We start from the raw sequence: 72,089 nt of genomic DNA on the forward strand, positions 1-72,089 counted from the left end.
TGAGACTATTTCCTTGTAGTTTGACATTTAAAAATATATGTAGCCCTTGTTCCTCTCTGTATCTAGGTAGCAATCATAGTAATGGATTGTAAAAATTATGATTATAGAAATAACCATAGTAGTAGTTACAGAAATGCCATGGCGACTGTCATGCTTGCTTTAGTTGATATTAGGAAAACATGATAACAATTGTTAAAATAAAGTTGATATTAGATCAGCCTGACTGCATGATTCTGCTTCTGTAAACAGCTTGCTTAACCTGTTTGTGATTTGCTCTGCCGCCCCTGAGTTAACCCTCTGCATCTGTGCTACATGACCACCTGCCGTAGAATGCACAGCTTCTACCTTTAAAAACACAGCCCTGAAGTGGCTCATTGCTGTTCTTTACCATCTGGATGGTGGAGAGTGGATGCTGTGCACAGCTAAATAAAGACTTCTAACCCGATTGACTGACTGCTGGTGGTGATTTGATTGTCATGAGTTCGAGTCCTGGGTGATCAGGATTCAACAACACCATGTCTCTGCTTGCACCTTTGATTTTAGGGAAAAGAAAAATTACCCAGTAAAATGGATATTCTGTATTTCTTTGATGTCTCAGTGACTTCTTTACTATATTTTCTGTCCCATAGATTTACAGTTCTTGTAGTTTTTCCTTAGGTATCCTGGTATAAGGCATACATATTCATGTACTCAAGCATTTTATACACTTGTTAGGAGAGATAAGATGTGGCTGAAAGAGAAATACTCAGTATGCATGGTTTGATTCTCAAGTCTTATTTTTCCCACTGGTACAGGAGTTTGAGCTCAGAATCTTTCACTTGCACATGGTTGGTGGATGCTCTACCACTAAAGTCATGCCTCCTGTCCAGATTTTGCTTGTTATTTTAAGATGAAGTCTCATGGACTTTCTGTCTAGGCTGGCTCTAAACTGTGATCCTCCAGATTTCAGCCTCCTGGGTAGCTAGGATCACAAGTGCAAACCACCAGCGCCCAGCTTTCAAAATCCTCTTTGCTGTGCTGCATGGAAGTTACATTCTTTGAAAAGAAGAAGGCTTTGACTTTTATTCAGGACAAGTACTGAGTGTGTCCAGGAGCCAAGAGGTGAGCGCTGGGCTTCCATGAGGCACTGTCTTGGAAGAGAGGGGTAAGGAAGGCGACTTCTGTTCACTGGCAACCCCAACCTTACACCCCACATGTCAAATTCTAGCATCACATTCAGTAGTTTTCCACCGGGAGCTAGGACCTGAGCAGTTTCTGGGAATGTCCTCCTTGGTAATTGTTACACAGTTAGGTGGGGAATTGTATGACTTAATAGCCACAGGACCCCACACAGCAGTAGGAGAAATTGCTGGAAGGCAGCAAGTGACTTCTTTGAGTCATTTTTCCTGACTACATCTTGAATTTTAGTTCAAGAATGTTGTCAGAATTTTGGGTTAGAATATGGCACCATCAGTGATATTGTCTCTAACTCAGAATAACTGCAGAGATTACAAAACTGTCTTCTAGAAAGTTTTTTGCCTTTTTTTCTGTTTTTAAAAATTTATTTTTGTTTTTCATGGGGTTTGAACTGTGGGCCTGGATGCTGTCCCTGAGCTCTTCAGTGGCACTTCTCGTTTTCTGGTGGTTAACTGGAGATAAGAGTCTCATGGACTTTCCTGCACTGGCTGGCTTTGAACCATGATCCTCAGATCTCAGCCTTCTGAGTAGCTAAAATTACAGGCATGAGCCACCAGCACCCTGAAGTTTGTCACTTTTTTCAATTACTGAGTTCATTTCTATTTATTTATTTATTTATTTATAATGTTTTAGCTCAAAAGACAATGACAAGCTGGGCGCTGGTGGCTCATGCCTGCAACCCTAGCTACTCAGGAGGCTGAGATCTGAGGATCACTGTTCAAAGCAAGGCTGGGAAGACAAATCAGAGAGACTCTTTTTTTATATAATTTTTTTATATTTTTATTTAATTTTTTTCTATTTATTGTCAAAGTGATGTACAGAGAGGTTACAGTTTCATACGTTAGGTCTTGGGTACATTTCTTGTACTATCTGTTACCTTCTTATTTCTCCTTATCCAGCACAAACTGGAAGTAGAGCTGTGGCCCAAGTGGTAGAAAACTAGCCTTGGGCAGAAAGTTAAGGGACACACACACACACACACACACACACACACACACACACACACACGACAATGAATTACTTGTTTCAGCTCTAAGGTTTACAAGTTTAATCTCACTGAATTCACTCTGAAAGTGGGACTGTATTGAACAAACACCTGGTCTGCCATGTTACTCTTGTCTTGCCACTGCTTGCTTTTTTTTTTTTTTAAGCTCCTGACTGCTTGCTTTGCTCTTACTAAAGTATCCCCTGTTCCCTTTGGCCACCAAATATGTCTTTACAGGATGCTGCAGGGACAGCTAAAGAAGGACAGAAAAATAAGGAAATGCAAACAAAAGGGTTAGAAGACAAGAGGGAAAACCCAGAAAAGAACACAAGTTCTGCATTGGTTGGGACTGTGGGGGCAGTTGCTCAAATGTGTTTCTTGCCATTGTTGTGTGTTTTACTTGGACATCCCAGCACTTCCTCTGTGCCCTATGTGACACAAATATTTGTGGGGAAGGTTAAAATCACACTGAAGTTGTTTATGTGGTATGTTCTTTGGCAGGACATGCTTCTTCTGTTTGTCTGAAAAGTCCACACAGTAAAACAATTCCACTTACAGCAAGACTGAGGTGCTGAGAGGAAACCAAGGCATAAAATGGATTTGAAGTAAAAAGAAAGGAAGACTGTAATCCTAGCTACTCAGGAGGCTGAGATCTGAGGATTGAGCTTCAGAGAAACCTTGTGTGTGGGGGGGGATTTTTTATTTCCAATTAATTACCAGAAAATCAGAAGTGGAGCTGTGGTCCAAAGTGGTAGAGTACCAGTACCGGCCTTGAGCAGAAAAGCTCAGGAACAGCCCCTAGGCCCTCAGTTCAAGCCCCAGAGCCAATAAAAAGGAAGGAAGGGAAGGAGGTAGGGAGGAAGGGAGAAAGGGAGGAAAGAAGGCAAGGAGGGAGGGAGAGAGGGAGATAGGGAAGGAGGGAGAAAGGGAGAGAAGGAGATAGGGAAGGAGGGAGAACTTGGTTCTGGTGCCAGTGGCTCACCTCTGTAATCCTCACTCCTCAAGAAATCAAGACCTGAAGATCACAGTTCAAAGCCAGTGGGAGCTGAAAAACCTGTGAGACTCTTAGCTCCAATTAACCAGCAAAAAGAAGCAAGAGTGGAGCTATACACCAAGTGAAAAAAACTAAGGGATAGCACCCAGGCCCTGAGTTCAAGTCCCAGTACTGGCAGAAAGGAAGGAAGGAAGGAAGGAAGGAAGGAAGGAAGGAAGGAAGGAAGGAAGGAAGGTAGGAAGGAAGGAAGGAAGGAAAGAAGGAAGGAAGGAAGAAAGAAGAGGGAGGGAAGGAAGAAAGTAGGAAGGAAGAATGGAGAATAGAGATCTGGAGGAAGGAAGGATATGTCTCAGAAGTCCACTAACTACATGCATTCTGGAAGTGTCTCCCAGCATGAACAAAACTGCCTGTCTCAAGGCCTGAAAACGACCTATCTCTTTAGACAGGCAGGTGGGAATGGCCATGTCAGCCTACAAATTATGCTTTGGAACAAAGCCCCAATCTCTTGTTATGCCAAGAAGGCCACCGAGACTCAGATGTTCCGAATTGCAAAAGCAAGGTAAGGCTTTATTCAAGCGAGCTGCAACTCGAGCCTCGTCCTACCCACCGACACAGCGGAGGTTAGGAGGGAGCCCTGAGCTGCGATTACACAGGGCTTATAAAGGCAAAAAACAAAGTTACAATAATCAGGTGTTCAAGCAAGCAAGATTAGGACACAGGTACAAAATTTGATTGGCTCAGGGCTTGAGGCATTCTAGAGGTGGTCAGAGTTATGCATTCCCAGTGGTTAGAGTTCTTGACCGGCTGGGCCCTAATAAGCTTGCTCTGGGTTTGCTCACAGGGCCTGCTTATCTCAGGTTCACGTGGTAAAATGGGGTTCGCGTGGTAAAGTGGGGCCTGACTTTAAAGTCTGGCACTTCATTGTGATCACTCTGCTCAGAGCAGATCGCCATGGCTCCTTAGCAATAGGTGGATGTTTGTATGTACAAATACAGGCCATGTCTTTAAGAAAAAGAAATGTCATTGTGTGTACATATTTATTATAGTACTTTTCCTCTACTAACATTGAGATTCTATTTTGTTTTGTTGTTTGTTTGTTTTTGCCCTCACGACAAGAACTTGAGGTGTTTATCCCTCCCTGCCTGAAAGCAACAAGACAAAGTCTTGAAGAAAAAAATCCCATAAACCCCAAACCCTGGGGAATACAGTGTCCACTGGGGTTAAAGGTCAACATAGGACTCCATATTCCATTAAAGTAGGTAGACTATGAGAAATTTTAAAGCCAGCTGTTTTCAATTTATATATGATCTCGATCCTGGAAAGATTTATGGCCAATAAAGATCAGATATTATTTACACAGAGCTAAGCATATAAGAGGACCTTTGTGCACTGTCTCTGAATATTCGTGACAGCACACATCCACAAGATGGAAGTGGTGTTGGTGTCTGGATTTTATCTGAGTATTTTATGTGTTAAGTCACAAGGAAAGAAAAAAAAACCCACACCAAAACACATCTGTTTGTTTCCTCCCCTTCCCTCTCAGCTTTCCTTTCTCATTGTCCATCACTGACGTTTATCTCTGCCTCACATCTGGCTTTTTGGACACCTGTCACATAGATTATACTTCTTTGATAGTGCCTATATTAATTCTCTCTTACTTTCCAGAATTTATTCAGAGCAGAGACAAACCAAGGGGTTAAGGCCAAGGAATCAGAAAGCTTTGGGTGTTAATGTATGTAAGAAGGAAGTGTTTAAAGACCACTGGAAATTTCCTAACAAATGTGGAGGAGGCATATGATTGGTCTACCCAGGTTCTCCACATGCCTTAGAATGACCCTGAGTTTGGGCCACCAATTGTTTGTTGCTGGGCTATTTCTTCTCATTCCAAATAGTCCTTCTCCCATTCATCCTGATTGCTGCTATCTATGATCTTTGTTTCAAGCCCAACTCTTGTTATAGTATTCCTTCCAAAGTTCTGATGCTGCTTATTGTTCACTGCACATCTTATTAGAAAGACTCTGCCTCTCTAGCCACTGGGAAGAAAGATGGAGAGAAAAACCATTTGGATGGCGCAGGCTACATTGTATCATCCAAAACCACAAGCTCATTCATAGCAGAGGATGAGGATAATGTGAGTCTTACATGACTACCTGTTTCTCTTCCATGAATACCTTTTCTTTTCTTCTTTCTTTCTTTCTTTCTTTCTTTCTTTCTTTCTTTCTTTCTTTCTTTCTTTCTTTCTTTCTTTCTTTCTTTCTTTCTTTCTCTCTCTCTCTCTCTCTCTTCTTTCTTTCTTTCTTTCTTTCTTTCTTTCTTTCTTTCTTTCTTTCTTTCTTTCTCCTCCTCCTCCTCCTTCCACCACCTCCTCCTCCTCCTCCTCCTCCTCCTCCTCCTCCTCCTCCTCCTCCTTCTCCTCCTCCTCCTCCTCCTTCCACCTCCTCCTCCTCCTCCTCCTCCTCCTCCTCTTCCTCCCCCTCCTCCTCCACCTCCTCCTCCTCCTTCCCCCTCTTCCTCCTCCTCCTCCTCTTCCTTCCCCCTCCTCCTCCTCCTCCTCCTCCTCCTCCTCCTCCTCCTCCTCCTCCTCCTCCTCCTCCTTCCTCCTCTTCCTCTTCCCCCCTCCTTCCTCCTCCTCTTCCTCTGTTGGTTGTCAGGGCATGGGCACTGTCCTGAGCTGTTTTGCTCAAAGCCAGCACTCTACCACTTTGAACCACAGATGCACCAGTTTTTAGGTGGTTAATTGAAGATGAGTCTTGTGGACTTTCCTGTCTGGGCTGGCTTTGAACACTGATCCTCAGATCTCAACTCCTGAGGAGCTAGAATTATAGATGTGAGCCACCAGCACCCTCCCCTGTGAATCTTGCTCAGAAGATGATCTACTTATCTTGGAAGGTTCTGCTGAAAAATGTTCTCTTCTGTGAAATGTTTCCCGAAGAGCTTTCTCTTCCTCATTATTAATTTTCTCCTTCTTTTTTGTCTTATTTTCCTCTCCAAATCTAGAGAGTTGGATTTGTCAGCATTTCACCAGGAATCCATGGTAGTGTGAGAATTGTTACTACTTTATTATTTAAAGAAAGGTATACGTGTATACTGGTATTAGAATTAGGAAATTGAAAGGGAATACCAAAATTGAGAGACAAAGGGTAAAATAAGAGAAACAACAACAAAAGCAATACTTGCAAAACTGTTTGGTGTAAGTGAACCGAACACCTCAGGGGGGGAAAGGGGGAGGGGGGTGTGGGGTATGAGGGACAAGGTAACAAACAGTACAAGAAATGTATCCAATGCCTAACGTATGAAACTGTAACCTCTCTGTACATCAGTTTTATAATAAAAACTTAAAAAAAAAGAAAGGTATATGCTCCTGTTTATGGTGTCTGGCAGCAGTGGAGCTTCCTGGACATATGTTCATTGTGTTGGTCATTGCTCCCAACTGGATCCAAGATTACCATATGTGGATGATGGAGAAATCAGCTCATCACGTGGTCAAAATACAAGAGCTTGAATGTCTCCCTTGGGCAAAGGAATACTTGTTTATCTTTTCCTCTTCCTGAATTCTCTCTATTTCCATTTGGGTGCAATACATTATCTTCTTGTTAGGAAAATGATATTAAATGTCTTACTGTGAGTTTACCTTGGAATTGGAGTGATGTTAGAAGAATAGAATAAATTATTCTCAAGCAGGAACTCTTTTTGACATTCACCATGGCTTAATAAATTGAGCTGACCTGACTGAAGTTTGTAGGCAAAATATTTCTTTGGAAAAGATTTCTTTTTCCCCAGCACAGCTGGAGGGCCTGACTACCTGCAGCTTCCTCTATTGCTTAATTAGCAGCCATCAGGAGTCAGGCCAGCAAGCTTGATCCCTCAGCCCTCGGGACTGAAGGCCAATGCAACTGATTTTTCTGAGATGCACCAATTTTAACCCACAGAACCTTACTGTGAATTTATAGCTCAGAGATAATAGTTATATAGTATATGACCTTTACTCACTTAGTCTGAACATTAGCTCTTGCCTTTCCAGTTATCACAAAATAAACATTATATGTTCTCTCCCATCTAGTCCCTAAAATAAATGACATGCACTGAAAACAGATTGTTTGGGGATGTGTCAATGGAATGGGAAGACGGGAAGGCACATTGATATAGTCAAAGAAGTTCATACATGTGTGTAAAAACGGAATAATAAAACTTGCTAAATTATTTTTTTAAGGATGAGGAGAGTAAGAAAGATAATAGGGGGAATTTGCTCAAAGTACATGATATGCAGGTAGGGATATGATATGATGAAACAGTGTCTTATCTGAATCCCACTTAACCTACATTTTCTTTTCACAAGAAATTCATAGTTAAAAGGCAAAAATAGATGGAGAGCTTTCCTTGCCCAGGGCTTACCTTGTACAATTAATATATGCTACATTAAAAAAAATAAACAAGGGCTGGGAATATGGCCTAGTGGCAAGAGTTCTTGCCTCCTACACATGAAGCTCTCGGTTCGATTCCCCAGCACCACATATATGGAAAATGGCCGGGGGGGGGGGGGCGCTGTGGCTCAGGTGGCAGAGTGCTAGCCTTGAGCGGAAAGAAGCCAGGGAAAGTAATCAGGCCCTGAGTCCAAGGCCCAGGACTGGCCAAAAATAAATAAACAAACAAACAAACAAACAAACAAATAAATAAAATAAACAAGATGGTGAGGTGGCATGAACAAATTGTTCTTTATTCCTGCAGAGAAATCCCCTGGACATAAACATATATTATCAAAATTCTCTTTGCCTTGTTCCCCACCAACAGCAAAGCCATTACATACTAAATGTTTCTACCAAAAGGACAGTATACATACCTGCTTGCACTTGCCCTTCCTCTCCCCCCCAGCTTGCTTTCATGGAAGACAGTACTAATGGATAGTCTCAGGAAGACAGCACCCTTGAACTCTTCCACAAGCTCCCAGTAGCAACAAAACCTTCATTCTGTTTGAAGTCTTTTGCATGCCCAACAGTGATTACACAGAGGTGGAGTAAACACTATCGCTGTCTTCAAAGCCACTACACTCCAGTGAGTAAGATAAAGTCGACACTCTTACCTTAATCCCCAGCCATCCCACATTTGCTGTTCATGAGAAATCTATGATTTATAGCAAAAAAAAGATTAGCATTTTTTTTTGTCAGTAGAGAGGTCTAAGATTGAAGAGTGTTATTTAATTATGAAGCCACTCAATTTGTGTTTGTTTCTCCCTTAATTCTGGGCAAATTCTTCTAATTCTAGTCTAAAAATAGCATAGCTGCATGTGTTAGTGGGAAAAAGCTTTAATTTCCTCTTTGTGGTTTGTGAAAGAGCCTTCCTACCTTCATGGGATTTTTCTGCCTTACTGACAAGGTAGCCACAACATTTACTTCCTTAAAATCCTCCCCTAGTGAATGGTGTGATTTGGAGCTTGCTCATTATGGGTAGGTCATTTGAAATTTCTCCATTCCTTTGTCCTCCAGCCCTGGGAATGAGAGGCCTCAGCTCTGGCACTTCCCAGGCCCAAGAAGGCTTCTCTTTGCTCTCCTCAGGTGTCTACAGTGGGTAATGGGGCCTCTCAGGTCGACCATTGCAGATGAAACTTCAAATATAGATGATGAACAGTGACCTCAGAGCAAAGCTTTTCATGTTACCCTAAGATGTGTACATGATTAAAAACAGCTCTGCAAGCAGAGGAAGAAGAAACTAGAGAATGCTGGCCAGCCAGCACAAGGAGCAGTGAGATTTTCCTAGCCAGAAGATTCTGAAATGCAGAATGGGGGAGGGGAGTTACAGGGGCTTCTTGTGTTAACCGAAGCTTGCCTTCCACTAACCTTGAGAAATGAATGGTGTTTGGTGGATGCTATGTGTATCTTTCAAGCCACTCCACTGCTGAAGCCTCTGGGTTCTCAATCTCCATTGCACCCAGCTTGTTCTTCCCTGCTGAGAAAGACAGCAGGTTTCTGGATGCCCTCCATAAACCCAGGATAGCAGAGAGCCCAGGGGTGCAGCTGTTCCCACCCCTGCTAAGAGAAATGGTTCATTCATTTCAGCATCTGTTTTCACTTTGGGCTTTCTGAGACAACTGCACGTAAAGGAGAAAAAATAATAAGCTGTATAGACTTCTGCTGAAATGGGGGCACTCTGGGGCTTGGCTGAGTGCACCAGCGCCACTCTTGGCCACCACTGGGTGATGACTCAAGGATCAGTCACAAGGTCACAATTTGCCACAATGTTCTCAGGTGCCATGAAAGCTGACCATGGCTCCTCCATGCTCCATACCTTCTTAGGAACCAAGGAGCCCTTGTCTTTTCTAGTTTTAACTCTTTTTACTGTCTATTCATTACTGAGTTAGCACATTAATTACATGTTTCTGGTGAATACTCTTTTTGATCTATTGATGTGTCATGGATAAGAGTTCAAAATCAGCTGTAACTGAGTACTCCCAGGCTTGGGATCTCTATGAACCAATGGCATTGCCTTTAAAGTGGGAATGACAATCTGAAAAAATAATGGGAAATATTATGTATTTGATACATCTGCATGATAAAATTATTACATTGAAATGTTTCCTTTTTTTTTGAGTGTGTGCTGGTACTGGGTATTCTCACTTGGCTTTCTCCTCGAGGCTGGTGCTCTACCACCTGAGCCACAATTCCATTTCTGGTGTTTTGGTGGTTAGTATACATAATATATGATTCAAAGGAGTGGCAAAGAACACTAAACAGTGAATGTTTTTTCTCATACATAGATGTTAGATCTAAAATAGAAACATGTAAACAGGATCTCTCTCAAACATACACATATGTGTGTATGTACATATGACCAAACTGACTAAAGTATAGCATATGTAGGGGTAAGATTCCATGATGCAATGCCTTTGAACAATTAGTTTAATAAAATGAGTATCAGGAAGCTGAAACATGGGAGGAGGGTGGACAAATGGGAAGAGGAATAGTGGGTGAATATTGTCATAATAGTCAATGTATCTAAATAAAAATGGAACTAAAATTTGAGGGATGGGTGACTTGGATCAAGATGCATTACACACATAGGGAAATTGTTAAATTGAAAACCCCTTGTATAACTACTTGAAGATAACAATTTTTAAAATGAAAAAAATGATTGTTTTCTATATTAGGTCTATGTTTTTGTTTCAGATGAGAGGCTCTATATGGTTCGTGCTACTCTTTCTTGGTTGGAATCAGAAGTGCCATGACCTAAACTTCTATGAGGAATAAGTAAATATTCATTCTTTGAAAAATAAATGCAATAGAAAGGAGTCTCCTGATAAACAATTATTTATGGGCTTATTGCATTCAGCAACTTTGTTCCAGCCTATCTTTTGAAGGATATGTGTAGCAAAATAGATACTGTGATGTCTTCATCATGTCTTCAAATGCTTTCTTCAAGTCTTGGACAATAGGAATACTGTGTCTTTTCAGAGTAAAGGGAAAACACATTTATTGTCCACTATAATATGTTTGGGTTTCCTAAGTTCCTTTTCCTTTAGGGCTTTCCAGCATGAGAGCTGTAGGCTGCTTTGTATCACCTGTTGTCTCAGAGCATGTTGAATCCATGGAATAAAATGATTACTTTTTTCTACTGCTGTTTTTGTAAAGAATGAGTATCCTTGGCCTCTGACCCACCCATGAGACTGGGGAGTCCAGCCTGTTAGTTTGCAAGTAAAGAAAATCTCACATCGTTCCTAGTTTCTTTGTATAGTCTTCTTCCTTGCATGAAGTATGCTAGATCTCTGTATCAATCTAGGTAGAATTACTAGAAGAAAATCGGCCTGTTTCTTCAACTTATGTGGCTGAAGGAGTAGTTTTAACCATTTTTAAAATGATTTTTATGTTTTAACCATGTTTTTATGTTTTAGGCCAGAATTGGTAGTCTGCAGGGAAGGCAATCAGAAAGAAAAGATAGGTTTACTATTAGGAGTGTGAGGACAAATTGGGGCATGTGAAATTGAGTTGGGATCCACAATGATAGACTGCAATTCATGTCAGTTACCAGTGCCTTCAACCCTGAGGCAGTGAGAAGCTAAACTCTTCACCATGGGGCTAAAAAAGTCTGGCCCAAGAGTGAGAGAAGGTAAAGAAAGTGCCAGGGGAAGTTGGGTTATTTGCCTATCTGTGAAGTAAACCAGCATAATGATAAACTGCCTACTTACCACTCCTGTTTCTGAAGTGGAAAAAAATCTGCATGCTCCCATCTCCCAATAGGAGAGAGAGAGAGAGAGAGAGACAGAGACAGACAGAGACAGAGACAGAGAGACAGAGAGACAGAGACAGAGACACAGAGAGAGACAGAGACAAAGAGACAGAGAGAGACAGAGACAGGGAGACGGGGAGACAGAGAGACAGATACAGAGACTCACAGACAGACACAAACACAGACAGACAGACACACACACACACACACACACACACACACACACACACACACAGAATCAGTCTTCAATCCTAACTTTAATTCAGAGGACTAAATTCTTAAAAGAGTTCATCTGGGTAAAGTTGACCCATCACAAAGCCACTAAAACAGCCTATGGGAGGAGAGGAGGGGAAGGGAGAAGTTTGCAGGATCATTGTTAATCCTGTGTCTGTTACTGTCAATTGGATATTGCCCTGCTGTCACCTATTGTTTCTGGTTACATTGTACTGTGCTGACCTGGTGATTTTTTTGCTTTGTAGTGGCAATGCAGAAAAGAAGAATAACCCTTCTAATCCAACTAGAAATGAGAAAGAAAAGCACGAACCCAATCACTTCCTCCATTTATTTCCCAGCCATATTTTCTCATTATCAACCCTTGGTCAGTGTTTTCCCACTTTCATTCTCCTCATTACCTCATTAACTTCAAGGCAAGTGCCTTCCACGTGTGGCAACATCAAAGCTGGCAGGGGAAAAATTAGTAGATCATGGATCAGCTATAAGGAAACTAGAAGTGCAAAGTCAACATTTCATTTTAGAAGTTGCTAGGCACTAGTAGCATTGTAATCCTAGCAACTCAGGAGGCCGAGAACTGAAGATCATGGTTTAAAGCCAGCCTGGGCAGAAAAGTCCCCAAGCCTCTTATTTCTAAGTAGCACAAAGCTGGAAGTAGAGGTGTGGTTCAAGGGGGGTAGATCACCAGCCTTGAGCAAGAAAGTGAAGGCTTTTTTTTTTTTTTCTTTTCTGAATTCAAATCCCAGTACTGGCACAAAAACAAAAACAAAAAAGAAATTGCTAAAGAAATATCAGAAAATGATGGAGTGTGAGTGACTGTCAATGTTTGTTTTGTTTTACTTTTTGCTTAGCTTTCTGAGAAGATTTGTTTGGTATATATTTGGCCCCTTTTGTTCTTGATAATCTGTTAGACGGCAAAGGACCAGTCAAGATGATACTTCGAATCACATGGTTTTTTTTTTTTTTGGCCAGTCCTGGGCCTTGGACTCAGGGCCTGAGCACTGTCCCTGGCTTCTTCCTGCTCAAGGCTAGCACTCTGCCACTTGAGCCACAGCGCCGCTTCTGGCCGTTTTCTGTATATGTGGTGCTGGGGAATCGAACCTAGGGCCTCGTGTATCCGAGGCAGGCACTCTTGCCACTAGGCTATATCCCCAGCCCGAATCACATGGTTTTAAGAGAGGTGTCCATTCTTGCTCTATGCAACAGAGTAGAAATGCATTTAGGTAAAGCTGGTGTCTGAATTGCTCCCAAAGTTGACAAAGGAAGACTATAATATGACCCACAACTGCTCTTATGATTTTGGAATACTATAGATCCATAAAATTCTTCCCTTTCATTCTGTAAATTGCTGTCACACTTTCTTAGAAACAGAAAGGGGAAGAAAACATACTTTCTATGCCTTTCATTTCTCATGCTAGCTTGTGCCTGGTTAAAGCAACTGGTAGCCTCTAGCCTGGACAACACATTTCTATGTGTCTCTGAGATGAATCTTCCAGTGTCTTACAAAATGAAACCATAGGACAAACAAGCCAAAGTATAGACTACCTTTTAGTATTAATTCAATATAATAATAGAACTTAGACTGACACAAATCACTGAAATTAAAGTCAGCCACTCATTGCAGTCTACCAGAAATAATATTGTCTTAAAATAGTTTTATTTATGCATTCATAATATTCAATTCATATCCTAAGAATCTAGGGATATTGGGGAAGGGTTGAATTGGGAGGGATAAGGGAGAATGATGAAAGGAGTGCCATTGATCAAGATGTATTATACTCATAAATTGACATGTTGAATGGAAACTTCTTTGTACAGTTACTTAAAGATAATAAAGATACAACTTTAAAATAATAAGTTTAAAAATATAATATTATTCTCACCATTACGGTATTGTACAAAAGGGAACCATAAGATCTCACAAATTTAAAAAAAAATGAAAAAGCAACTAGATTTTCAGAATTACTAACACCTATTTCTTATCTTTTATCTAGGAAATGAAGCAGCTACATATTTATCTCATCTCAATTATGCATTAATCTTTTGGTACTTAAATCCTCACTTAAATTAGTTAATCAATAGCTGGATTTTTCTGAGAAGTCATGGCATATACTGACCAAATAAAGACTACAGAAACTGAATCAAATGACTACAGTTTCCAAATCAAGTCAGAGAATAGGAGACAGTAATACACTTAGGAGTTCATGTTCTCATTGCAATATATTTTTGGAAGACAAAAACCTCTTGTGGGCAGGCTCTTTCTTGCCTTGCAAGATCTTGGCGGCGGGGGGGGGGGGGGGGGAGCTGAGTAATTACTGAGTGAGAAACACAGAGAATGTCTGAAATACTTTTTTATTTTTTTGCCAGTCCTGAGGCTTGAACTCATGGCCTGAGTGCTGTCCCTGGCTTCTTTTTGGTCAAGGCTAGCCCTCTACCACTTGAGCCACAGCGCCACTCTTGGCTTTTTCTATATATGTGGTGCTGAGAAATCGAACCCAGGGCTTCACATATATGAGGCAAGCACTCTACCACTAGGCCATATTTGCAGCCCCTGCAATGCTTTAACTTTACAAAAGAAGTTTCCAGGTTGCAGAGGACAAGGAGACAATGACTGATCTTCCTGACAGCAGGATTGTGTCTTGGCAATGGCTATGATGCTTGATGACCCTTCACACCTCAGGGAACAAAGAAGTCAGTAGAACAAGGTGAACATGTTACAGAGGGAGCACAAAAGGAAGATGACAAGGTGACAAGTTAAACACAATCCACGTAGTAAGAACCCTGCCAGCAGCCTCCTCCGCAGCACACCTACGAACACCTGCCCTTTTTTTCATGAGTTACAGAGAGCCACATTGTAACTCCTTCTCTTCCTGGGTAAATGAAGGCAGAGGACACGTTCCTGGGTGTCTGGGAGGACGAAATCTCACTGGACAATGCATCCTGCCAGCTTCCATTTGCTATTAGCAATCTTTTGTTACTCCCTAAATCTTGGTTATTCAGGTCTCCCAATTTTACTTCCTGTCTTTTCTCGTTCCACTCACAAATCTCAACTGAGTTAACAGATTCAAGTAGACACTGTTATGGAGCTAGCTATGTTAGGGAAGTCTGTGTGGAGACCACCTTAACAAGAAGGCTCATTGGAGCCAACTTTCAGAGACAAGAGTTCAGTGAGCCAACTGTGCTAGTCCTTCCGTCTTCACGAGAGAGCTTACCTGCATTTCCAGGCTACAGTTACTGGCATGGGGATCTCTGATGTCTGACCTAGTGAGAGGAGGGTACGTTCTGCACTCTCTCATTGTTCATCCGTTTTGCCTTCCCTTCACTTCCACAATTGAAGAGAACCTTTTAATCCAAGGGTTTCTTTCTGTCTAATAATGAAAAAAATAGTAGTAGAGTGAATAAGACAATGGGATTCAAATAACTTAATGTAAATGAGTTATTCATTTCAGTTCGTCTAATGGAAGAAATGTGATACTTAAATAGAGATCTGAGAAAGGAAAATCCATCAATGAAGGCTTGAAAGAGATGAGGAGCAAGGGGTGGGAGGAAACAATTATTTTCTTAACAAGTAACATTTGTGTGAGGTATTTCCTCCTGTAGATGTCAGATAAAGAGGATTGAATTAATGATTTTGAGTTTATATTATGATCACTGGTCAGAGCAAGACTTTCCTTCCTTTAAAACTTTTTTCCATTTTATTTCCATTCCTCTTTTTAATTTTTTTAAATCTTACCTTCCCACTGGTAGCTTTTCTAATGCATTAAATTTGTATCTTTTTGTTCACATTGTGTTCTTGCAAAATGCACACTATTTTATGTACATATAATTAATATAACTAATATGTATGTATGTATGTTTCAATCATGTTTTAAATCTCTTTATACTCAAGACCATATTTAAGATCCATGAAGTTGAGTGTACAGCTACTTCCTGGCCTCTATGTCGCAAGGATTACTGTATCTCCAGTGACATAGTCCAGATTTCTTCTAGTTACTTCATGTCAAATGATGCTGAAATCAACATCCATGGTATGACTCCTAGACTGTATGAGAACCTTTTTAGGCTTACTGCCTAAGGATAGAATGACTGGAAATAAAGACCAAATATTATATTCTGGGTTGTTTTCCTGAAGTGTGTGTGTGTGTGTGTGTGTGTGTGTGTGTGTGTGTGTGTGTGTGCGCGCACACACACACATGCTGCTTCTGGGGTTTGAACTCAGGACTAGGTGTTTTCCCTGAGTTTTTCTACTCAAGGCTAGTGCCCTACCACTTGGGCCATAGATCCACTTCCACTTTTTTTGGCAGTAAATTGTTGATGTTAAGAGGCGCGTGGACTTTGGGGCCTGGGCTAGTTTTGAACCTTGATTCTCAGCCTCCTCAGTAGCTAAGATGACAGATGTGAGCCAATAATGCCTGGCTTGCAACCTCCTTAATTTTTAGGTTGGTGTTATTGCCATCCTACCTTACAGGTAAATGATTAGAAGGATGAAACATAGTCACATAATGAGTAAATAGTGGACACTGGGTTTAACTAGTATTCTTCCCTGTCCTCTGTGTGCCATCACAAGGCTCCACAAACCCAGACTATCCTGAAATTAAAAGTACTGTACTGGGGTTAGACTCATTGTACTGCATTTCCTGGAGCAACTTCTCTTTCCCTGAAGCACCAATCCAGGCAGCCAGGCTCAGGATGGGAGAGTTACTAATTCTTTGCTGGCTGACAACAACTTGAACGATCCCATTTAGTGGTTTTCTGGTGAACTAAAATTACATATGTGCATTCAAATTAAGGGCAAGCAAATGACTTACTAGCAAAAGGTCTTAGAGATGATTTTCCCAGCTGATTGGCCCCTAGAGATTCCTCCTTAATACATCTTCTAATTCTCTCTCTTATATGTCAGGCATAAAAAAAACTTGAACCCCCACACCCCATCCCTATTCTAGGACTTTTTAGACAATTTCCCACATGATTATTTAGGCAACCTGCCCCCACAGACAATGCCAATGTCAACTGGGTACATGAAAAAAAATGTCTTTACATTGCTAATAAAGTATTAGGAAGTAAGAGTGAGTCAGAGGCCGATTGATTGCCAGCACTAGGAAACCTAGGTGGAACAATTAGCCACAGGAGAATTTTTAGAAGGAAAAAAAAAAAAAAAAAAAACCTCTTGGGATTCCCCAATGGCTATTATATTTTTATTTATTTTTCAATGAGCAGCAAAGTGTGCTTTTCTACTGAAAAATCAGTGAGTTAATTTTAAGCAGAAACCTGGGTTAGAGTTGTTCTCCCTGTGACAAAGAGCTCTGATATGTTTGATATCAGCAGAATTCCTCTGGGCTGTAGAACAGTGACGTATATGCCAAGGTCTTGTCCAAAAGCTATCAGGCTGTTAAACCTCGAGGACAAAGGAAACTATAACGGGTCTTAGAATACTAACTTCACATTGGTCTTATATTTAGTCGTTTGGATGAAAAACCTGAAATATGATATCCTCTTGATATTTTTTTCCTGTGATATTTCCTCTTCTGGTGCTTGATGGAGGCAGGTTGGAGCACAGGAATGGCATTTTGCCTGCCTTTGCTGGATAGTCTAGAAAGAAAGGAGGATTCTCTTGGAAGAATTCTTCAGTGAATAAGTTCCTTCATACAGTTTTCTAGGTTCCACCCCTAGAATTGCTGATTCAATCCATCTGGAGTGGCATTTGTATTTTGAATATGAATTTCTATTTCTCACATGTTCCTTACATGTTCCTAGGTGATGTTCGTCACACTCAGAGAAACAGCTCTACAGGGCATCATTTAATCTCTTTTGAGACAGTGATCTGAACCTCTCCACATCTAGTGGAAATAGCTTGATATAACCATTGCCAAGTTAGAGCAGGTGATGAGCAGCTTTTGAAATATTGTCAAGACTTCTGTTCTGTCTCCACAAAGTTTTACCTTCTAGTAACAACCACCCACAACAGAGGAAAAACAGAAGCCTAGAAAATAGAGAATAGGAAAAGCTTATCTAGACATTTATTTTCCCCATTCTTATCAGGGCTTAAAACTGTAGAAAGGCCAGGTCACATAAATGACCTAAAATGAAAACAAGCTTGATGTGTTTGTGGTGGCACATCATAATTTTTTTTAGCAGAATGCAGTAGATAAAGAACAAATGAGAGTTCAGATATGGATTCATTCATTCTTCTTTCTTCCAGGAGTAATTGTGAGTTATTGAACACTTTCTGTTTGCTATGAAATGTGCTGATAACTTTATATGGATTGTCTCATGCGATCCTAGAGATAATCTGATCAGATTGGTGTTATTTTTATTGCCATTTGATAGCTAGAGAAACCAAAACATAGGCAGAGAAGTCCATGCTTGTTCATAAAAGAAGAGGTGGAATTAGAATTGCCTACACAAACGGTTTCCAACTACATGATACTGGAAAACAACAAAGTATTCTCTTCACTGTTTATATTCTACAAATTGACTTTCTCCCAGAGATAAAGTGAAAATAAAGAATAGATTTATTGAGTGCCACAGAGAAAAGATGTAATATGACTATGCAATATGACTCTGAAATACCTTAGTGTTTATTCTCCTTTTCTACATCTAACCCATGGCTATATATTGCTATTTTATTATCAATTTCATTCTTTGTAGTTCTGTTTTTTGAAAATTTTTTTCCTTGTCCTCAAAACCATCATGTATTACTTTTACTTGATGAAATTAAAGCAACTACTCAAACTTCATTTGAGCATGTAACCTTTAGATAGAAGTCCTGATGACAGACAGTAATGAAAGAAGCTGACTTCAGATCTGGTGCTCCAGCCCCCATTGCTGTGGTCCAGGCTGCTGCTGCCAACTGCATTGGCAGCTGACTTACCAGAGGAACTCCAGTTTTTCTACACCATAGCTTATTGGGTAGATGCCTTTCATATTCCCAGATCCAAATTTGGGTGAATCTCATTAATATTGTGTAGGGATGCCAAGGAAGTACAATTGCAGATTGCTTTTTTTCTCCTAGCTGCAGCAACTATAATAATTAACAGACATCATTTGGTTCCTTCATTGTGTCATAGATATGGAGACCCAAGGTCACTATCTGACTCCATCCCTCTACTTAAGAATGGACTTCAGAAGGCAAGTAACAAGGCTGACAATTATTTTAAATCCAATGCAATTTTTTTTTTTACTGAGAGAAAAATCATTTCTAAACGGTAGCATATTTTTATTGTAATAAATTAATGGTACCTGGGTTTGATAGCATATTCCTTTACTCCTATTTCTGAGGTGGAGGTAGGAAAAATCAAAGTTTGAGGCTTGCCTAGGCAAAAGCATGAGACCCTGTCCTATCTAAACAAGACACTAACAGCAAAAGGAATATAAAGCCCTGTCTTTAGTCTCTAATACAAGGAGGAGGAGGAGGAGGAGGAGAAGAAGAAGAAAGAAAGAAAAAAAAGACTCTTCCCCTTCCGGTCCCAGGCGCAGCGGCTCCTGTGGGCTGGCGGTTCAGACATGGCCAAGTCCAAGAACCACACCACGCACAACCAGTCCCGGAAATGGCACAGAAATGGCATCAAGAAACCCAGATCACAAAGATACGAATCTTTAAAGGGGGTAGACCCCAAGTTCCTGCGGAACATGCGTTTTGCCAAGAAGCACAACAAGAAGGGCTTTAAGAAGATGCAGGCGAACAACGCCAAGGCCCTGAGCACGCGGGCCGAGGCCATCAAGACGCTGGCGAAGCCCAAAGTCGTGAGCAACAAACGCAAACTGCCCGAGCAGCCCACCCGCAAGCTGCAGCTCCTCGCCTTCATCGCCCACCCCAAGCTCGGGAAGCGCATCCGTGCCTACATGGCCAAGGGCCGCAGGCTTGCCACGCCCAAGGCCCCGCTGGGCCCAGGCCAAGGCCAAGGCCCAAGCCAAGGCCCAGGCTGCAGCTGCAGCCGCTGGCTAGCACTCCAGCTCAGGCCCAGGCCGCAGCCCCTAAGGGAGCCCAGGCTCCAGCCCCTAAGGGAGCCCCTAAGGGAGCCCCTAAGGGATCCCAGGCCGCTGCCACTAAGGGTGCTCAGGCTCCAGCCCCTAAGGGTGTCCAGGCCTCAGCCCCTAAGGGTGCCCCTAAAGGAGCCCAGGCTGCTGCCCCTAAGGGATCCCAAGCTCCAGCCCCTAAGGAAGCCCAGGCCTCATCCCCTAAGGGAGCCCAGGGTCCTGCGAAGGGCCCACAGTGAAGACCCGCGTCTGCCAACGCGAGACGGTGGACTGCTGAGGTTCCCTGGCTGCTGCCTGCGGGGGGGGGGGGGCAGTGGCCCGTGTGGGTGCTCCCAATAAACCTGAGGCGGGATCTGAGGTCAAAAAAAGAAAAGAAAAGAAAGAAAGAAAGAAAGAAAGAAAGAAAGAAAGAAAGAAAGAAAGAAAGAAAGAAAGAAAGAAAGAAAGAAAGAAAGAAAGAAAGAAAGAAAGAAAGAAAGAAAGAAAGAAAGAAAGAAAGAAAGAAAGAGAAAGGAAAAAGAAAATGATTGGTGATAGCACTCATATTTGCTCACTCTTTTATGGTTGAGAACTACATGACTAGATGATTTTCAGGTCCTTTCCCACAAACGTCTTTCAACTATCTCTTTGATGGTCGTGTGTGTGTGGTGTGTGTGTGTGTGTGTGTGCACGCGCGCCAGTCCTGAGACCTGAATTGAGCTTTTTTGTTCAGGTTACGTAAAGCCTACTACTTTAGTCACAGCTCCACTTCTGGCTTTTTAGTGTTTACCTGGAGATGGGTCTCATAGACTTTCCTGCTCGAGATGGCTTTGAGCTGCCAACCTCTTATCTCAGTTTTCTAAGTAGCTAGGCTTATAGGTGCGAAACACTGGCAGGCTGGGAATATGGCCTAGTGGCAAGAGGGCTTGCCTTGTATATATGAAACACTGATGCCCGGCTAGTCTTAGACTTTTACCCAATAGACGTTATTATATTCTTTGTGAATTTACTGCTTTGAACAATGAGTAATTATTCACAATTACTTCTGTGTTTTGTCTATTTCTCTAACCAGAAAAAAAATGGGAGGGGTGTTACAATCATTTCTTAAAGAAGGAAACAAAATTGCTAGCCCCAATCATACATTTCAGCACAACTTTGAGCTTTTTGGAAGCCATCAGTCTGTGCAGTGCCAGCTGGCTGGTGAAGATCTAAGGCAAAGACAAAGACGGCATTAGCTTCGGATGGAGAAGATCTCAGAGAACTCTGGGTCTCAACGGCTCAACTGCTCATGTTTCTGTTGATATTTTGCATCTCTTCCCATTGACTTAATTTCTCTTTCATTTATTTTTTTTGTGTTGTTTCAAAAACCTCACCAACAAATTTATAGAAAAGATTTCTAGTCACCATAAAGAAAATTTAATATTTTCATTACAAGCTCCTTTTAAAACATTTTAGTTACTTGGTATTTATTTTCATTATTCTAGAACAAAGGTGCCCCAAACAAGATATTCTCCCTAAGTCCTATTTTAGCTAGAATGTGGTAAATCACAAGCAAGCATTTATCATTTTTATATGAATGTCTTGGAATTTCCACAGCTCTGTTCTGAGCCAACAAAAATATACAAAGTTGGAAAGCAGGGAATTTTTGAATTCCATTCTTACTTCACAATGTTACTCTTGTGTACATAGACTTGCTTAGCATGGCAGTTGATTTTAAGTAAGATATAGAAATGGAAAGTTGTTTTTTTGTGTGACTAGACAAAAAAGGTAAAAATAGTTCACATGTAATGATACTACATCTCAAGAAAAAGTGATGCCTATGTTATCTCTACAAAGCCTTCCTAGATTTCTCCTAGTACAGGAAGACCAAAAAAGGTCTGGACTCTTCTTGAATTGAGACTGTTTTGTAATTAGGCATTGTGTGTTAGAGTGGAAAGAACACTCAATGGAAAAGCAGGAAACTTACCTTTTTGTCTTGTTTTTCCTGTTACCTGGCTATGTGCCTTAGACCACACCCATTAACTTCTTGGATCCTCAATTCCCTCTTCCTAATGGAAATAAAAAAAAAAAATTAAAGCCACTTCATACATTCTGTGAGGAAAGCTTGTTTAAAGACCCATATAAGATTAAAAATCTTTAAGATTTTTTTTCTGGGTGTGATGGTACATGTCTATAATCTCAGTTACTCTGGATACTAAAGCAGGAAGATCCCACGTTCAAGAGCATCCTGAACTACATAATAATACTATTTTAAAATTTGAAAAACAAGAATAGGAGATCTGGGTTGAGATCTAGCTTAGTGGCAAAGCAATTGCCTAGCTAGTGCAATGTTCTGGATTCAATACCCAGTTACCACCCCCCTTCCCCCCAAAAAAGAAAAAGAAAAGATAAAGATGGGAAAGGATGGGGATATAATTCCGCAGTTGAGCATTCAACTAGAAGGCTGTGAGCTCAATTTCTAGGACATGTCCCATTCAAAGTACATTAAAATAACTTCAAGTTTTTGTTTTTGTTGTTTTACCTGGTCCTGGGGCTTGAACTCAGGGCCTGGGCCCTGTCCCTGATCCACTTAGTGCTCAAGGCTACCACTCTACCACTTGAACCACAGTGCCATTTCCAGCTTTTACTGAGTAGTTTACTGGAGATAAGAGTCTCACAAACCATTTTTCCTAGGTTGGCTTCAAAGCATGATTCTCAGATCTCAGCCTCCTGAGTAGCTAGGATTATAGGGGTGAACCATCAGCCTGGCTAGTTTATTTTTTTTAAGTGTAAAATATTTTACAAATGTCAGAGGTCACTATAACAGTTTTCTACAACTCAGTTAATCTTTGACTACTAGGTGATAAAAGCTGGATAGGATGGCAAGCTTGACAACATGGTATTTACATTATTTGTTTAATAGGACATACATTTTTGCCTAAGAGGACTTGGTGTTTATATTATTTGTTTACACCTGTCTGAGCTTGGTTATCTGTTTGGTTCAGCAAATACTAGTGGGTCTTTTTGGAATGTAAGTTTAGGGAACTTACTGAAGTCCTAGCACTGATGTCAATACTATTCTCTTCTACTCTTCTCTTTTCTGAAAGTTCAGGAAAGACCACACTCACCTGCCTATGTTACCACTAAAATCAAGAATCCAGACTCAGAAAACCATAGTACCTTCTCTTAGATCTAGCTCTTAGGACCAATCCACAAGGCCAAACTTCTGCATTCATTGTCATGACATCTGTACAGTTCTCATTCTGAGCCAGCACTGGCTCTCCCTGGGGTATCACCACACACTATAGAACTTGAGATTAGATATCTGTAAAATTCTGAGGCTATCTCCTTTCACTTAGCCTTTGCTCCATCTTTTTATTCTTATTGAAGCTTGGTTTGGTCTGAGAACATTCCAGCACACCCTGTCTATGTGACCCCACATGCCACAGAGGTGAGATTGGGAAATCCTCCTTCTCAGTGACACTTCTAAAAGCTGCCTGGAGCACCCTTCCTTCAGCCTCCTGGTACATTTTAAGGACTCTACTTCATTCTTGCATGATTTTAGCACCTGATTTACTCTCCTTCATGCCTATCCCTGCAATAACAATTTACTTATTCTTATACTCACATCTGAGTTCCTGATCCCTTTGCTTGTAACATCATTACATCTGCCCAGCCCTTGTCATTCTCTCCCATAGCTATTTTCTACTATCACTACCTGAAAGCTCATTTTCTAACTATGCTCTCTTTATTTTCTGCCAATCTACTTACTATTTCACAACCACAACTTGACAATCTTATTGGTTCTGTACACCATATTTCTGACTCATTTTCACATCCCCAGCCTTCTCCTCCTCCACTGTCCCAACAAACCTCCAACTATGGTGAATCCAATGTATCTCCATGCTAAGTCTGCACTGCTGTGGATAACTCTAGGATTACATGTATGAGCTGCTAGCATCCAGCATCCCACTGCTGTTTTTTTTTTTAAACAGGTCTTGCTATACAGACAAGGTTAGTCTGAAACTCGCCATCTTCCTGCCTTGCAAGATGCTCAGTGTTAGAATGATTGGCATGAGCCTTTATACCCAGCTTATAACCTTCTTTTACAAAATAGACTGAACTCAGAGCAAGCCACCAGCTCATCACCTTCTTGTTCAAGCAGGTTATACTTCTGTCTGGTGTTCACTTTGTTTCTCTATTCTAATTTACCACTCCTGTGCTACTAGTCTATTTGTTTTTCATGTCTCTTTGCTCAGTATCAGTAAAATATACAGTCCACCAAAGCAAGTAGGTATTTCCTTTGTCACCACTATATTCCTGAGTACCAACAGTAGTTGACACAGTTGAGGTACTTCAACAGCTACTCATTTTGTCACCAACCTTAGCATAGAGGCAAATAGACACCAATGTCCAGAGCACAAATATGAACATTAAACAGTGAGAATACACTCAAGAGCCTAGAACCTACAACCAACAGCTAATAGTCTACCTAAGCATTACCAATAATGAAATTCTCATCGCAAAATAAGATTCTCATCAAGTTCTACAAAGAAGCTATGCCCTGTGAGAGGACCCATGATTCTTTGCTGGAGTCAAAATGGCTGACCCATAGTTATTTGGCCTATTTGTCTTGGTTCTTAGCTGCTCATTCTTGGCCCAGCAATCATAATGATGAAAAGGAAGGAAGGACTTTGGAGGCCATTTAGCCTGTTCTCTTCAGCTTTGCAGATGATAACCCAGGAAATAAAATGCTTTCCTCAGATTGAGATTTCATATGCAAAACAGAGATAAGAACCCAAATTGCCTTATTTCTGGTGGCCTCTACCTTCTTCATGGAACCCTAAAAATGAGAAACTGGTTTCAGAGTTCAGTGCTAAGCTACAGTTGTTAAAAGGGCTATAGGTTACAAAAGGAAATCTTATGCATTGCTTACAAAAATTAGAACTTTATCCTGTAATTTAAAACCATAACATTTTAAGGGGAGATTTCCAAGGCTGCTTACTTTTGGGGGGAAAATAATTATATTATAGTCACTGTAGTAACTAGAGATCTAATCAGCCCAACTCTGGGTGTGTGGGGGTGGGGGGGACAGTTGTGGGTTTGAATATGTCAGGTCCAGCCATTTGCCCCAAAGTATCATTGAAGAGATCAGTAGCAGTAAAGGTCAGAAAAAGAAGACTTATTAATGTTACAGCTGTGTTCAGAAAAAGGTCAGAAAGCATTTCAATCATATGTGGAGTACACACATAAACTTTAGGTTTAAATAGAGAAAGAACTGGAGCAGGGGGAGAGAGGTATGTATAATCAAGCAGTGCCAGGGTGACGAGTAGCCTGGTTGATGATTATCTCAGTTCTGGTTCTGCTAGGGGTTCCCAAGTTAGCATTGCTGCCCTTGTTTGAGGGGAACAGTTAATTCCCAAGAGGTGTAGACTCTTCAGCAGTCACGGGGGAGGGAGGGAGGGGGGAGGGCGGGAGGGGGAGAGGTAACAATCTATTCTCTGAAGCTCTTCTGTTCCTTGAGAGTAGTTTCAGCCATTGTCATAAAGATGGTTTTGCTTGGTCTTGTCATTCAGGTATCCAAGGTGACTGTAGGAAGAAGATTCATTGTAAAGGAGACTGGCATTAAAAAGGAGGCTGAGATGCCAAACCTTTCACCTGGCCTTTGTTAAACTGTGAGGAGGTGGTGCTTTTTAGCAAAAGCAGTTTCTAAGCACCTGTTCAAAATGCCAGATAATAGTCCAGCACTTGTGGCTCATGCGTGTACTCCTAGCTATCCAGGAGGCTGAGATCTGAGGATCAAGGTTCAAAGCCAGCCTGGGCAAGAAAGTCCATGAGACTATTATCTCTAATTAACCACCAAAAAGGCAAAAGTGAAGATGTGATTCAGCCTTGAGCAAAAAAAAGCTCAGGCAAAGATCCCAATCCCAGTATTCAAGCCCTAAGAGTCACACACACACACACACACACACACACACACACACGAAGGCAGGAGAAATATACTTTCTTACTTGCTGTATCATCACAAATTCTGATCACTGTACATTATAACAGCATTCCTGACTTCCATGAAGCATTTAGAAATAAATAATGGTCTAGAATGACTTTTCTCCCCCAGCCCTTCTTTTTTTTCTTTCTCATCCCTACTACAAGCTCATGAAATGTCTTCTCTAAGCCTCTTGACACTAATGTAAACAGTTGTTTTGCAATCACTTTAGAATAGGAGGGACTCGAATGTTTTCATTTTCTTAACTCCTTCAGGTCTACTGTTAACTGTCCACATGAGTCATGTCATTGAGCTCATTTGGAGTCAGGAAGTATGGTGGCACATGAGGCTCTTTTCCAAGGAAATCCCACCTGGGCTGTCTAGAAACAGAAATGAGCTCACTAGGGTTAAACGTCTCCATTCATTTTCCTTCTGAGCTCCAACCAGGGCCAAAGGAAATTCCTCTTTGGGATTTATGGCTTTGAACCCATCGGGTATTCTCATTCTGTCTGCTCATACCTTTCTTTACTGGGTACCTGTAGCCAATTCTGAATGTTCAGAATAAGTTCTTATGGTATTTAAAATTCAAAAATGGCCGTGACAGCGGTGTTAGGAAGTTTATAGTCATCAGATTGATAAATGGGTGCAGGCTCCTGGTCATGAATAATTTCTGTCCTTCTAAAGTGCTGTATTTAAAGCACATGGCATAGTCAAACATAAATGAATAAATTCCCAACTCTGTTAAATGAACTTACAAAAGAGAAAGGAAAAAGAATTTTTATTTTGGAGGTCTTCAACACTATTTGATGCCATAATTCATTACTCAATTAAAATTTACCAAACCACTCATATCAAGTATATGTTTTATGAAGTTGACTAGTTTTTAAATCTTGATAGTAAGCAACATTTTCCTCTAAAGTCATAATAACTGTTACGGGGTTCTAGGGAGGGGGTTCCCTGTCCCTTCAAAAGCCCACCGCTCAGAGACAGTCTCAAGCAAAAAAATGGGCTTATTGGGGAAGCATAAAGCGAACTGACTGGCCAGGGACACAATGCAGACTTGGGAGCTGCCACGGTGACACCCAACAGTCCTCAAACTGGGGTTTATAAAGGTAAAAGCATAGCACAGATGTAGGGGGTTGATGCAGGGATAGAGCAAGCAACAAACAAGTTAGGCAAGCCATTTACAGAAGCAGAATTTTGGGTCCCCCCCCCCCATTTCCTACCTTGTTCCCCTAGTCAAGATGGAGTCAACTGTACTCCCTACCACAATAACTTCATGATAAATCAGGCTTCTTACTGTTGCAGAGCTGACTCCATCTTGATTATTAGGTCAACCTGACCCCAAAATTCTGCTTCTGTAAATGGCTTGCTTGTTTGTTATTTGCTCTACCCCCTACATCTGTGCTAAGCTTTTACCTTGATAAACCCCAGCTCGAGGACTGGTGGGGGACATAGTTTCAGCTCTTGAGTCTGTGCTGCATCCTTGGATGGTCAGTTTGCTTTCTGCTTCCCCAATAAACCCATCTTTTTGCTTGAGACTATCTCTGAGTGGTGGACTCTTGGGGGAACGTGGAATCTCCCCCACCTCAGACCCCGTAACACTTACCACACAATGATCCACTCTACAGAGAGCTTAATATCAGTTTACTAAAAGGTAGTTTGTTTCCTAACTTGCAGACAGATAAACAAGTGGTCCTTTATTACATCATAAATTTGAACTATGGTTATCAGGCAGGTCACCTTCATTCTGTTACTGGAACTGTGTCTGGGTCTTCCTTTACACATTGCTAATGTTTACATGGTGTCTCTACTGTAGATTCTCCATAAACATTCTGTGACTTGAACTGAATTAGGAGATGGACAGATAGTACTAATTACCATTACCATTACTCAGCATTCATTCTTCCTTTGTGTTTATAAACCAAGGAGGGTGGGGCATCAAATTATTCCTGTAAAGTAGTCTCTTATCTTTTCAAGGGAGTATCAGTGGAAGTCATTGCTTTGGCCCTCTTGGGAAGTTCCTAAGATAAAATACTAGATTTCAGTCCTTGCCATTCACTTTTCTATTTCCTACCTGAAATACAGATAGGCTGCCTAGTGCTGGGGCAGCCATGTAAATCTGGAGGAGTAACGTGATGAGGCAGACAGGTTCAGGATCAATCTTGTTCACCATTGTCCTTTAAACAATTGAGCCAGCCTTAGACTCCAGACTCTTACACTTATCTTCAGTAAAGCCACTCTGTGAAAAATTTACACAGAAGTAACTAGAAGTCACAAGTCATATCTATCTATGAAAAAAGACTTGACAGTATAGGACCTATCAAATAACTTTTTCACTGCTATGCTTGACATGCCTTGAAAAAAGGAATTGTTCCTTCTCTCACCTGGGTGCAAACTGCTGGGAGTATGTGAGGCTCCTCAAGAGAAAAGGTTAGGAGAACATGTGCCCAGAGAAGTCTACAGCAAATTAACTTCTGGAAAGTCTTGAAGGAGTTGGAGTTGAAACTAAATAGGCTGAAGGAAGTGTGCCTAAGTATCTCAGATTCCAACTCTAGCAGCCGCCAAGGTTGTTTGTCATTTTGAGTGGGCGGTCAGGATTATGAAAGTGAAGCTGGGAAGGATAAGTAGCACCGGCCTCTCAGAGACCATCCAGTTAGATATCTTATACAAGGCAAAACTTGACCTCTCCTGCATTGTTCAGCGATAAAATGCAGCCTTCATTGGAACACTTCCAGTAATCAGAAGCTGTTGAATTCACAAGGTCACCCATTGCATTGCTAAAAAGATTTAATAACTGAAAAAATCTCTCTTTACTGTGAACTTAATTATGGTTGCATCTTATTTCTACTTGCCATGTAGCACAATCGGTGCCATTGGTTGAAAGGATATGTCCCAGACATCCCAGGGGACCATGCAAAGATAGTCATGACAAGAGAAGAAGGTTTATAAGGAGGTTTATCAGTGGGGACATATCTCCCACGGGAGAGGGGGGAACATGGCATCTGGCTTCTGCACCTTATCCAGGTGGCAGCTTCTCTGGGGCTAGAGGGGAAGTAGGTAGGTCTTAATGGTGAGTGGGAGTGGCCCATTATAGTTCTGGGGCAGGGAGTTTGGTGTGGGTGGATCTGGAGCCTAATGGTAGGAGCTGAGGACCTAAGGGAGGGGGGAGGATGCTAATAGTGGTAATTTGGTTCCATTTGATTCGCATGATTGCTTTTGATAAGATAGTCATAAAAACTCATGTGACTCACTAGGGTACTACTGTTGCTAACTGAATATTTGTGAATCTGCTCATAAGGATCTACATATAGTTTTACAATATTTCACAGTTCTTAGATGGAGAGGCTGGGTTTGAACTCGGGGCCGTTGGCTTTGAGTCAAGCTCTTCTCAAATTCATTCAGTAGCAGTGTGCTCAGCCCCTCTCTACTGGTCGCTACATCCGTCCATTGTTGAAGTTGTAATAACACAGGACACACACATTCCTGGTCCTTCTAGAGCAAATAATCTGTAATGGCTGACTTATGAGTCTGTTGGGGGGCTCTGGACCCCCTGTTCCCCCTATCTCCCGGAGGAAATGCCTGATCCCAAACTATGAAAGAACACTCGGCTTTAATCCCTCCCGCCAGCAGAAGGAACAAAGCGTGTTCTCATGGATTACTAAATTGAGGAAAGGTTGCGGAAGCCTCCCTTCCCCCCCCACCCCCCATCCCCTCACATGTCAGAAACGGAGGCGGAGAGAGGCATCGGGGAGACATTTCGATGGTCCATGAGTCTCACACGTCCAGAGGGCGGGCAGAAGAATTTATTACGGTGACAAAGGCGGAAGGGGAGGGACTTGGGGTGACTAGCTAATTGGCTGAACTGGGCTGCCCATCAGGTGATGTCATGAAACTTCCTCTGTGGGTGGGGACCACAATCCCCCAAGGGACAGGCCTCCACCATTAGACACCCGGCCGAGCTGAGAGGCGGGGACCGCTTGCTTCTCTTCCGGTTGAGGCCGGAAGGTAGGAGGGGCTCCCTCCCACACTGCCCCAGGGCTGGGGGGAAGGGCAGCGTGAATCCCCAACATGAGTCCTCCTTTTAGCTTTTGGCTTTTGGTACAAAAGAGCAAGCAGCAAATTTCCTTCTCATTATTTAGTTGACCCAGTGCTTTTTGGATGTCCTTTCTTCAGGGAGACAGAGCAGGTCCTATGGTCCTATCACTGCAATCACTCATACAAGGAAGGATTTAGACCATCCTTCTCCTCATCACTTCCCTCTATTTTGCAATCTCTCTTAAGGGGTGGTACCCCAAGTAAGACCACTCTGATCCCAAGATTGTGCTGTGTGTAGTGCTCAGATCATGGCATCATGTATTACAAGGTTCAGTTATGAGTGTAACCTGAGCTTATGACAGCCACTTTGCTTTCATGTGGCAATGGCTAGCTCACCTTCCTTTCAACTAAACCACCAGAACACTTTCCCATGGATTGTGGTGAAATCAAACTTTCCCTTACTGTACTCAAATACTTGATATTTTACCCTTAATACAATTTAATTCAGCTCAGCATCTGGACCATTATCATATCCCTTGAGAGCTTCCTTAGCCAATTTCTGTCATCTCTAAGGTTAACTGTCTTTCCTAGTCTCACAGGATGAACGAGTCGGAGTCATGTGTTCCATGTTAAACTGAATGAGTTTAAAGAAAACCCAGCAATGCTCTATTCAGACAGATAGTCTCAATCTGATAACCATACACTACAATACTACTACCATGTATGTTCCCTCGACTTTAATCAATGCCTCATTCTGGACTAGATGGAAATGTGACACCATACAAGCAAGCAAACTAGGTGCAATGCATGAATTAGCAGGTTGGTGCATCAGGGCAGGTACTCCACCAGTATGCACCAGAGGTGGTGGGGCCACTAAAGAGGATTTAAACAACTCAGCCTCAGAGGAGCACAGAGGATCAACTCCAAGACATAATAAAGGACAGGACCTTTAGGAGTTAAATCAAAGTTCCTAATTCAGAATCATATCCAAACTAGAACTATTTGCATCATGGCTGTGTCATAGCAAACCCATGTTGTATCTTATTGGCCAATTTGTCTTTGAGGTTCAAATAAAGGTATTCATAAGTTCTAACATCCTTTTGATCCATCCTAAAGTTAAGCAGTGAATTTACACAATGCTAATACTCTTCCGTGACACAGCCATTGCAAAGGAATCTAGGTTGCTTGTTGGCTAGCTAGTTTTGCTTAAATGTACTTTTCTGCTCTCCTTGGAGGCTTGATAGTTGAAATTTAGCACTGGACTAGATTCTCCCATCAACTTTCCTCCTCTCCTTATCTTACTGGCAGCCACATCAGTATCCAAGAGAAGGTGCTGAAGCTTCTTTAGCCAGGAGGGGGCAGTCTGCACGTTGGCAGTCTGCAAGTTGGCAGTTGACAGTCTGTAAGTCTGAGACTTGCAGACTATGAACTGTACTTGTGGGCTTTGTCACCCAATACACATAGCTCACTTTATTTTCTACACATGGATGAATCTGGGAGCTCTGGAAGTTTCTTAGAGAATTTTAAATGTTTTTCTCATGTATGACTTCAATATTACCATTTGGGAATATTACCGTTAATATTTATTCTGTATTTACTGTGTATTAGCTATTTGTAGAAGTAGAAACAACCATGAATGAGAACTGGTCATGGCCATGACAGGAACTGATAGCCCAATGGGGGGAGGTAGACCTATATGTGGATAATACCAGGAAGTGGATATTCCGGTTTCTTTTTGGTGGGCAAGCATTTTGCAAAGACTTGGGCTATGTGTGTGCAATGCTAAAACAGTCAGTTCATTGAGGCTTTTTCAGAAGTCATTTCACTAAGTTAAAAAACAACAACACCTAAAGTCACTCCCTCTCCTGTAAGAAACATAATTTTTTTTATATTTGTGGTTAAATCACACAGCCATAGAGACTTCCTACAAAAAGATTTATCAGACAAATCCCACACAGTTGCGTTTAAGTCTGCAAAAAACTTCCAATTAGCCAGCCCTGAACCAAAGGGTTTGGTAATTTTCCTGAAGCAAAAGAGAAAAATCATTTCCTCTCTTTTGGCATTAACACTGAGGTAAATTCTTTTCCTTTCCACTAAAAAAATCATTTAAGAAAGTTGATTGTTTTCTCATAAGAGCTATTAATATGAAATATAAAATCTGGAAGTTGTGTCCACTCCCTTTTGTTAATAACAAAAAAGTAAATCATCAAAAGAAGGGAGCTTTTCCTTTCATTCTTGGGAAAAAAAATTCATCTCTAAAACTGCAAACACACTTTCTTTAGTGGAGAGAATAAGTTCATATGACAGTGGTTATTTATTCAATTCAAAAAGTACAGGATAATCTATCTCTGCCTCTACCTTTTTCTTTGTGTGTGTCTCTATGTCTATCTGTCCTCATTGGATTCAAACAGCTCATTCATTCTGCAATGGAAATTCTCTTGCATTTTCCCAGGAGAGCCAATTCTTTGTGGGATTGAAGATCAGGGACAGCCTGCATTTATTTTATTGTGTTAGAAGTGTCTTGCATCCCTAGGACAGGCAGTAGTTTCAGTCCTGAGAGCCACTGAAGGGGTTAATGCTGGGACTTGGCTGGGTGTCAGCTGCATTTTTTTACCCTGGCTCTGTCCGGGTTTCCCCTTGAAGGGATTTCCCTCCTCCCCTGCCTCTGCAGCAAGACCCTCTTTTATAAAGAGCAGACTTTCTATTTCACTCACTGCCTCTCTGGCTCTGGGAGCTGAAGACTCTGCCCAGGCACTTTCAAGTAGGGGCAGAAAGAAGCCTTTTGAGCCATTATTTTCTCATCGCAGCGGCCACTTACAATGCCTGGGAAGATGGTTGCAATCTTTGGAGCCTCAATTTTACTTTGGATAGTGTTTGCAGCTTGTAAGTTCTTCTTGATCTGTTTCAAATGTTAACATCCCTTGCTTAGCCCTGGTTTGTGGGCTTCCTTTTTACTTTTCCCCGGGTAGTGAAGAAAGGTATTAAGGATTTTAGACAATGGGAAAACTGAATTTAAGCTAACTTTTAATGTGCTAATGAGATTTTTCTATACACTACATATCATTAGAGTTAGAACTATAATAACCCCTCTCCCCCTTTTTCCCCCCAATGTCAAATGGGTAATTTGGATTGTGTCTGTAGTAGATATATCTCTGCAGTTTCCTGGATTTGCTAATGAGGTCAAACTTGAAAAATACCAGAACTACTTTGATAAATGAGCATGAAGGTCAAGAACATACAACTTCTGGTGATGATTTTAGCTCCTTCCTGGGTAGTGGTGATGGGGTTTCTTAGCTTCCTTACGTATATTTGCATGTGTTCAGGAAAGAGATTAGCCAGGATGGATTGGAGACATTGCACTAGAGCAGAGATGTGAAGATAGACTTCTAGACAAAGCAGTGGCTAAGTTTGCTTCTCTTTTCTCTCTCTCTCACTCTCTTTTTTCCTTTGCAGCTCAAGCTTTTAAAATTGAGACCTCCCCTGACTCCAGAACTCTCGCTCAGATTGGTGACTCTGTCTCGTTGACTTGTAGCACAACAGGCTGCAAGTCCCCATCTTTTTCCTGGAGAACACAGATAGACAGTCCACTAAATGCCAAGGTGAGCAACGAGAGGACCAAGTCCACACTGACCATGGATCCTGTGAGCTTCGACAATGAGCACTCTTATCTATGCACGGCAACCTGTGGATCTGGGAAACTGGAAAAGGGAATTCAAGTGGAGATCTACTGTGAGTGCTTAAAAAAGTCTTTGCTTGTCTCAGTTTTGCTTCAAAATAGATTTTTAAAGGAACAGTGATTAAAAGGATGCTCATTTCTAGACTCCTGGTTAGCAAACGCACAGCATCAAAAAGCTACAGACAGCTAAGGCCAGCCCAGCTTTTGACCTCTACTTCTGTTTGCAACACACATTGCAAGAATGCATAAGAAAGATGCAGCCTTCCTGGGCATGAATTTCTTAGTTATAAAATCGATATTTCTAAGATTTGTAAAAAAAATTTAGCTTGCATTTGATAATATCCTTGCATGTTTACTTGTTCTAGCACCTATATGATTTATGAATTCTACCCCTCAGGGACTTTTCATTCATGTTATTCTTAGCCAATTTGGTGCTTAAAACCCATTTGAAGATTAAGTAGGAGATCTATAATTTAGTAATAGATTAAAAAAATGTTCTCCATAGACACAACAAAAAATACCTGCAGATATTTCATCCATTTCATGTCTGTGTTGACAAATTTAGAAATTTTTGTTATTATTACTGTATTAGCATTCAACCTCAAAGGTTTGCCTGGTGAGTGTAAGTGAATGCTCTTCATGTACCAGCCTGCCAAAAATGTGTTCTACAACCCTTTCAACTTCACAAAGGAAATCAGCTACAAGAGTAAAATATAAACCTTGCTTAAGTCAACTGCTTTTAGTTACTGATGGCCTTTTTCTAAATAAAACAAGACAAAACATTAAAACTATGTGCAGGGCTGGGAATATAGCCTAGTGGCAAGAGTGCTTGCCTTGTATACATGCAGCCCTGGGTTTGATTCCTTAGCACCACATATATAGAAAACAGCCAGAAGTGGCACTGTGGCTCAAGTGGCAGAGTGCTAGCAAAAACAAAAACAAAAACAAACCAAAACAACAACAAAACTATGTGCATACATTGTCATTTCTTCATGAACATCTCATTCAATTATCTTATAATTACATTGGTTCCTTTCTACTGTACCCAAATGCAACTGTGCCCAGTAACATTAATAGAAATTTCAACAAGGCCCATGTGTTTCTCAAGCTTCTGGAGGAAGTGGGCCTGATCGGCTGCTTTTAATTATGCTGGTTGTACAATCATAGTTTATGTCTGGCTGCCTCCTGAGTGCCTCAAAAGGTCCCCTTATGTAAATATAGGGGAAAGTAGTATGTTCTTATATTACCTGTTGTAAAACTATGTTGGATTATCTGCACATTTTGTACAGAGTATGAGGGACAGAAATAAGTGATGGAAAAAATTTCAAATACCATTTCTTTTGTCTTATGCCTTTGTGTACCAGTTGAATTCTTTAAAAAGAGAAATCAGGACCCTTCTGGCTTTAATTATGTTGCCTATGTTGTTTTTCCCCCCTGCAACAATGTCTGTTTCTCATTATGTGTAACAGTTCTGTGTCCATTCCACATTTGATTATAATGTTCTGAGGAATTGGGCCTCAGTATTCTTTCACTATCTACCAGCTTGTTACCATGAAAACAGAATGCGGTGAGAGAGGTACACCTTTCAAAGGTGATAGGATTGTGTATCCCTTTGTTCTGGAAAGTTCAATAGAGGACTAGTTGGAACACTAGTTCTTAAGCATTTCAGGAAAAAAAAATCTAGTATTGAAAGGTTGTATGGAAGCACTTTTCTGGTGGATGAATTTTGTTGTTGTTCTTTTTTTTTTTTTGCTGGTCCTAGAGTTGCACATTCCTTCAGCATTCTTGCTCATGGCTGGTGCTCTGTTGGTTGATCCATGCTTCTAGTACAGTTTTTGATGTGTTATTTGGAGATGGAGTTTCATGGATGTTTCTGCTCAGGCTAGCTTTGAACTGATGTCCTCTGGGTTTCAGCCTCCTGAGTAGCTAAGATTACAGATATTAGGCACCAACATCAGGGTAAGAAGCCAGATCTTGAAACCATCTTTCATTTTCTTGTATATCCTGCACAAAACTATTCTTTGCAAAGATATTCCAAGCTGCCCGTTATCTTCAAAATGGAACTATATCTTCCCTAACTAGAATAAGAGAATGTGGTACAATGTAACATTGATTTGCAGTAGTGATACAAAAGAATAGAAATCCTGAGTTTAAACCCTAACTTTGACATTTACCAGCTGTGTGCCCTCAGGCAAAGTTATGCAAATACTAAATCCGCATTTTCTTATCTGCAAAGCCAAAGCAATGTGTGTATGTATTTAGAGAAAGCCACAAGGAAGCTCCCACTTTCTACAAACTAGCAGATGCTAATAAAAATCTTAAAACAATATAAAACAGTAATCTGTGTTATGTGTATAGCATGGATACAATCATCTAATGTTTTAATAAACAATGATTTTTTTCTTTTTTTTTTTTGGCCAGTCCTGGGCCTTGGACTCAGGGCCTGAGCACTGTCCCTGGCTTCTTCCCGCTCAAGGCTAGCACTCTGCCACTTGAGCCACAGCGCCGCTTCTGGCCGTTTTCTGTATATGTGGTGCTAGGGAATCGAACCTAGGGCCTCGTGTATCCGAGGCAGGCACTCTTGCCACTAGGCTATATCCCCAGCCCAATAAACAATAATTTTTAATCCCTTCTTTTACTCGAGCAACATACAACCTTTAATATGCACAGAATCATAATCGAAGAATACTTCAATACATAGCTGCTCCTGACCTCCTGAGGGCATTTCAAACCATAAAAATCTAATTAAATGATTCATTTTACTGTACTGAGGCTAGATTAACCAAAACATTAGGTTTAATTTGTGTTGTCGGAAAACAGCGAGCGATTTTATCAACATGAGCAGAAAGCCTACTCATGGACTCATTTGTCCTTTCCAGCTTTCCCTAAGGATCCAGAGATTTACCTGAGTGGCCCTGTGGAGGTTGGAAAGTCAATCACCGCCCAGTGTGTGGTCCCTGATGTGTACCCCTTTGACAGGCTGGAGGTGGATTTACTGAAAGGCGATCACCTCATGAAAAACAAGGAATTTCTGGAAGATATGGAGAGGAAGTCTCTGGAAACCAAGAGTTTGGAAGTGACCTTTACCCCTGTCATTGAGGATATTGGAAAAGTTCTTGTTTGCCGAGCTAAATTACACATTGATGAAATGGATTCTGTACCCAAAGAAAGGAAGACTACCGAAAAGCTGCAAGTCTACAGTATGTACTTGTGGGATATGGTCTAGTCCATGGGAATTCAATAAGCTTAACTGATTGACAACAAATATATATTCCAACAGTATAATGAGAAGAATACTTAATCCAGATTGAGAAGATTTGAGCTTAATTCCTAGCTCTATTAACTGTGAAACCAAGAGTTCCTTTATTTCTGTTTGCCTCCGTGTCCAGTGGGAATAATCATCCTTGATTGGGTAGTAGGAAATAGGCTCCAACAATAGCATGCTTTAGGTCATGACTTGTAAACTCATATAATATCACTTGAATTATTAGTGTCATGGAGATAGAACTTGGAGCAGTTATTCCCTGCTTGTGCATACTTGTAGCCTCACACATGCATATGGACATCAGGTGGATGGAAAGTAATGGAATTTGATTCCTCCATCTCTCCAAGACTGCCAAGAGATTTGGGAAACAGCTTTGTTATCCTAGAATTGTGTACATGGAATGCTGTACTGTTTTATGCTAAAATAATCTATTATTCTATGGGCATTCCATTTAAAGGGACTGGTGTTAATTATACCACATTTAATCAAGAGAATGAGATGGAAGGGATTTTAACAATGTTTTGGGAAGAAGAATAGTTAAGATAGGGAGGAAGAAGAGAAAACAATGAAACCAATTGTCTTTCAGTGACTTAATCAGAGAACTCTTTTCTGCTGGAAAGTCAACTTTATGTCAGAGAAGGATTTAATTTATTCTGCAATAGCACAAAGCAGAATTATGACCAGGGTGGAAAAGTGAGTTACAGAAGAGAAATTTTCAGCCTAATGGAGGCAAAACTTCTTCATGAAGAAGGATTCAGAAGTCAGCTTGACACTTTGGTAGGTAGTGTAGTCCACCCGTCACTTTTCAGCTGACTTGGATGAGTTTTGGAAAGGAATTCTTGGATGGGCTCCTTCCTCAGGCAGCACACTCACTAAGGCACGTGATTCTAAGGCCCTTCTTAATTTCCGAATATCTATATCTATCTGAAAACACCAAACATAAAAAATAACTCAGTGAATTAGTCATAAATTGGCTTGTTCTGTGCTTCCATGAACAGGTAGTTTTGAGATGGGGGAAGGTCCTTAGCTACAGCCTACAAATCTAGTGGCTAAAGATGATGGGTAACAATTGCCTTTGTTATGCCTTGTCTTCCAGTCTCACCCCAAAACACAGTCATCTCTGTGCAGCCCTCCACAAGGCTGCAAGAAGGAGACTCTGTGACCATGACCTGCTCCAGTGAGGGTCTACCGCCTCCAGAAATTTTCTGGAGCAAGAAACTAGAGAATGAGAATCTGCAGCCACTCTCTGGGAATTCAACTCTAACCTTAATTGCTATGAGGATAGAAGATTCTGGAATTTATGTGTGTGAAGGAGCTAATCTGATTGGGAGACAAAGAAAAGAAGTGGAATTAATTGTTCAAGGTGAGTAGGATATTGGGGGGGGAGGGCATGATAATGGTGTTATGGTTGGGAGTTGAGCAATGGTGATGAAGTTTGAATGCTGAATCGCTTCCTGACCCTTTCAATAAGGATCCGTTGGATGGCTATGTACTTTACTGCAAATACGTATCATACTCTGATGGTTAGGAAGACTTTCCTCCCAGAGCTTCATGGCTCTGCTTTTCTCATTCTTTTCTGGATCATATTATTCCTCACTGCTGTATTGCTTGGCTTCCTTCCTTCCTACTGCCCCATGGATGACAGTATATTCAAATTACCCAACCTGGGCTTCTCTTCACACTCTGCCTGACAACAGAACTCTCATATACTGCTTATTCTCAAATCCATGCTCCTATTTCATGTCAGCAAATACTGTAGTTCTTCTCAGCATGATCTCAAGAATCTGACCTCTTCAACCTTCTTGATAGCATGTGTTATTTTTATCATTTCTCAGCTGAGTTTTTACATAACGGCATTCACCAACTACCAGCTAGTTTCTTATACTTAGTATACACTAACTCTAACCTTCAAGGAACAAAAGGGTGAGTATTTTGTTTCTATGGTTCAGATGAGAGAATAGAGTTTCAGATGAATTGTACTATCTGTTGATTGTATACCTAGTATTTGCCAAGGGTCACCTGGAAAATTATGAGCCATATTGATCCTTTGTCATAACTCTGGGAAATAGCTAAAAACTCAGAGTCAAATGGTTTGTTGCCAAACAAGGCCCAATAGCTCTTCAGTTACATTTATGGCATCACCTTAATCCACAACCCATACCTATCACTTGTAGTTAATCATCTCAGGTATTATTATTATTATTTGTGTGTTTGTGCTAACACTAGGGTTTGAACTCAGAACCTGGGTTCTTTCCCTTAGCCTTTTCACTCAAGGCGAGATCTTTGCCATTTGAACCACCATCTCAACAAATAAAATAATGCTGGGCTTGGGTTTGTATCCTAGATAGGCAGGAAGCACAAAATAGGAGGATGATGGTCCAGGAAAGCCTGAGCTATTATTTAAAAAATAACTAAATTTAAAAGAGCTGGGATCTGACTCAGGTAGCACAGCATCTGTCTGGCAAGCACAGACTCTATGTTCAAATTGCAGAGTTGGCCCCACTTCTCAACTTACAGAGCCTGAATTAGTTGTAAAATATTTTTATATCTCATCTAACCTATTTAAGGGTGGCTTACAACTTTAATGCTTAAATTTTTACATTGTTTTCAATATGATTCTATGACTCTCAAATATATAACTTAGTGTTGAAACAGAAGATACTGGCATAGACTCAGAAGACATTTGTGTGTTTTGGAGGAGTGTGTGTGTGTGTGTGTGTGTGTGTGTGTGTGTGTGTGTTCCAGTGCCTATTCTATTTTCCCATTAGGATTACTAGACATGGTTGTAGCAAAAGTTGGAGTCGACTCAGATCACTTTACACTAAGTCTTAGTTTTGCCGCTTGCAAGCTGGGTAAAATTATTATTTAATATATCAGAGCCTAAATTACCTGCAGAAAAAAGAGGTATGGTGGAGAAAAGCAGAGAAAGGAGAAAGGCAGAAGGAGAAAGAGAAAGTAGAGAAAATAACAGGGTCAGTTCATGGAGTTATCATGAAGGTTAAAATATACAATCTATGGAAAACGGTATGCAAGGCACCTGACACAAAGGAACCAGTAAGGGGTCCAATCTTTTGTTCCTATTATGGTGACTTAATAAGCTACACCTGAGCAGAGACTGGATCGTATCCAAGAATGATGCCAGCCACTCTCTTGACACATTGTGCCTATAACTATTCTGCTTTGATTGCCCTCAAATGGATTCACTTTTTTTTTTTTAATGTGGTCTTAGCTAGGCAGTAGTTGCTCATGCTTCTAGTCACAACCACTCAGGACACACACACACACACACACACACTCACAGAAAGATGTGGTTTGGTCTTGTACTTTGTGGTTGCAAAGTGGTAGGAGTAATTCTTTCTTTGAACAGACAGTTCCTGAGAGGGTTGAAGAAAATGAAGTCCATAAATGAGATTATGATGAAGAAAAGCATCTTACCTGTTATTTGTCTTGTCCTGTCTTTTCCCTAGAAAAACCATTTACCATGGACATCTCTCCTGGCCCGAGGGTTTTTGCCCAGATTGGGGACTCAGTGGTGCTGACGTGTTCAGTCACAGGCTGTGAGTCTCCATCGTTCTCCTGGAGAACGCAGATAGACAGCCCTCTGAGTGGGCAGGTGAGAAGTGCCAGAGCCAAGTCCACCCTGACCCTGAGCTCTGTGAGTTTCGAGAATGAGCATTCTTACCTGTGCATGGCGACCTGCGGGCCTAAGAAACAGGAAAAGGGGATTCAGGTGGAGCTCTACTGTAAGTGATTTTCACAACTGGCAACTGTGGTGTTTTTCCATTTTTTATGGAAAGAGAAAGAATTCTCATATGGGATTCATTTGTTTAGAAGGAAAATTTAACATTGTGAATGGTTCCTAAATCCCTGGGAACTAACACGGTTTGGTGAGACATAATTGGCTTCCCTCTTGAGCACATCGTACATTGTATATGTACACAGCCATTGTAGTCCTTACTTTCTTGTACTGTCTCACCCTAAACTTGATCACCCTTCATGCCCCTCCCCCATCCTTACCCCTTGCATGGGTATGTGGGGTAAATGGAGATGGCAGTGAAAATTGGGAGGGGGTGGGCAGCATCCATCCAAATAACTGAGCAGGAGTGGCTGCCACTGAGCTATTCAAACTGAAAATGAAAATTAAGCCTTCTTATCAATGGGCAGAATGGGGTAAAATGAGGCAAGTGGGAAGCAGCAGAAAGCCAAAGCTGAAGATCCAGAAGGGGGTAGACAAGAAGATGCTCAAGTGTGTGCTGGAGCAGAATCAGGAGGCAACATGGGGTCCTGAACCTGATTTACCTTACTCTTCTTGCCACCTTCCTGAAAATCCTTTGCAACCTCAAGTCCCTATGAATCTGACGTTGTTGAAGTCCCACTTTATAATGAATCAAGAAGAAAATATGCAAAGGAATCAGGAAGTTATGAGTGATTTTTCTTGGAAGGGGTCACCCTGACCTGTCTTATTCAACAAACTCCAGAGCACACATTGTGTGCTCCAGAGCACACCAACCCTGCCCAAATTTGTGCTGCCCTTCAGGTTCTTGTCCAGAAGAGTGAATGCCTGTAAAGGGATTTAAATATTACCAGAGGAAGTCTGTTTTACTGCTTCATCATATTAGTTAGAATCTGCTGATGTAGGCACATTCCCAGAAGAAGTATACATCAGTGGGGAAGTCTTTCTGCAATATGGAAACATTTGAAAATATATTCGTTTAATAGCATTTTATTTCAGGGGAAAACACTTTTTCATGTTACTTTATCCTTATTAACTATTTCAGTCTCATCAATTTGCATAGGATGTATTATAAATGTTACTATGTAGATTACAGTCTTTCTAATTAGATTAGAACCTAAATTATAAATTCTTTTCTTAATAAGAATTATCTGAGAAATACTTTAACACTGTTGCCTATGTTTTATCATTAGCTAAGCTGCCTAAATTAGGAACTTCCCTTAGAGTCGTATTGATACAGAGAAGCCAAACAGCCCAGATTCTGAAGTCAGAGAAGTCTCCTAGCATCTAAAAAATTCAGTCTTACTAGCCTTGAAACAATGAAGTCCCATTTTATGGGCTGCCTAGAAGACTGAGATAATATTACTTATACTGAGCATTTGTTCATGCTAAGTATTCACAAATATTTTAAACATCTCACATGCAGAGTCCACCAGTAACATGTGAGAGCAGAATGGATTTAGCAAAGATCAGGTATATGGTTGGTCAGATGGCATCATTAGAAAAGATGAGGAGGGCTGGGAATATGGCCTAGTGGCAGAAGCTCTTGCTTCATATACATGAAGCCCTGGGTTCAATTCACCAGTACCACATATACAGAAAATGGCCAGAAGTGGTGCTGTGGCTCAAGTGGCAGAGTGCTAGACTTGAGTGAAAAGAAGCCAGGGACAGTGCTCAGGCCCTGAGTTCAAGCCCCAGGACTGGCCCCCCCTCCCCCCCAAAAAAGATGAGGAAATAGTTTTTGTTAATATACTAAGTATCCAACATTATTATAATCAATGTTATGTGTCTAGACTTAATGTCATGTATGCATTTGTGTCTGTGTATGAAGTAAGAGCCTCATACTTTCCTTTAGTTTTTCACTCAGAGCTAGTGCTCTCCCATTTGAGCCATATCCTGACTTGCTGTTTTTTTGCTGGTTAATTGAAGAGTCTCCTAGATTTGTCTGGTTGGGTAGGTTTCAAACTTTGATCCTCAGATCTCAGCCTCCTGAGTAGCTAGGATTACAGGCATGAGCCATGGGCTCCTGGGCTTGCTGTCTAGATTCTTTCCCAGCCGAATTATAGAGATGTCATTATGAACTCTCTGCATTTAACAGACCACAACTCATTTTCTCCTGAATGTCTCACATAAACCTTTTTGCTTGGTATTTGCAGCCTTCCCTAGAGATCCAGAAATTGAGATGAGTGGCCTGCTTGTGAGTGGGAGTCCCATTACTGTGAACTGCACAGTTCCTAATGTATACCCTTTTGATCATTTGGAGATTGAATTATTGAAGGAAGGAACAATTTTGACAACTAAACACTTTTTGGAGGGAATGGACAGGAAATCCCTGAAGACCAAAAGTTTGGACATGACCTTCACCCCTACCACTGAAGATACTGGAAAAGCTCTTGTTTGTCTGGCCAAGTTACATGTGGGTGAGATGGAATCTGAACCCAAACAAAGGCACAGTACACAGACGCTGTATGTCAATGGTAATTACATACTTGCTTCATCTGGATACTCTTTCCATTGGATTGATTGCTTTCTCTCCTTTGCCAGGCAATGGTTAACATGAGGTTAATAGTTGGAAGAAAAAACAACTCTGGGGGAAAAATTCAAAATAATAATGATGATAACAAATACTTCTTCTAAATTTAGAATAATAGACATTGGTTTGTTAAAGATTCTATGCACTGGCATTGATGGCAAGGTGAGGGATGATTCTGCTTTGCCCAGTGTGATCAGTGCATCCTCAATCCACGTCAGCCTCTGGCTTGTTTCAGGTGGCCTTACCTTTGTGTCCTGGCCTTTCCTGAGGGTGACCAGCCTCACCCCCTTTCTTCATGCCACAATCTTCTCAAGGGAAGTAGCCTAGGTTCACTTTCCAGAAAAGAGACCTTTGAGGACACAACCTCTCATAGCCTGGGCTTGTGCCCTTTTTGCCCATATTCCATTGGTTCAAATGAATTACAAGGCCAGCCCAGATTCAATGGGTAGAGAAGATAATATTCATGTATTCCCAGAGGAGATTCCAGTAGGTGTTAGTCATGTTCAATGCATCACAAAGGGCAAATGCACACTCATACTGCTTTGGTAGGCAGAAGAATCCAACAGAACTTCCTTCCATTAGGAAATAGCCATGATTTGTTTGTGTGCTGCTTACCTGCAACTCTCAGAGTAGACACAGAAAGCTCTGCTGGTGACCAAGATGTGTAGATGATTCCAAAGCACTGACTCCATTGTCCAGTTTTTACAGTGTCATCAAAACTCTTTGGAACTGAAAACATAAGAATGTCAAACTAATGAGTGTTTCTCCCTTTTCAGTTGCCCCCAAGGACACTACTGTCTTGGTCAGCCCCTCCTCCATCCTGGAGGAGGGCAGTTCTGTGAATATGACATGCTTCAGTGATGGCTTCCCAGATCCCAAAATTCTGTGGAGCAGACAGCTGAGCAACGGAGCTCTCCAGCCTCTTTCTGAGAATACAACTCTGACCTTCATTTCTACAAAAATGGAAGATTCTGGCATTTATGTATGTGAAGGGATTAACCAGGCTGGAATAAGTAGAAAAGAAGTTGAGTTAATTGTACAAGGTGAGCAGAGTGTGGCTCTCACTAGGATTTTCATAAGTTGTGTTTCTGATGATGAACAAAATCTTCCTTGAAAACAAAGCGTGTGTGTGTGTGTATGTGTGTGTGTGTGCGCGCATGCATGTGCCAGTATGAGGCTTGAACTCTAGGTCTTGCCCTCTTTTTTTTTTCTTCCCTTTTTGGTGTGAGACTAGGATTCTAACTTGGTACACTATACTTTTGCTCATTGGCTAGTGCTCTATCAACTCAGCCATGTCTCCAACCTAAAAGCTCTTGTTTGGCTTTCTCCCTTACAATTGGTATTCAACTACTTGGACCACACTTCCTGTTCTGTCTTTTTGCTTTTTAATTGGTGATAAGGGTCTCTCTGATTTGTCAACCCAACCTTGATTGTCAGATCTTAGCCTCTTGAGTGGCTTACAGGTGTGCGCTCCCTGTACTCAGGAGAAAACAAAGATTTTACTTTAAAGATGTACTAAGGGTTTTTGTGCCAATGCTGGGGCTTAAATTCAGCACCTGGATGCTGTCCCTGAGCTTTTGTGTTCAAGGCTAACACTCTATCACTTGAACCACAACTCTACTTCCAGCTCTTTCTGTTAGCTCATTGGAGATTAGTCTCACGGGCTTTTCTGCCTAGGCTGGTAGATCTTTAGATCTCAGCCTCCAGAGTAGCTAGGATTATAGGCAGGAGCCACCAGCACCCAGTGTATTGAGGGTCTTTTAAAAATGTTTCCTATGAGGGACAAGGTAACAAACAGTACAAGAAATGTATCCAATGCCTAACGTATGAAACTGTAACCTCTCTGTACATCAGTTTGATAATAAAAATTTGAAAAAAAATGTTTCCTATAGATAGAACATTACAGCATTCGTGCTGTTTCCTGAAATAGAACTTGCTCATAAAACAGCTCAAAGTTATTTTAACAACCATAAAGTTCTTTCAAAAGTGCTAGCTCCAGGACATGTGCCAAAAGCTCCAGTGGCTCATAGGAGACAATTATTGAAATAAAGACAGGAAGAAATGTGTAATTGGAAATTATTTAATTTTAAAACCACTCAATATGACTGGATTTGATAGTTCAGGACAATCTCATACAATGGTGGCTGAACAGGACAGGCATTCTACCACTGAGCCACACTTCCACTCCCCACTGACTTTTACGCTGTAAAGGAAGAAATTTGGAAGTTCAAGACAATCTTAAATAAAACCTTCTGAAGAGGCTAAGCGTAGGAAGACTGAGTTTCAGGACAGCCTGGGGTAATAGCAAGTTCTCATTCAGGTAGACTGTATATGTACTACATTACTAGATAGTGTCTCAAGAAACCACATACACAAAGAAAATAAATGGAAAGAAAAGAGAGAAAGGGAAGGGAAAGGAAGGAAAGGAAGAGAGGAGAGGGAAGAAAGAAAAGAGAAAAAAGACAGGAAAATACCCTTGAAAGTTGGATGTCATTCCACTGTGGCCTTAAATAGGGCCACAGGAGAGACAACCTTAGCAGGAATTGTGTTCACACAAGGGTGATGGGTAGGTACTTCCTTCCTAGGGTTACATTAATAAAGATGAACCTCAAGTTCATAGGTCACAGCCTGGAACATGATAAATGGTAAAATTATTGTGAAGAACAAATAAACACACCATCTCTGTACAGCATATTTTCCTCATTTGGGAAGATGTAGCTCAAAATACAGAGGCTTGTCGAGGCCTTTGGACTACAAGGAATTTTTGCTAAACAGTGTGACAATTAAAAAAAATTCAAATTCTATAACATTTGAATTCTATACCCATTATTGAATTCTCTCTGCTATGCTGAGTTGAAGAATTCTGTTAAGCTGGGAACTGGTGACTTTTGTCTATAATCCTAGTAATTTAGGAGGCTGAGATCTGAGGATTGTGGTTTGAAGCCAGCCTAGGCAAGAAAGTCTGTGAGACTCTAATCTCCAATTAACCACCCAAAAGCCATAAGTAGGACTGTGCTTAAGGAGTAGAGCATTTGCTTTTAGCAAAAAGCTGAGGGACAGTGCCTAGACCTTGAGTTCAAACCTCAGGATTGGCGTGTGCGCGCGTGCACACACACACACACACACACACACACACGGAATTCTGTCAAGAGAACTGAAAAAAGCATAATCCATGTCTCTTCTATGGCTCAAAACACAATTCAGAAAATGCTTGACTTCATTCTTGCCTTGCTTACCATTCCATGCAAGCAGAAAGCTCTTAGCTGCTCTGTTGATGTTATTAAATTATTGTGTGACCGCCTTATACTTCCCTCAGTTAAAGATACCTTTTAAATGGTCTTCTCCCCCCTTCCCCAGTTTTTCCTAAGGACATACAACTGACAGCTTTTCCTTCTGAGAGTGTCAAGGAAGGAGACACTGTCATTATCTCCTGTACCTGTGGGAATGTTCCAGAAACTTGGATAATCCTGAAGAAAAAATCAGTGACGGGAGACACAGTCCTGAGGTCCATCGATGGCGCGTACACTATCCGCAAAGCTCAGTTGGAGGATGCAGGCGTGTACGAGTGTGAATGGAAGAACAAAGTGGGATCCCAGTTAAGAAGTTTGACACTGGATGTTAAAGGTAGGCTCTTTGGCTTTGGAGTTCAGTGTGGGATTTTTCTAGATGAAGGAGTTGATTTCTGTGTTGACTGTGGCTTTTTTTTCATGTTTCCTGAGATATTCAGGCACAGCTGTTCCACCCTGTGGCGTTTCACAAGGAAGTTGACATAAATCATTGGTGACTGTGGAATTCCCATTTGCTTTTTTTTTTTTTTTTTCAAAATTGCCCATTTAGCATTGGTCTCTAAGGTTGTGGATTTATTAAGTGTTTTACCATATTTTCCAAGACCATTCCCTGAGAAGCTAAAGAAGTTAGAGGGCCATATTGGAAAAGAAAAAATCCTATTCAGACCCTTTTTTTTTGTCAGTCCTGGGGCTTGAACTCAGGGCCTGAGCACTGTCCCTGGCTTCCTTTTGCTCAAGGCTAGCACTCTACCACTTGAGCCACAGTGCCATTTCTGGCTTTTTCTGTATATGTGGTGTTGAGGAATTGAATCCAGGGCTTCATGTATGCTAGGCAAGCACTCTACCATTAAGCCATATTCCCAGCCCCTCTTCTTTCTTACTAGAAAACAATACTATTTTCTCAATAGGGAATAACTTTGGATTGTCTCCATTGATTCTTTTCAAGATAGTCATGGAAAATACTAATCCTGATTCTAGACAACATAGAAAAGACCTGTTGCCCTTAAAATCCACATCTCTGTCTAGTTCCAGTGGCTCGTGCCTATAATCCTAGCTCCTCAGGAGGCTGAGATCTGAGGATCCTGCTTCAAAGCCAGCCTGTGCAGGAAAGTACATAAGACTCTTTTTTGTTTTGTTTTGTTTTTGTTGCCAGTCCTGGGGCATGGACTCAGGGCCTGAGCACTGTCCCTGGCTTCTTTTTGCTCAAGGCTAGTGCTCTCCCACTTGAGCCACAACGCCACTTCTGGCTTTTTTCTATATATGGGGTGCTGAGGAATTGAACCCAGGACTTCAAGTATAAGAGGCGAGCACGTTACCACTAGGCCATATTCCCAGCCCAGGAAAGCACATAAGACTCTTTCCTCCAATTAACCATCAAAGAGCTACAAGTGGAGCTACGGCTCAAGTGATAGAGCACTAGCCTTGAGTGAAAAAGCTCAGGGACAGCCCCTGAGTTCAAGTCCCAGTACCAAACACACACACACACACACACACACTCACACACACAGATGAGGAAGGAGAGAGAGGGACAATGGATTCATCAAACACACTTGAGAGGGAGCATTAATCTCCTGCTCCCTCTTGTGAATGCATAATAGGTATGATCTATTGAGCTTACTGGTAGAAGTGGGGCTATGTTAGCCTTCTTTAATCAGTCTCACACTCCTTGCACAGTAACAAGTGCCTGCAGTGCACTGGAAGCCATACTTGGTGGTAAAGTGAATGGCACTACAAAGGCCAACTCTTAAGAGGCCCAACATAGGTGAAGATTGGCAAATATTTGCCAATGTAAAGAAAATCCAAATTTCACTTATCTGGCCATTTCAAGATGGCAAGATGAACTATATATTTTCTGTCTTCACAGTAGCTTCTGGAAATGCATATATCAATACATCCATCTATACATGTTTAAAAAGGGGAAAATGTCACAGTCACACCTAAGACTGCTAGCCATCCACCTGTTGTGATTGTCCTGAAGAGTGTTAGTCCAGCCAATGAACTTACTATGAGTTCTAAGAATGGAACCTTGTACTGTGTTGCTGAAAATGACACAAGGGTGTATGAAATACACGATTCCAAAGAGGAAGGGGTGATGCCAGAGGAGTTGAGATCTCAGTTCTGAGTGCATTGAAATTCTTTTCTTCCCATTTTCTTCAATCCTCAGTGCCTCTGTCCACCTGAAATTCCACCTAGTTCTGGGAAACTGGACTTCTAACTTTGCTGTCCATCTATTTGTAATTAATTTTTCTTTATGAGACACATTGAACTATCTCTTCTCCATTATATATCACCTTTTCCAAATTGCTTTACTAAATTAATCACATATTTTTACCGCTGTTTATTCATTATGTAAGTGAACAATCAAAGAAATATTAGACATCCAGGTGGAAATTCAAATTCATGCTCCATTACTAAATATAGTTTTATAAAGCTGGACATGTGGGCTGGGAATATGGCCTAGTAGTAAAGTGCTTGCTTCACATACATGAAGCCCTGGGTTTGATTCCTCAGCACCACATATGTAGAAAAAGCCAGAAGTGGCACTGTGGCTCAAGTGGTAAAGTGGTAGAGTGGTAGCCTTGAGCAAAAAAGAAGCCAGGGACAGTGCTCAGGCCCTGTGTTCAAACCCCAGGACTGACAAAAAAAAAAAAAAGCTGGACATATATGAAGACTAAGAATTGACATTTTTCTGGATATTTTGAACTAGTTTTCTTGTGTGTTTAAGTGAGTTTTGAAATTGTGTTGTCTTGGCTTAAATGTTTTCAATTGATAGTGATCATCAGGAATTTAAGAGTTTCAGGGCTGGGGATATGGCCTAGTGGCAAGAGAGCTTGCCTCGTATACATGAGGCCCTGGGTTCGATTCCCCAGCACCACATATACAGAAAACGGCCAGAAGTGGCGCTGTGGCTCAAGTGGCAGAGTGCTAGCCTTGAGCAAAAAAGGAAGCCAGGGACAGTGCTCAGGCCCTGAGTCCAAGGCCCAGGACTGGCAAAAAAAAAAAAAAAAAAAAAAAAAAAAGAGTTTCAGGATTTATACAATCATTAAAATTTTTATGAGAAGATTCTCCTGAGAATTGACTCAGCAGCAAGAATTTCCTTGTAGTTGCCTGAGGGGAAAGTAAAAAGTAAATATAATACTTATTAAGCTGAAAGGAAAATAATGACAGAAATAGGTTTGCCCAGCCTGTCATCAGTTGGCATTTAGCCACAATTATGGGAATAAACATCCCACTACAATGTCACCCTTGTGCCAGGTGTCAGTGGCTCCTGCTTGTAATCATTCTCAGTCAGGACTGAAGTTAGCTCAGGCAGGAAAGTCTTTAAAACTCTATCTACAATTAACCACCAAAAAGCTAGACTAGAGGCATGGCTGAAGTGGGTAGAACATCATTTGGGCATGATGCCCTAAGATAAAAACTTAGAGGATCTTAGTTGGATGCTGGTAGCTCACACCTATAAACCTAGCTACTTGGGAGGCTGAGATATGAGGACTGAGATTCAAAGCTGAGATTTGAGGACTGAGCTTCAAAGCTAGCCAGGACAGGAAGTGAGTACTCTTATGTGATAAGAGTTTGTGAGACTCTTATCTCCAATTAGCCATCAAAAGGCAGGAGGTGGAGCTGTGGTTCACATGGTAGAGCTACATCCTTGAGCCCAAAAGCTCAAAGCCCTAAATTTAAGCCCACACATGGGCACATACATAAAAAAAAGTTATTCTTAACTTTCACTAGTTCAACTATATCTACCAAATGTAGAAAAATGGGGCAACCATTAAGCTTAAAGTGATGTTTCTTTGGTAATTTGATAAAGTTCATTGCACATTGTGTGAATCTAATGATTCTTTTCCGTTGGATGGCTTTCAGTGTTTAGAAAGCTCTAGAAGGAAGGTAGTGATATGCAAAGACAGATCACTAACTCCATCAGCACTGAGACCACATGCATGCCACTTCATGAAACTTAATTATGAGTCTTCCACTCAGTGTTGTGCAAAGTAAAGGCAGAACCACACCTCCACAAATGCTGTGCTCTGTCCTGCACACTGTTAGTACTATCAGATGTAAAATTGCAGCTGCCAGGTAACTTTTTTTGTAGGTTGTAAAGACTACTAATTTTAAAGTTTTTATATACTATTATTGTCATAATCCAACTATTGCTAATAAGCAAAATGATAATATGTTGTCAGAGTTCAAAAGCATGTTGAAGGTTCCATTTTACACCAAGTAGTGACTGAAAGTCTGGAGAGCCTGAAGGAAAACAGATATACCTGTCTTCATGAAGTTTACAATCCGAAGAGGAACCAAATTTAGCTAATGCTTAATTACAACTAGGGCTAAGGGACATGAAATGAAAGTGGCATGATGAATTCTGAGAATGTGTTAAGGTTCTTAACTTAGACTAGGAGAGCAGAAGGGAAAGAGGGAATGACTCTGAGTGAGTGACATTTAAGATGAAACACAATACTAGACATTCAGTAAATCAAGAGAGAATGCAAAGATTGAAGGGGAATAATACATGTTAAGATGTCTTTACTTCAGACATACAAAACATGGCTTGCAAACACACAGGCCACCAGCAAGGATACCCTTATCGCTCTAAATTTATAGTGTTTAACTCTAATGGCCATGTTGTCAATGCTACGAGGGTTTTTCGTATGTTTGAGAAATGGTGAGCCATTTTGACTCATGATGATCAAAGTCCTAGCCTTAATTTCTGTTTTCTCAAAGACCTCTCTCCAATTCCTGTGTTTGTGAAGGATCCCCAAAATTTTTCATAGTTGTTTACATTTTGTTCCTGACATGGAATCTTTGAATCTGAGTTTGTAGAAATTGACAGCTGTCGTCTTCAGAACCATTATGACCAAAGCAATCATCACCTTGTTATTCGGGTAATCCAGAGAAATGAATTGTGGGTCCTGCTGGCCCTCATCATTACTTTGGATTTCTTTCTCTTTGGAGAACAACTTGTACTTTAAGAATAAAACATGTGTTATTTAACGATTTCTTTTTGTACTGGACATTAATTGCATCCATTTGGTTATTTTCCAGAAAGAGAAAATAACAAAGACTCTTTTTCTCCTGAACTTCTGGTACTCTATTGTGCATCCTCCCTCATAATACCTGCTATCGGAATGACCATTTACTTTGCAAGAAAAGCCAACATGAAAGGATCATACAGTCTTGTAGATGCACAGAAATCAAAAGTGTAGCTCACATTTGAAGTACTCGACCAGAGACCCTATTGTAAGTGCAAATTCTTAATACTGTTCATCATTCTACAAGAAAAATAACAACTGAACATTCAGACTTCCTAGAATGTACTGGAAACAGAGAGAAGGGGGCTCCCTGGGCCCTTTTTGAAAGCAAGAAAAAACAGAAACCTTTCTGCTTGATGAGTCACAGCTATTGAGATGATTGAGAAATTCCCTGATGCGTACAGACAATGACACAGCCTGGACATATGTAAGATAAAATTATGACATAGCATGATTGCTTGGGATAGCAGCACTCTATGTTCATATCATGAAAATCACTACCCAGTATTGCTTGGACTGACTATAATAACAATACATTTTAGGAACTTTGGATATTTCTATTGACTGGCAGTTGACAAAGGCCATATTTCTTCTATTTCATTGCCTTTAGCCAAATTGTGATGATTTTCTTGATAATAATTTCATGTTTGTAAAGAAGCTAGGGCTTCATATTTTTATGGGCACATGATAAAGAGGGCACTAGGTTGACGTTCAGGTACTAAATACCTCAACTGGTGGTATAATTGTTGAGTGGGTTTTTCTGTATGGTACTCTCATGGTACGGAGATGTAATGTTTGTTCATCTGAATCTTATCTAACTTGACTAATGTCGTTTAAAAATGCATCTTCTTTTAATTTTCTTTTGTATAGTGTTTTTTTTTGTATAGTAAAAATTCATCTCTGGAATTGGGAGAGTTGTGTGTTTATTTATTATTATAAGCTATCTCCTTTTAATTATGATGTACTCTTTTTGACAATGCCAACTTCCAAGGTGGACTATGGAAATGCTCTTAGGACAAATGTGGTCCTCAGACATTCATCACAACCACCGTGGGAACTTGAGAAAAATGTGTACTTCTTAACCTTTGTTAAACAAAGATATCTCATTTCAGGTTCTTGGGATTTTGCCTACACACACACACACACACACACACACACAACACACACAGACACACACACACACACACACACACACACCACCACCACCACCACAAAAAGTATGAGCAATGACAGACAAACACATGAATGGGCACTAAGTTCAAAAGACAAAGTCATACTACTGACACTTCTTGATGACAACTCTCTCCTCTGACTCAGCAGTAACAGATGTCCTGAACCAAATAGTAATCAGTTCCTTGCTTTGGGGGGGAAGTTATTCATATACACTATGTATCTAAAGCAGTATGTTATTATTTCATTGCCATGTCTTGAAATGTACATGAAAGCAATCACATTTGCTTTGTGACTCTATTCTTTCACTCAAAATTGCATTATTGCATAATTCACTCATATTCTAGGCCACTGTTTTTTTCCATTGCTTCGTAGTATTCTACTTTAATATGGTCACCATTTATTTATCTATTCTAGAGATAATGTCTTTTTCCTTTTTATTTTTTCAGTCTTTCTATTGTGAAGAAAGCTTCAACAAATATTATTGTACATGTTCCTGATTCTCTTATACCAGATTACATAGTGAAGGACAATGTCATTAGAACAAAGCATTTAATTATTATTTTGTCTGAGACCAGAACTCAAACTCTGTATCTGATGCTTTTGCTCACTGGTGGGCACCCTACCTCCTCAACCACACCTCCAGCCTCAAGCATTTTATATTTAATGATAAAATCTTAAATAACATTCACCAAAACCTTCTATTTTTTAAAAGTCTGCACCTTTTAGGCAGTAAAACTTTGAAACATTAATTTTTGTTCTCTTTTGTCCTAGTAGAAATGAGGTAAATAGATCCTTTGGGAGGGTAAGACATAACACTTAACTAAAGACCTCTCTCATTACATGTTTTACAGTCTGGTTTTCCTGGCAATGGATTCAGATCTTGCTAGGCTTTTGTAGTATTGACCTTAGCTACATGTAGGAGGCTGGGAAGTTTGCTTTCTCCTGCTACTAGCATCAAGTTAATGCAAGAGAAATGAACAGATGGAAAACATGAAATTTGCCCCATATAGTCGTTACCAAAGCCTTTTCTCCTGTGGGTGAGAGATACATGTGATAAAATCAATTTGTTTACAGAGAGAGACTGCACAAGAGGAAACACAGTTTCAAATAATAGTTTCACACAGAAACTTTTATCTTCTTCCCATAGTAGAATCTCTAGATTTTTCTCTGCAAATTGTGAATTTGGGGATAATTCAAATAACATGAAACTTACTAGTAATAATAATAGTTGACTCACTCATCTTATAAAGTAAGAAGCTTCCATTTTCACATGTAAAATTAAGATATTAGTCAGTTAAATTAAAGATCCTTTCCAGTCCTCAGGTGCAGAGGGACTGTGAAAACTCACATTTGTCTTTAGTGACTTCGATTCTTTTTATTTTAAAGAATCTCTTTTTGTATTTTGCCCAAATGAAGCTCTTATTTTTCTTTGCTTACTCAAGTCTCTACAGTCTTGAAAAGAAAAAAAAAGGTAAATGAATGTGAACATTAGTAAGTAGTTTCTGCTAGGGTTTCTCTAATAGACACTCTTTCTTACAGAAAAGAATTTAATGTAATGTTTTTAAAAGTGGCTTTTGTTTTAATCATAATGATTGTGAAAATTCCATTTCTGCCAAAACCATGTGTAGTGACTTTGGAGGATTTGTGCAATGGAAAAGTATAATTCTTTCCCATGGGACTGCAAGGTAAGGCTGGCTCAAGGAAGTTGTCACTAATTGAATGGAATCAAATGTGTGGGTTATTTAGAGAGAAACCATGCTAATGAGAGAGAATATTTCATCTTTAATCCTTTCTTCATTGGTAGAGGTCCTTTGGGGTCTTGTGAAGCAAGTAACAAAACTGATTAAGTGAAAAGGTAATGTTTCCATCTTGAAAAGACTAAAGAATTATGAGCCACATAGACTTGGTGGGGTCAGATGGAATCACTCATAAACTAATTTGTGTACTTGGAATTGAACTCAGGGCCTCATGCTTATAAGGCAGATGCTCTATCACTTGAGCCACACTTCCATCTCCCTTTCCATAATAGAGTCTCCCTGTTAGTCCAGGAGACTGCAGTTCTCCTGTTGGCATTTCCTTGTGTATCTGAGGATGACAGACACACACCACTGTGCCCAATCATTGTGCTTCTGTAACTAGGTTAATAGTTGTATGCCACTATGCCCAGCCCTGGGTAGAAAATAAATCTCACTTTTATGCTCATGTTAGCCTAGAGCCACAACATACTGATCTCTGCCTCCCAAAAGTGCAAAAGGATTTTTAAAAGAATTTGTAACTAAGACTGTTAGAACAACTTCTCTTTAATCCAACTGTTATGCAACTAAAATTCAATCAATTACCAGGACATCAGTTGCTACCAGGTTAAAGCTCCAACAAGAAAAGCTTTAAACATGGAACTTCAAGTGCATGATAAAAAAAAAAAGAACATTATGCTGGGCTCTGGTGGCTCACACCTGTAATCTTTTAAAAATTAATTAACTTATTTATTGTCAAAGTGATGTACAGAGGGGTTACAGTTTCATATGTGAGGCAGTGAGTACATATCTTATCAAACTTGTTATCTCCTCCCTCATTTTTCTCCCACCCTCTCCCCCCCCCCGCCAGTTTTACAGTTGGTTTACAGCATACTGTCTTGTAAGTATTACTGAAGCATTGGTTCACCTTTTACCCTTTGTCTATCCATTTTGATGTCCCCCTTCCCTTCCCTAGTTCCAATAAGCATATATACAATACCCAGGGTACCAAAATCAGTTACAGTGACATCAGGGGTAAAAGTATGGGGAAGAAAGACAAAATAAAAAGGCATAATTTCACATGGTACATTGAAAATAAGAACATCAATGATAAACCACTTGTTTCATTTTGCTTAGCATCATCTTATGTGTTCATACATAGCTATGGAACTATTGTGATCTTCTGCTAGAACTATCCTAGACGTGTATTAATTTTTACCAATGAGGGAAATCATAGAGTCTAGTTCACTTAGTATGATTTTTCCAAGTCTTTCCATTTCCTTAGGAATGGGGCAATGTCATTCTTTCTGATAGAGGCATAGAATTCCATTGTGTATATGTACCACATTCCTTGATTCATTCATCTACTGAGGGGCATCTGGGTTGGTTCCATATTTTAATGATGACAAATTGTGCCACGATAAACATAGTTGTGCTGGTAGCTTTAGTGTGGTCTTTTTTTTGCCAGTCTTGGGGCTTGGACTCGGGGCTTGAACACTGCCCCTGGCTTCTTTTTGCTCAAAGCAAGCACTCTGCCACTAGAGCCACAGCGCCACTTCTGACCATTTTCTATTTATGTGGTGCTGGGGAACGAACTCAGGGCTTCAAGTGTAGGGGGAGGCAAGCACTCTTGCCACTAGGCCATATTCTCAGCCCTTTAGTGTGGTCTTGTAATCTTTTGGGTAGATGCCAAAAAGTAAGGCTGCTGGGTCATAGACGAGCTCTATGTTTAGCCTTCTGAGGAACCTCCATACTGCTTGACCTTGCTCAGGTTGATGTGGTGGATTACATTAATTGACTTGCACATATTGAACCAGTTTTGCATCCCTGGAATGAAACGGGTTTGATCATAGTGTATGATTTTTTTTTTGATGACTTGTTGAAGTCGATTAGCTAGAACTTTGTTGAGAAGTTTTGCATCAATGTTCATCAAAGAAATGGCTTATAGTTCTTCTCCTTTGATGAATCCCTGTCTGGTTTTGGGATAAGAGTTATACTGGCATCATAGAATGTGTTTGGTAGTGAACTGGCACTTTCAATTTTGTTGAAGAGTTTGAGGAGTATTAGTGTGAGTTCTGCTTTGAAGGCCTTATAGAATTCCACTGTGAATCCGTCTGAACTTGGGCTTTTCTTGGATGGGCAATCTCTTATTTCTATTTCTATTTCATTACATGATATGGGTCCGTTTAGTTGGTTTAAATCTTGCTTGTTAATTTTGGGTATATCAATATTTGCTAGAAATTCATCCATTTCTTCCAGATTCTCAAATTTGTTAATATAGAGGTTTGTGAAATAATCCCTAATAATATTCTGAAGCGTGGTTGTTTCTGTGGTGATGTTTCCAGTCTCATATCTGGTTTTGTTTATTTGAGTGTGTTCTCTTCATTCTTTGGTAAGATTTGCTAAGCGTTTGTCAATTTTGTTAATTTTTTTTGAAGAACCAACTCTTTATTTTGTTGATTCTTTCAATGATTTTTTGGGACTCAAATTAATTTAATTTTGATTTAATTTTACTTATTTGCTTCCATCTATTGGCTTGAGGTTTGGCTTGTTGCTCTTCTTCAAGGAGCTTAAAGAGCATAATTAAATTGTTGAATTGAGATTTCTCCAATTTGTTGATGTAGGCGCTCAGAGCATAAATTTTCCTCTGAGTACTGCATTTGCTGTTTCCTAAAGGAGCTGGTATTTTGTGTGCTCATTTTGGTTAAATGCCATAAATACTTGAATTTCTGTTTTGATTTCTTCGATGACCTACTGGTTGTTCAACAATGTGTTGTTCAGTCTCCATGAGTTGCAGGATTTTCTATGGTGGCTTTTAGTGTTGAGCTTTAATTTTATTCCACTGTGGTCTGAGAGAATGCAGGGAATGATTTCAATATTTCTGAATTTGTACAGATTTGCTTTGTGCTAAAAAAAAAATGTGATCTATTTTGGAGAATGTTCCATGTGATGCTGAGAAGAACGTATATTCTGATGTTGCTGGTGGAATATTCTATAGATGTCAGTTAAGTCTAGTTAATCTATGCAATTGTTCAGTTCTGAGGTTTCTTTGCTGAGTTTTTCGTGTGTTCCTCTATTCTGAGGCAACAGTGGTGTTTTTGAATGACTGCTCTGTTTCCTGTTTATTTTAAATGGGAGTTGAGATTCCTTGACTTGTCATTTTTCTTGTGTTTCTTCTGCCTATTTGGACAAGAAAACAAATCAAAAGCACAATTTTAAGACATGAACTAAATCTCTCCTGTGGTTGCACAGACCTTTGAGGTTCATAATCATAGATAGGTAATTTTACTCTCTTCTTGTTTTTTGGATATAAAAACAGATCAAATGCCACCACAGATCACAGTTTTAAGAGAAAAACCAACCCCAGATCCTGTAATTGCACTGATATTAGAGGTTCAAAATGTTATATAGTTATTCCCCTTTCTATCTCTGCTTTTCTATGTTGGGGAAGGAATATTGTGATTCCGGAGTTGGATCATATATTGTCATAACCAGTGAACAACTCTGTCCTTTCAATTAAATTAGTCTGGGCTGGAAGGCTTACTCAGTGAACCCCTCTGATACAATCAGTTGAATATAGTCTAGCTAGACAACTATTAACTAGGATTTGATGGACTGTGCAGATCCAAGATGGAGTGAAGGACCAGAAATTAAGAGACATAAGGAAAAGTAGGAGAAGAAAGTAAGAGTAGTGAAATGAAAGAAATGAAAGGAACAGAAGGATAGTAATTGAGATCTAAGTTCAAAGAAAGAAAACAGAAAAAAAATAAAACTACAAAATGGAAAAAGGTAAAAGAAATATAAAACTTTAAGAAGAAATTTTAAAAAATGAATGGAATAATACAGAATTTGAAGGTACAGAAGTTGAGAGATAGAGGAGGTCTATTAAAGACTGTTGTCTATGTATCTAGGGTTGAGGTTGAAAAGGAAGAAAATTTAAAAATAATGAAAAGAGAAAGGAAACACAAAAACTGGCCCCAAACCCCAATCATCAAAAAATGTGGGGGGGGGGGGCGCAAGGAAGAAAAATGTAAAAATAGTGAAAAAATGGAAAAAAAGAGCTCTTGAATGTTTGCGAGTCAGTGGGGCAGGCTGCAGCAGGGACGGTGGCAGGAGAAGTGGCCCTGGTGTGGGGGCTCAGGAGGACGGATTCTTCTCTGAGATCTTGGCTGTGACACGGTGGCAGCGATGGTGGGTACGGAGGGCATCAGCTCACAGCCTTGGGACTGGCGTCAGTTGCTGTTGCCCCGGGGCCACTCTGTGGTGGGGATCACGGGCGGGATTTGCCTCAGTCGCTGTTTTCCTGGGACTGCTCCGTGGTGGAGATGCCCCCCTATGACCATCACAGTGGCCTGTGGCCCAGCGGCAGGCGCACTGGTGGGACAAGCGGCCCTAGCGCCCCGAGATGTTGGGGAGGGGTCTTGCCTTAGGTGCTGATGTCACCCAGGCAGCAAGCTCTGGGTGGTCTGCGCTGGGCAACCAGGGTGCTGGCAGCACAGTGGTCCCAGCACCCGCTCAGGGGCTTGACCCCCTGTACCATGGCTTTTGCGCCGGTAGCTGTATTGGTGGAGGTGGCGGCGTTGGTGGCAGCAACGCTGAGCGGCCAGGTTCCTAGCCAGCACAGCGGGCCCCAGCGGCTCTGTTCAGCCGCAGGTCCAGAAGCAGGGAGGTGTTGGCGGGAGAAGAGGCCCTGGCCCTCAGCCTCAGCGTCCTTGGGACAAGCTCTTACCCTATGCCAGTAGCAGCAGTGGCGGTGGCTTCGATGCCAGCTGTTGGAATATATTAGACATTTCCAGGAACTACACAGACATCCAGGTTCAGAAGAACAATGGAAAGATTTATTGCCAGCAAAGGGGCTGGCAAGACCCCTTCTCACCAGAAGTGAGAAGAAGTGCATTCTGTTGTCTGGAGTGACGTATATAACCTAGGAGGTTTTGGAGGTGGGGATCTCGGTGTGGACACGGGGACCAGGGGCTTCACCATGTCGGGCTATGATTGTTGGCTGCTGTCAAGAGGATCCTGCAGCTGCCTTGACCCCGTAGGTCACTTCTAAGGGGATCTTGTTGCTTTACATGGTCGTAATTGCCCTAGTGGAAGGCCATCTCAAGGAAGAGGGGGTGGAGGCTAATTATTTACCGCCTTTACTAGCTGGGCCTCGTGTTGCCTAGGGAAGGAGCATGCTAAGCTCTGGGAAGAGGGGGCTATCAGGCTTACACCAGCAGTAGCAATGGCGCGGTAGTGAGGGCTGCTCGTGGTGGGGTGAGGGGTCGCAGGCGTAGTGGCTCCTGGGGACCCACTCAACAGCGCGGATCTCCCTGCGACGGTTCCAGTGGCCTCAGTGGCTGCGAGGGCTGTGGCCGGAGAAGCGGCCCGGTGAATGTGGGGAATGTTGACTTTGGTATCAGGGGCAGCTCTGGCCGCAGCGTGAGTGGCAGCGGCCGAGAGGACCCTGCGTGCCGCGGCCCTGGCGCTCAGGCTGGGCGGCGTGGGCTTTTCCGTAGGTGCCTGGAGGTGTCGGAGGCCTCCAGAGCCGCTCCCCGGGTGGACTCAGCACGGGATCCGCTCGGGGACTCTGGGACCTTGGCGCTTCCCCTCTTGGTTTCCGTGGTCGAGTGTGGCGCTCTTCATCAGCGTTTGAGTGATTCTCGGGCTGAAGCTTGCTTGATGGCAGGCCGGGCGTTCTTCTTTTTTTCCGGGGTTTTGAGCACTGCCTGTGGAAGCGCAGTCCTGGGGCTGCCAGCAGCTGTGCTACTTTCTGTCTTTGCGGTAGATTCTTCTGTAGTAAGCTAAATTTTTATCTGCTTAGAGATCGAATGGCGTGGGTCTCTTGCGGTAAAGTGTGTCCTATGACCCTAGATCTCTGTGTGGTCACAGATCCGTAGTGAGCTCACCTGACGAATTGTCTCCATCTTGCTCTTGATTCTCACATCTTTAATTTTAGCTACTCAGAAGGCTGAGATCTGAGATCACAGTTCAAAGTCAGCCCATGCAGAAAAGTTTGTGAGACTCAAGAAATGTACCCAAGGCCTAACATAAGAAACTGTAACCTCTCTGTACATCACTTTGACAATAAATAAGGAAAAAAACACACACACACACACACAAAAGGATTGTGAGACTCTCATCTCCAATAAACTACTCAAAAAAAGTTGCTATAGCTCAAGTACTAGAGTGCTAGCCTTGAGCACAAAGAGGCTCTGGGACAGCGCCCAGGCCCTGAGATTGCTCCCAGGCCCTGAGATTGCTCTGGGTGAGTCACTGAGTGAGCAGTGAGAAACTTGGATACCTCCACTACGATACACTTATTTTGAGATGTTCTTGCTTCCATAGTATACTTACCTTAGCCTAATACAACTTTACACTGCATAAACTTTTAATTTTTTAAAACATCTCTGACTCATTTCATTATCACCACTTACACACATTGCACAGCTATGCAAAAATATTTTCTTTTATAATATCTTTCTTTATATACTCTTTTCTACTTTCTAAATGGTTTTGTTTGAATTCAAATACACATTCTAGTGTAGGCCTGCACAGGTTTGGGATCCACAGGATCAGCAGCCCAATAGAGGGCCCTAAGGACGATAATGATGGAACTGCCTTCTCCCATGACAAGGCCTTTCTCTGGAATCCCTCCTGGAGGAAGCAAACAATCCACCTCAGGCTGTTATTTTTTAATAAGTAATATTATTTTAATAAGTCAGAGTAGGCTCTAGGATTACAATATGGTAAATACATGAATTAGGAAAATAGTCATTTATTACCAAGTGTACATCATACCTAATTGTGTGTAACATACTTTTATATGACTGGCTATAGTAGATTCATTTCACCAATATTACCATACACACAGAGAATGGCTATCAGATCACTAAGCAAAAGAAAATGTTCCAGCTTCATTACTTAAAAAATAAATAGTACTGAGGATTGAATTTGGGGCCTCATCCTTGCTAAGTATTCTACCACTTGTTCCACAACTTCCGCTCCTTTTTTTTTTAGTTTGTGTTCCGAGATCCTCCTATCTCTTCCTGAGTAGTGGGGATTTCTGGTGTGTACCACTAGGCTTGGCAAGCTTCATTATATTCTCATGAGAATGGGGTTGTGTGTGCGATCCATCATGGATTGAGTATCATGAAGCACATGGCTGTGTCCACATGAAGTCCACATAAGGCGAAGCAGGCTCCAGGAATTGCTTTACATGGGGTTGTAGTGTCATTTTGCCATGGTTGGTGGACATTTATTTACATCACTGTGAGAAGAACGTTGCACAGAGTTCCTTTGGCCTTGTGACAACTCACAAGGCTCTGCTTCTCCTTTAGTTGTTTAGGTTCCTTATTTAAGTGCCCTCATTACTTTCCAGTTAACCTTTAATATGACATACTTGTGTATTCCATGGCTATTCAGCAGTATCCAGGAAATATTTCTCAATCTTTCTGATTGTGATGGTTTCATAGGACATTTAAGAAATTATCCATTATCTATCTATTTATCCACATATCATCTATCTATCTATCTGGTGATATTAAGGTTTGAATCCAAGTTCTTGTGGTTGGAAGATGTTCTGTCACTTGAACCTGACATTCCCCCCAACTCTTTTTGCTTCAGTTATTCTTTGAATGTACTTCAAAATTTATATCTGGGCTTGTCTGGACCACAGTTTTATGATTTCTTCTTGCTACATAGCTTGGATGACAGGCATGCTCTACAATGCCTACTTTTTAATTGGTTGTGATAGAGTCTCCTAAGTTTGTGCTTGTTTGGTTTTAGCTCAGCCTAGCCTCCAACAATAATCTGCTTGGTCTCACCTTCCAAGTAACTAGGATTATAGATATGAAACACTGTATCTGGCCAAATAGAACACTTATTAAAAACAAAGTTTGCTGGGTGTTGATAGCTCACACCTGTAATCATAGCTATTCAGGAAGCTGAGATCTGAAGATGAAGTTTCAAAGCCAGCCTGGGAAGACAAATCTGCAAGACTCTTATCTCCAGTTAATCACCCAAAAGCTGGAAGTGGAGCTGTGATTGAAGTGGTAGAGCACTCGCCTTGAAAAAAAAAAGGCTCAAGGACAGTGCCCAGGCCCTGAGTTCAAGCCTCAAGACTGGCACACAGAAAAAAACAAACACAACACAGAATTCTAGGTCCAACTGTGGACTTACTGCAATAGAATCTTTTAGATGGGATGTGAAAAAAATATGAATTTCTATACATCTCCATGGTGATTATTCTGTCTGTATCTAGGACATATTACTCTAATACAAATAAAAGAGTTGTTTTTTTTCTGTGTAATCTGATTTTTCTCATATGAGTATGACCACCACAGCTATCTCTTAGTTCCATCTGTATCTCTGTCTCCTGATTATTCCCCACAGATTCTCCTTGAAGCTGCCTACCTTTAGTGCTAATCACCTTTCTGCTACTTCATTCTGGGGTTCTATGTTAGGAGAATTAAAAGAACCCCTGTTCTGATGCTATCTATAGATTCAGAGAATAATACTGAACTACTGAAATTATATCCTCCAAAAAATCATTTATTGATATGGAAGAAATGCCATTAATAAATGAACAAAGGTGCAAATCAAATTATATATAAAAACTAGAATTCCAAACATTGGATTCATGTGTGTGTGTGTTCATATATAGAGAAAAGCAATCAAAGTGTTGATATTTGTAGTAGTATTCTTAGACATTTAGGTTTGTATTTGTACCATTCCCCACTTAGCCAACCAGAATACCTTTCAGATATAATAAGTTCACTCTTTACTGTGTTAATTCTAGAAATCTGGTAAAAAAAAAAAATCCTACTTGAACGTGAGAACTGGAATGTTCAAAGACTTAAAAAAAAAATATTCAGGGACTTGGGATCCAGATAGGAGGTGCTTTGGCTGGCTGACTGTTTGTACTGAAGAGAACAGAAAGTAGAAGAAAGAATCCTTTACCACTGGCTGCTTCTGTGAATTTCTAAATAAGGCCTTGCATGGCAGGAAGATAAGAAGGACCTGCATACCATCACTCTACACTCTAATGGGGTTGGGGTTGGGAGGACTAGGCCTTAACAAGTGGGATAAAATGCCACACTAAATGGAAATACTGCAGTGTGAACTTTGAGGTATGGTTGTTATTCTACCAAGTATTGAGCCTCATACCTGTACCTTGGGCAGATTTTGACTTTGGGCCTCCACTGCTTTTTGCTTGCTATTTCCTTGCTTTTCTCAGTTCACAACTGTGGGGACTGATTACAGTTAAGCAGATGAAGGAGTAAGGAATGCCTGGAAAAGGAGAGAAACTTACCGTATCAGTATGTTAAATCACTTCACTTAAGAAACTGGATTATTAATTCACTGATTTGCTCAGATTATTTTCAACTCAATACCTGTAGGATTTTTTCTGTGCCATAGATATAAGAAAAAAATATTCGTCTGACTACCCTTTACAGGTTCTCACTTGCTAACCAACATCTTCTTTCTGGCTCTGCTTTCTGCATGGAACATGTCCTCTTCAGAGGCTTACCAGAGTAACTGTAGACCCAATTATTCAAACTCACCCAAACAAGGAACTTTAGGAGTCTATGAACAATAGTTTTATAGCTTTCCCAGAAAAAAAATAAAACTCTTACTATGAGTGACAGGGACATTTTAGAAAGTTAGATTGTTCTTTTTTGTGGCTCCTTTTTCAGAAATATGTCCATCTTTACAACCTTAGGATAATGATGAGTCAAATCAGCTTGGTACTGTTTAGTCAAGGAAGAGGCTTGAGATCTGCTTCGTAAATGGGCGAGGAGAGTAAGGGCCTCGAAGTCCCTTCTGTCTCTGACTAACTGAAGTGGGGGCAATAAAGACATGGATACCCTAGATTAAGGGCTTTACTTGACTCATCGTGACCCAGGCTAAGTTTTGTTAATAAGACCAACAGAAAACTATCTAGAACTTAATCATGGTAATAGTAATAATAATAATTAGTATATGTCATTATTGTAAAAAAAAAAAAGGAACTATTTGGTGAGGGAAAAGGAAAGGACAAGGTGGTGGGGTGAATATTATAGAAACACACTATGTATACACATATAAATTACATATGCATGTATATAACATATGCATACATACATATATGTATACACACATGTAAAACACATGTATAACCCATACATATTAGCATGCACGTAGAATACAATAATGAAAGTCACTAAAAGCTGTTTAGAGGGGTGAGAGGGAAGGTAGTTAAGGAATGATATGGAAATGTGAACTAAGTAAATTCCTTTATATACATGTTACAAATACCACAATGAAACACTGACTTATGCTAATAAAATTTCGAAAAGAAAACTAAACAGAACACATGAGTAATTTGTAACATGGAGCTAGGGCTGACCACCGCTTGTCTGAGTCCAGAACCTTTTATGTGTGGTATCACCTTTAATCCCTCTATCAGGAGAGAATTTCCATGGACTTTGACATCTTTGAGGCAGAACACAAGTAATCCTAAAAAACAGAATTGCATCTGAGGCCCTTCTGTTGGTTATGGGCAGGAAGAAGGGCTGATACTGTCCAGACAAATTTTGCTGTGTTGGTCTGAAGAATATAATAAGATCCTGGATTATTTATGTTAATTATCTATGGCTGTTCATGTTCTTTCTGTTGAATTTAAAAGAAACATTTGGGTTCTCATGTCTGAATGGACATCTGCCATCAGATTCTTGAGGAAATTACTTGGGGCCTGAAGCACAGCATGTGTTTGATATTTGTATCTATTATACTTCTTCCATTTGGTAATTTTGAAGAAGAAAAAGGTGCAAGAAAGAAAACGGAAAAGCAAATAAAACAAAAAATAAAAATTATTTTAGGATGCGAAATAAGTGCTTCCTGGTGTTCCATACTAATTAGAGTAAGAGGGAGAGATTCCAAGTTGTCCAAATAGGGGCTGGGAATATGGCCTAGTGGCAAGAGTGCTTCCATTCCCCAGCCTTGAGCAAAAAGAAGCCAAGTACAGTGCTCAGGCCTTCAGTCCAAGGCCCAGGACTGGCAAAACAAACAAACAAACAAACAAACAAAAAACATCCAAGTTGTCCAAATAGGCAATCTGATACAACCACAACCTTATAAATTTAGTTGAAATTAGGCAATTTGAAAAAGAGAAGCATTGTTCAGATTTTATATGTAGCAGTCTAAATAATAACCCCTCCCCCAAGATGTTCACATTTGAACTCTCAGAACCGGTGAATGTGTTACCTTATGTAGAAAAAGAGACTTTGCACGTGTGATTAAATCAAAGATTGGAGGTTACCCTGCATTCTTGAAATAGAATCAACAGACAGAGACAAAGGCCTTTATTAGAGGGAAACTCTGCTAATGACATTGATCAGAAAGGGAGAGTGATAAGGAGCAGTGACACGCTTTGAAGATGGAGGAAGGGGCCACAAGCCCAGGAATGCAGATGGTCTCTAGAAGCTGGAGGCCATGAACCTCTAGAAGCCATGCAGCCTCTCAGCAAATGCAACTGTGCCCCATAAGATTCATTTTAGACTTCCTACCTGCATAGCTTTAGGATAATAGGCTTGTGTTGTTTTGAGCTGTTTAGTTTGGGAATGTTTTCCATTACTGTAGTAGGAAAATCCTAAGGAAACACAACAGAAAGTTCATAAACTCTTTTTGTCATCTTAATAATTCTTTCTAGCATGGAGCTGATGGCTCACATCTGTCATCCTAGCTACTCAGGAGGCTGAGATCTGAGGATTGCAGTTCTAAGCCAATCCAGGCTGAAAAGTCCCATGAGACTCTTATCCTCCAATTAACCACTGAAAAACTGGAAGTGGCACTGTGGCTCAAAGAAGTAGAGCACTAGCTTTGAGCAAAAGAGCTGTAGGACAGCGCCCAGCCGCTGAGTTCAAGCCCCATGGCTGTCAAAAAAAAAAAAAAATCATCCTAATAGCTAGTCTATGCCCCAAAGTCACTTACCTTGCTCATGTCAAGCATTTCTCCCAATTCAGTTCCTACTGACTCTCCTCTCGAATGAATGCAGTCAGAGCCTCTATATCATTGCTTCCATTCCCTCCAGCCTCCCTGGGATATATTCCACGCCCATTGCCAGAACTATCTGTGACAGAAATGTTGTGACATACATACTGCCCAAAGATAAAATGACCCAATATCACAACAGCACCCAAGCCACAACAACCAAGACACTCTGGCCCTCCAATTTTTTGCATCTTCACATTCATGTGACACACCATGGTCCTCCACCATTTGTCATTTGGTCCACAGAGGATCAATGATCTCAACTCATCACACATCATACACCAGCACCCAAATGAAGTCCCACATTTCCAGAAAGTCTTCCTTGGCCAGTTGGATTTCTGGCCTCTTAGCATACCTTGGTAAATAAAATTTCAACCTGTTATAATGGTGTCCCATCTTTCAAGGCCTTTCCCCTTGCAGGATGTTGCGTTCTCTCTAACACTTTTCACATATCTCAGCCGGAAAGTTTTCATTGGCCAGTGGACTCCCTTGTGAATTTGTGAAAGTACTGACTACATTCTATCTTATCACAGCTGCTCTGGGGTAAAACAATTATTTTTTTTATAAACAACTACAAACAGGGAAAGTGTCTCATCCTCCTTACTCTGATTTACACAACACTGAACTGTTGATTATTAATTCAACAGTTCGATTTTCTGGGCTTTGGGGAGATGGTTATCTATTTGGTACTTTTTCTCTTCTAACTGCCATTGATTTGTGTACCCGGAGGAGGAAAACAGAAGCTACCTATGTGGGTGGTCAGGAGCATCTGAGAGGCCTGAGGAGAAATCCATGCATTTCTCTATAGTCACTAAAAGGCAAAGGGGACAATACTTCAGAAGCTGAGTCTTTGAAGATGGAATATGGACCCCAAACAGGTGCCTTGCAAGGTCCTGGCAATCTTTGTGATGCTGTATCATTAATATTTAAACAGACAGGGTTCCATTTAGATGCCATTAACACATGGAGTATTCCATCACCCAAGTCCCATTAACTTGGTGAGGAGAAGGGAGGAAAGTCATCCCCCTTACACTGGTATAGGACTTTGAACTCAAGAAACTTTACATGCTAGGGGAGCATTATATCACTTGAGCCACAGCACTGGTCTGTCTGTCTGTCTTGCTTGCTTGGGATGGGACCTGCCTAAATACAAGATTCATTTATGTTATATAAATATAAATATATATGTATATGTATACATACATACATATATATGTGTGTATATATATGTGATATATATATATATATATCACAAAGCCTGCAGGTGGTTTTAAACTGTGTTTCAGTACACCTGTGTTTTTAACAGTGACTTGTCACATGAAGTCAGACATGGAATTTTCCACTTCTGACATTGTATCATGTTTATTGTTCATATGCTAGAACATGTAAAATTTGCGATTTTCAATGTAAGGATAAATCCTTGTAATGTGATTTGTTTTTTCTTTGTGGTACCATTACTAGGGATTGAACTCAGGATTTCATGCTCTTGCTTGGTTTCTTCACTCAAGACTGGTTCTCTACAGCACCTCTATTTCTGGCTTTTTGCTGGTTAATTTGAGATAAGAGTCCGATGGACTTTTCTCTCCTGGCTGGCTTTTAACCTCAGATCTCAGCCGCCTGAGTAGGATGACAGGTGTGAGCCACCAGAGCTCAGATTGTCTCTGGGGAATTTTTAAGTGAGCCAAAACCCAGTCTCCACCCTAGATTAATTGAACAATAAACCCAGAAAGAAGCAAGTATTAGAGCACTGTTAATTCCAGTGCTCCCAATGTAAAGTCAAGTGTGTGAACCACAATTAAGTTGACCCAGAACATACAAAAATATAGAATCCCCCCAACTTCATTTTACAAAGCGAACAAAAAATTTAATAACAAAACCCAATAATTATCACAAAGAGATAAAATGTAAAATATCTAAATAAAATTAGCATTAGAATTTAGAGCTGTATAAAAAATAGCCAACAAGTGTTTTTTCCCCTCCCTGTGGATTCTACCACATGAAATACCCATAACCCTTTTATTTTTAATTTTTTTATGAAGTCTTACCTTTTCTCAAGCTGACCTCTAACAATAATCCTCCTATCTTCACTTCTTGAGTAGCTGGGATTATAATCATGAGCCACCATGCCCAGCTCCCAACAGTTCACAAAATGGGTTCACTTTCATCCATTCAGAAACTATCTTTGGAGAACTCCTATTAGGGGATTTGTCCTGCACCAGACAACAATCAAAGATGACACCCTTGTAGAACCCTAGTCATAGAAGTGAGGTCAAGGCCTCCAGACAGAACAACACTGAGCAGGATATTTTAGACAGAGGTCCCTATTAGCAAAAGGTGTGTCAAGCAAGTGCCTGGGAGAAGAGAAATGGAAAAAGCATTGCAACCCGAATGGTGAGTAATACTGGTGAATGAAGGCAGATTGTCAGAGAGGACCAGGAAGTATGATATGGGGTTTCTGTTAAGATTTTGATGCTTTTAAGATTAAAAATTCATTGGTGATACCCAGGGTTGAAAAAGGAAAGGAAGGCAAGGCAAATGATATCTTGTCTCTTTCCAGAAAGTCTCGAGGGAAATGGGACAGACATGATGAAACCAGATGTGGGCAGGTCATTAGAAGTGAGAACATGACTTTGACAGAGCCAGGCACCAAGGTAAACGTTTTTTTTTTTTTGGGGGGGGGGGAAATGACATACAGAGTAGACCAGCACACGGAGTGTCAAGTACATGAATATAATAAGAACCTTGGTAGGAATACTGAAAAGTAAATTAGCATGGGTTTACTGTTTACTTTCTAAGAAATGCCTTACTCATTGGCACTAAGGCTTGAGTGAATGAGGGGAAGGCCTGAAAGGAACCATAATTAGCAGGAAGCTATGTGTCCTCCTCATATGGCTCTACCCATAGCATCATGGTCTGTGTCTCCACATTGCTGCACAGAATCCATTGAAAATGGATGCCTTTGTGGTTAGAAAGATGTCTGTTTCCTTTGGCGGCTTTTATGATTTGGATCTGAGATGAGGCTGGGACCATGTATTGAATCCAGAACACAGAAAATTTTAAGATAGCTCAACCTGCATTGTGAGCAAAAAAGGAGATAGAAAAAAAGTTAATTGCAAATAGTATAAAGGCCATTCTAGTCCAAATGAGTCAGAGCATGATTGGGATATTGTTTTGAAATTCTGCCCTTCAACCATTGTAAAAGGCCAAACTGGAGGAAATCAGTCAGACCGGAGACTGTGATTAAAGGGAATGAGATGTGTAGATTAGACAGAAAAGATTTAGGGTTATGAAATGTGCCTTCAAATATGTAGAGTTACTACAATATGATAAGAATGAAAACTAATAGGAAGAACATAGGATGTTTTATGGAGATGAGTTGTGCTGTGATAGACTTCAGAAAATTCCAGAAATCCATACTGTGATTCTATTTTTTAAAAAAATCACAGGGACTGGAATTGGAGTGTCCTAGTTTCATTCTTCTGATATCAAAGCCAATGAAGAGAGTAGAGCCCAAATGGCCAAGGGCCACTGCCAGCAGAGCTTCCTGTGGTGGCAGTTCTAATGAGGGCAGATAGAGGGCAAGCCAAGGGGTTGGTTCACAAACAGGAAAGTTGGACCCATGCCATCATGATGATTAAAACAGTGCTCCAAAACATAAGGTGGTAAGATGGTAATGGCAGGAGTCACTAGGAAAGCCCTCCCCCAACCCCACCCTTTCTTCCCTAAGAAAAAAACAAGGATGCCATGTCTAGAGGAACTGGAAGAGAAGAGCAACAGAATAATGAAGCTGTCAGCCAGGGTGGGGTGATACAGTGAGGTTGGAACAAAGTTTATACTTCAGGTTGAGTCTTAAGATGATCTGTAACAAATCATCAGAGTAAACATGATTACAATAAATGGGTTATTTTTATTTGCACCTTCTCCTTGATCAACCAAGACAGAATTAAGTATTTCAAATAAGCAAGACATGCTAAGTCAGGGCCAGGTCACGGAAGCCTTGAAGCGTAAACATTGTTATCTGAACTGTGATATGCCCTTGGAACATTTTGCATTGTGAAGAGGAAATGGGTATGATAAGAGAAGAAACAGAACCAGCAGGTAAGGAAGTGATGATGGCTTGCGTTGGTGGCTTAGAAGTGGTGGGAAGTAGTCTCCCGGAATGGGGAGATTAATTGAATCATGGAGCTGGCTATATACAGAGTCAGTATGGTTAATGAAATGATATGACATCATTAATAACTCTGATCCAGGCATGAGAGCAGGTTGAAAATAACCAACCCCGTGGAACTCTGCTCACTCACTCCTCACTCCAGCTGAAATTGACAATGGAAAATCTTTAATGAGTATGTAATATCAAGGGCTTGAAACTTAAAGTTTTTATGGGCATGATTAAAAATGCAATTCCAATCTGAGCTTGGGAAGGGGTTATCTGCTATAGAGGTAGTGAGTAAAAGAGAAAAAGAAGGGAAGGGAAAATGAAGAGAAAATTTTGTTCACAGAAAGCAGAAGAAAGAGGATGTTTCAAGGGCAGAATGTTCCAGGACTTCACATGCTACAAAGTGGTAATGTAAGAACTGAAAAGCGGCCAAGAAATCTGAATCAAGGCATATGGCATACAGGCGTATGAATTAGTGCCAAGTTAATAAGAAATGATATGAACTTTTAACCACAACATGGTAAATAAAATCTTGCAATCATTTAGCTTAGTCCTATCTCTTTTTCTAATGAATATCTATTTATACATCATGCAACACAACAAATACGATTCATTTTTTCCCCCACACATAGCTCTTGCTACTACAGCAACATTTGGTGAAAAACTTTCCTTTCTCTATTGAGTTCTATGAAATTTGTTAAAATTTGATAGAACATTGTGTATGTGCGTGCTGGTATTGGGGCCTGAACTCAGGCCTCTTGCACTGTTTTTGTTCAAGGCTGACACCCTACCATTTGAGCCATACCTTCATCTCTGGCTTTTTGCTGGTTAATTGAACACAAGAATCCCATGGACTTCCTTGTCCACAACAAGTTTCAAAATGTGGTCCTTAGATCTCAGCCTCTTGAGGAGCTAGGATTACAAGGCTGAGCTTGATTTTGACAGAACTTTTAAAACTGTGTGTGTTTATTTTTGGTCTTTCTATTATTGTTCTATTCCACTAACCTATCTATGTATATTCTCCTAATTATTATTATTTACTTTTTTTTTTTTTTTTGGCCAGTCCTGGGGCTTGGACTCAGGGCCTGAGCACTGTCCCTGGCTTCTTTTTGCTCAAGGATAGCACTCTGCCACTTGAGCCACAGCGCCACTTCTGGCCATTTTCTGTATATGTGGTGCTGGGGAATCGAACCCAGGGCCTCATGTATACAAGGCAAGCACTCTTGCCACTAGGCCATATCCTCAGCCCCTATTTACTATTTTTATCATATGGCTTTACAAGTTAAGTTTTGGAGTCAGTATAAGAATGATCATGTTATTCTTTTTAAAGATGATATTCTAGGTCATTCTAGACTTTTACACATAAATTTTAGCTTCTTCATATCCATTTCTACTAAATGTTCTTAAAAGCCAGCTTACTATTAAAATCAGAACTATATATCAATGTTGGGAGGACTAATATTTTAGTCTTCCAATTCATGTGTGCATAGACAATTCTCAGGAAATAAAATCTAAAACAGTAACAAGTTTATTTCTCCATTTAGTTCTCATTTTCCTTCATGTTATTTTGAAATGTAGTTATCAGAACCATTTCCATTATGGTCATTTGATTCTGTTAATGAATCAACTTTCTTATAACTGGAAAATAACTTCATTTATGATGCTGTTCCTGGTCCTGAAGACTTTTTTTTTTTTTGTTATTAATAGTATAGGACACTGATTCTGCATTGTGCATTTCTATTTTCAACCTGTGTCTTTATATTTAAATTTTGTCTCATTTCAGTGGAATTTGCTTTTTATATAAGATCAGCTTACAATCTCTGCCTTGAACATATTAATTCATCTGTAGTTAATGTTCATTGTGGCTGTACTGGGGCTTAAATCCATCATCTTACTATTGTTTTTCTATTTGCTTTGTCTTGTGTG

At 40.7% G+C, this 72,089-nt stretch overlaps 2 protein-coding genes and 1 long non-coding RNA gene across 3 annotated transcripts; 2 read left to right on the forward strand and 1 right to left on the reverse strand.

Moving 5' to 3' along the window:
• Nucleotides 1-19,050: 19,050 nt before the first annotated feature.
• On the forward strand, nt 19,051-19,746 carry LOC125355602 (60S ribosomal protein L29-like). The gene is given in 3 exon segments (XM_048352050.1): nt 19,051-19,481; nt 19,483-19,610; nt 19,719-19,746. Coding segments are annotated over 2 exon segments (441 nt in total). The 5' UTR covers nt 19,051-19,103; the 3' UTR covers nt 19,546-19,610; nt 19,719-19,746.
• Nucleotides 19,747-25,492: 5,746 nt separating this feature from the next.
• LOC125355605 lies at nt 25,493-54,776 on the reverse strand. The gene is made up of 3 exons (XR_007211691.1): nt 54,739-54,776; nt 27,854-27,860; nt 25,493-25,782 (listed from the first exon to the last, which is right to left on the reverse strand). It is a non-coding gene; the product is annotated as an uncharacterized LOC125355605 (long non-coding RNA).
• Vcam1 (vascular cell adhesion molecule 1) lies at nt 31,976-51,778 on the forward strand. Its single transcript, XM_048352049.1, has 9 exons — nt 31,976-32,442; nt 33,013-33,288; nt 36,115-36,435; nt 37,597-37,863; nt 39,968-40,243; nt 42,390-42,710; nt 43,543-43,809; nt 46,124-46,390; nt 51,100-51,778. The coding sequence occupies exons 1-9, from the start codon at nt 32,379-32,381 to the stop codon at nt 51,258-51,260; spliced, it is 2,220 nt and encodes a 739-aa protein (XP_048208006.1). The 5' UTR covers nt 31,976-32,378; the 3' UTR covers nt 51,261-51,778.
• Nucleotides 54,777-72,089: the final 17,313 nt, after the last annotated feature.

The sequence above is a fragment of the Perognathus longimembris genome, chromosome 7, assembly GCF_023159225.1.
Source record: "Perognathus longimembris pacificus isolate PPM17 chromosome 7, ASM2315922v1, whole genome shotgun sequence".
Lineage (NCBI taxonomy): Eukaryota > Metazoa > Chordata > Mammalia > Rodentia > Heteromyidae > Perognathus > Perognathus longimembris.

What these genes read in the sequence shown, in the direction of transcription:
- Vcam1 (XM_048352049.1), top strand. Translation starts at nt 32,379, where the DNA reads ATGCCTGGGAAGATGGTTGCAATCTTTGGAGCCTCAATTTTACTTTGG. An exon ending in ACAGACGCTGTATGTCAATG is followed by an intron (nt 42,711 to 43,542) that starts GTAATTACATAC and finishes CTCCCTTTTCAG; the next exon opens with TTGCCCCCAAGGACACTACT. An exon ending in TTTGACACTGGATGTTAAAG is followed by an intron (nt 46,391 to 51,099) that starts GTAGGCTCTTTG and finishes GTTATTTTCCAG; the next exon opens with AAAGAGAAAATAACAAAGAC.